General features: G+C 35.8%; 4 protein-coding genes across 5 annotated transcripts in view; 1 reads left to right on the forward strand and 3 right to left on the reverse strand.

The window, feature by feature from the left end:
• LOC136230900 (stearoyl-[acyl-carrier-protein] 9-desaturase 5, chloroplastic-like) overlaps window positions 1-761 on the reverse strand; it is a 7,840-nt gene extending 7,079 nt beyond the window's left edge. Inside the window, exon 1 of the mRNA XM_066020100.1 lies at window positions 73-761. Coding sequence (XP_065876172.1) covers window positions 73-149 — 77 coding nt within the window. The 5' untranslated portion in view covers window positions 150-761. The remainder of the gene's footprint in view (window positions 1-72) is intronic.
• Window positions 762-12,645: 11,884 nt separating this feature from the next.
• Window positions 12,646-19,989, reverse strand: LOC136230394 (chromatin assembly factor 1 subunit FAS1). Its single transcript, XM_066019461.1, has 13 exons — window positions 19,900-19,989; window positions 19,280-19,796; window positions 18,718-18,817; window positions 17,893-18,040; window positions 17,689-17,812; window positions 17,025-17,392; window positions 16,603-16,914; window positions 15,877-15,958; window positions 15,660-15,794; window positions 14,381-14,794; window positions 14,126-14,263; window positions 13,216-13,261; window positions 12,646-12,993 (listed from the first exon to the last, which is right to left on the reverse strand). The coding sequence occupies exons 2-13, from the start codon at window positions 19,766-19,768 to the stop codon at window positions 12,896-12,898; spliced, it is 2,454 nt and encodes an 817-aa protein (XP_065875533.1). The 5' UTR covers window positions 19,769-19,796; window positions 19,900-19,989; the 3' UTR covers window positions 12,646-12,895.
• Window positions 19,990-22,453: 2,464 nt separating this feature from the next.
• LOC136230910 (gamma-tubulin complex component 2) lies at window positions 22,454-31,465 on the forward strand. 2 transcript variants are annotated; one of them, XM_066020114.1, is made up of 21 exons: window positions 22,454-22,669; window positions 22,920-22,978; window positions 23,121-23,169; window positions 24,018-24,152; window positions 24,655-24,786; window positions 24,876-24,959; window positions 25,035-25,133; window positions 25,222-25,313; window positions 26,178-26,250; window positions 26,322-26,474; window positions 26,578-26,697; window positions 26,832-26,885; window positions 27,023-27,106; window positions 27,208-27,282; window positions 27,367-27,495; window positions 28,065-28,190; window positions 28,275-28,382; window positions 29,593-29,655; window positions 29,798-29,872; window positions 31,002-31,135; window positions 31,215-31,465. In XM_066020114.1, exons 1-21 carry the CDS (start codon window positions 22,592-22,594, stop codon window positions 31,339-31,341), a joined length of 2,049 nt encoding a protein of 682 aa, XP_065876186.1. In that variant the 5' UTR covers window positions 22,454-22,591; the 3' UTR covers window positions 31,342-31,465. The 2 variants fall into 2 exon arrangements, with proteins under 2 accessions (XP_065876186.1, XP_065876187.1); XM_066020115.1 differs by having other exon boundaries at window positions 23,124-23,169.
• A 1,007-nt stretch (window positions 31,466-32,472) lies between these two features.
• On the reverse strand, window positions 32,473-41,371 carry LOC136228851 (probable E3 ubiquitin-protein ligase ARI8). Its single transcript, XM_066017338.1, has 15 exons — window positions 40,960-41,371; window positions 40,215-40,339; window positions 39,830-39,935; window positions 39,597-39,687; window positions 39,005-39,177; window positions 37,964-38,068; window positions 37,730-37,818; window positions 36,986-37,093; window positions 36,547-36,637; window positions 36,380-36,469; window positions 35,552-35,599; window positions 34,831-34,902; window positions 34,628-34,727; window positions 34,425-34,551; window positions 32,473-33,126 (listed from the first exon to the last, which is right to left on the reverse strand). The coding sequence occupies exons 1-15, from the start codon at window positions 41,131-41,133 to the stop codon at window positions 32,853-32,855; spliced, it is 1,773 nt and encodes a 590-aa protein (XP_065873410.1). The 5' UTR covers window positions 41,134-41,371; the 3' UTR covers window positions 32,473-32,852.
• Between the last annotated feature and the right edge of the window lie 19,577 nt (window positions 41,372-60,948).

Genomic DNA, 60,948 nt, shown 5'->3' on the forward strand with positions numbered 1-60,948 from the left:
TGCATCAATAATTGAAAAACCGACTGTAAACAGTAAACAGCAACCACTGAAATAAAAAAAGAGATAACAAACCTTGTAGTGGTGGGAATTCGGGCCATATTGTAGATTCTGGGACGAGGATTGAGGGTAAGAAAGGGATTTAGATTCATTATATTGTGAATCAAAATGAAACAATTTTCTTATTCAAAATGAAACAATTTTCTTATTGAATGCAAGGATAAACATTTCTCATTTTATGCACAAGGAGAGAACGTCTTGTATTTAAAGAGTTTTGCTTTGGAAATTAGTATGCCGTTTCAACTTTAATGGGTAAATTACACCCATGGCCATTGAACTTTACCCATTTAACATTGCGGGTAAATTACACCCATGGCTACTGAATTTTATCCATTTTAATATTGTAGTTACTGAACTTTCAATTCTTAATTGTATGGCCACTGAACTTTGCACTTTTTAACACTGGTGACCACTCAACTTTAACTAACTCTTCAAAATGACTGTTAACAACCTCAAAATAAAAATGTTCAAGAATTAAAGTTGTTCAGAACGGCATTTACATGAAACCACATTTTTTTTTATTTTCCAAAATCACATTTTTGGAGCTTTCTCTCTCTAAAAATTCACTTTCTCTCTTCTAACCAAACAACACTTAAATGACCTCAAAACGGAAATTTTCAAGAATTATAGTTTCTTAAAATATGATTAACTCTTTGATTTTTTTTTTAAACCGTCAACGGTTATTTTGAGGCGTTGAATGGCTACCGGTGTTAAAAAGAATAAAGTGCAGAGGTCATACCGTTAAGAATTGAAGTTTACTGGCCACAATGTTAAAATAAGTAAAGTTCAGTGGCCATAGGTGTAATTTACCCCAACTTTAATTACTAACATCCACCAAGTAACCACCCGGTACGTAACGGTGAATGGGCTAAATTTAGTTCTGCAGTAGAGCGGTGAAAAAGGAGCGGATTAAGATACTGGCAGCACGATGAGAGATAGGCGAACTGCACGGTGAACGGATGCTTAATACATAATAAGCCGTTGAATTTGAAAAAAGGCGCAATACATTTGTTGTGATACGTACTTTGTAAGATATTGATATGAAGTGGACCTTTAACTATCATATTAAGATTTTAGTTCAATTGGTTCCATGACATAGTATCAGATGTTTTGGGTCGAACAGTCGAGGGTTCGAGTTATGGCAACAACTAGCATTAAGAGTTCAAACTTCAGAAGAGATGGAGAAAGTCAAAGAGAAGAGGGGGATCCCGACAGAGTTAGTACTCTATTCAGAGTTTTGCCCGAGTATGGGCACCCAAGTTCTTGGTTGTCGGGTTCCCGACAGAGGCAGTACTCTATTCAGAGTTTTGTCCGAGTATGGACCATTTATCCCACTTCCTCCACATTTAAAGGGTGTTTGGTTTCATCTTTTTGGTTTCCTATTTGCCTTTTCACTTTGAAAATGAGAGTTTTAGGTGTTTGGTCAGACACCTCATGTTTGCCTTTTGTAGCTCAAAAGTAGTTGTTTTTATATAATAATGCTAATATTTCATTAAATCATAAAATTGCAAGTACACATAAGACCAGTAAGGAATAACGCCTTATATGCATATCGGCTAAGCCTAATACATAGTCCACGAGGGCAAGAAAATGACTATTAAAAGCAAGAAAAGTAGTTTTTTTTATAAAAGCAAAGAATCTCTATTTTTTGGAAATGCAGCTTTTTTAAACAGCAAACAACAAACAGTAACAGAAAAGAGCAAACAGAAATAGCAAACATCAGGTAAAATAAACAGACCCTTAATCAAGTGGTCATGCTAGAGACATAAACAGTTGTAGATAATTATGAGATAATACCCTTCCGATGGGATAAGAGAATTCCTAGTATGAATTTATTATTCTACTCTCTTTTTTCCTCAATTAATGTTAATGAAAGAAATAATTAGAAAATAAAATAGCAAATACAAAAATCACCTATTATTTTGTGATAATTGACCCATGATGTATACTATCAATCATATGTAGACCGACTTTAACGTTTTCTAAAAAGTGCATATTGGCTTTAATGTATAAAGTTATATAAATTTATTCCTAATATTTATCAATTTCACCTTTATATCACTGAAAATTTGAAGAGATTGGGTTGACTATTATTTAACTGTAATATCAGACATTCTAAACATCAATTATATTTAAGATATTTAGTATGTTACTAACACAGTAAAAAAAACTATTAAAATGCTAATAATTAAGTTTAGGTAGAAGCTATGGTTGCTTTGTTTTTTACAAAGTAACCATTAGTTTGTCAAAAACAAAGTAACCATAGAAGACACCGTAAATTTACAATATATAAGTTTATCATAAATTTTTTTTTGTTAGTGTGTTTAAAATTTTTCTGTTGTTTCAACTTTAGTTACCGATAACATCTACCAAGAGTATGCTATCACGTTATTTGTACATCAACCAATAATTTATTATTACGTCACATATTTTAAGATTAAATTACTATTTGACCCTTGATTTATCAAAATATGTTGATATTTACCTCTAATATTATTTCGTAACATTTACCTTTACCAATCAAATTATTGATCTTTATCCTCTGACTTATTATTGATAACATTTGTCCTTTGATAGGTCGATAGATAAATGTTATCACCAGTTTTATTCAGGTGTTAGCTAATAAATGTTTACTGTTGCAGTTAAGGGTCTGTTTGTCTTATCTACTGTTTGATGTTGTTATTTTTTGTTTGCTGTTGGAAAAAATAGTTTTTCCAAAAAACATGGATTCTCTGCTTTTGTAAAACGCTACTTTTCAGGAGTAAAAGGCAAACATGAGGTCACTAACCAAACACCTAAAACTCTTTTTTTTGAACTGAAAATGCAAACAGAAACATAAAAATAAGTTATCAAACGCCCCCTAATTGTTTGTTGTTGTTGTTAGTTATTTATTATTAGCTAATTAATTATTAGTGTTTGGTAAAGTGGCCCTGCATAGTTGGGGTGGATGCCGCATCCGCCCCTGCCATTGGCCATGCAAAATTGTGAAATTTTTAGTCACGAAAAATACTAAATCGGTCACTTTTTTGTGACGAAAAGTGTAAAATTCTCTAATTTTTTTATGCAAAATCGTCATAAAAAAATATGTATTATTTTCATGAGTTTTTAAAAAAATCTAAATTTTAATATTTCCGACTCGTAATCATCAATTTCCGGGGTTTGGGTTGTCACACATCAATTATTTTCTTAATTTCAATCATTATTGTTCGGATTTATAATTTTGAAAAGACTTTTCAATTTTTTTTATCAAAATTATAAGAATGGCAAAAAAAAAAATTCCAAATAGAGGCGGTGATAAATAATTTGGGGCAGTATTTAGCAGCCGACTAATTTTATAGTATCCTTTTCATTAATTTTGAATTCTTAAAAAGGAGAATGTCACATTGAGTGTTGCTAACATTTATTAATTTCTTACATATATTTCAGATATTTCGTACTACAAAGAGTTTTGAAATTATGAAATTTACTTAAATTAATACTATATACTATATTATCTATTTTTCATGGACACCAATTTAATAATAATATTTTTTTTTATAATGAGACCCATAACAATAAATGTCATTTAAATTCGAATTTCTATGAGTTTTAAAAATTAGGAAAACTAATGAAATTTCATATGGAGAAATTAAATAAACAAAATGAATGAGCTGCAAAACCGGATTCAGTTATGTTGATGAATGAAAGTAATCAACTTATATAATTGCTTGCGTAGAAGATTTAAATTTAAAGGATAATAAGATAACGTTTAAGAGAAGTGCAGATTAGGGGTGTTCGAAAACGAACCGGACCGAAATAACTGACTGAACCGATGAATTTTGATTTTTTCGGTTTGGTTTTCGGTCTATTAGGTTCGGTTTCGGTTTTATTTTTTTATAATATTTCGGTAATTTCGGTCGGTTCGGTTTTTAAATTAAAATTACCGAATTAACCGAACAGACCGAAATAAATTAAATATAATTAGAAATTAGATTTATTATATAATTGGTGCATGTCGTTTATTGTTCTAATTTATATTTGATTTAGAATTATATTATTAGAATCTTTGTTAAGCATGATATTTTTTGGATTGTCTATAACTGATTATTTTATTGGTCTATTTAATGTTTGTCTACCAATTTAGTACAATTATACACTAATTCATAGGGTAAATTACATCCATGGCCACTGAACTTCATTTCTTCCCGGTATGGCCACTGAACTTTACACTTTTTAACACCGGCGGTCACTCAGTTTTAACTAACTTCTCAAAATGACCGTTAACGATTATTAACGATCTCAAAATAAAAATATTCAAGAATTAAAATGGTTCAGAACGACATTTACCATGAAACCACATTTTTATTTTCGAAAATCACATTTTTTGGAGCTTTCTCTCTCTAAAAATTCACTTTCTCTCTCCTAACCAAACAACACCCAAATGACCTCAAAACGAAAATTTTCAAGAATTAAAGTTCCTTAGAATATCATTAATGCTTTGGATTTTTCAATTTTAGCCGTCAACGGTCGTTTTGAGGTGTTAAGTGGCCACCGGTGTTAAAAAGTGTAAAGTTCAGTGGCCATACCGGGAAGAAATGAAGTTCAGTGGCCATAATATGAAAATGGGTAAAGTTTAGTGGCCATGGATGTAATTTACCCCTAATTCATATTTGGAATTAAGATTGATTTCATTTCTACATACAATTTCTATTTTTTTTCTTTCAATCCAAAAATAAAAATAAAAATTATTGTATATATAAGTAAATACCCAACAACATCATTAACGGTGTAATATTAACTTTACATAAAATTAATTGTTAATGAAATTTTTTAAGGTAAGAAAACCGAATAACCGAACTGAACCAACCGAATTAATTCGATCGGGTCGGTTATTTATTATTATTCGGTTAGGTTCGGTTTTTATTTTTAAAACTATTCGGTTTTTTGTTATTTTGGTTCGGTTCGGTTTTCAAACCGAACCGACCGATGAACACCCCTAGTCCAGATGAAATTTGACAGTTTTTTTACAAGTTGTTTATAATTGTTTGTAACTGTGTTAGTAATATAAGAACATTTTAGACATAATTGATGATAAGGTATCTGGACCAAGCCCAAACCTAACGGGCCTGCCTCATTCAGCCAAACCAACTACAGGCCCACCAGGCCTCGATGAAGCCTATATAAACCCCCGATGATCACTTAACATGGTACGAGGTTCCATTCTCTCTCTACACTTACACTTGGCTCCTCGATTATACTCGTACTAATTTAATCGTCGGAGTGTTTTCAAAGACTGTTTCCAATACAGAGACGTCGCCCGTCGAAAGAGCACCTCGGAAATACTCGATCGTTACTGTTTAGTCCAATTCCTTATTAATTGATATTTGGATTGTCTGATGTAACTGTTATATAATTTATCAAATAACAGTAAACCACTCTCTTCAAATTGGTTATTAGTTACACAAAAAAAATTGTCTTACTTGAAAATATTAGGGGTAAAATTGTACAATTTCATAGGTCAAAAGTAAGTCTCCACTTCCCCAAAAATAACAAGGAAAATTTAAAGGCTTAATAGACACCCAACCCCCTAAACTTGTAAATTTTTTTCACCTAACCCCCTCAACTTAAGGGACAACCTCTCAACCCCCTCAACTTTTCAAAAACATCACATACAACCCCTTACACCCCTATTTTCGGTTAAAATATTGACCTGTGTCGAAAACGCGCTTGACTGTTGACCACACCAATGCCACGTGTCATTTTTTTTTATTAAATTTTTCCAAGTGATTATTAAATGCGAGTTGTCGTCGCTGTTGTCGTCGCAGCCTTATCGAGGTGCTGAGGTTGGCGGTAGTGGTCGTCGAGGTGAAATCACTTGGAAAAATTTAATAAAAAAGTGACACGTGGTATTGGTGTGGTCAACAGTCAAACGCGTTTTCTACACGGGTCAATATTTTGACCGAACATAGGGGTGTAAGAGGCTGTATGTGATGTTTTGGAGAGTTGAGGGGGTTGAGAAGTTGTCCCCTAAGTTGAGGGGGTTAGGTGAAAAAAGTTACAAGTTTAGGGGGTTGGGTGCCTATTAAGCCAAATTTAAACTTTATTCCTTTTATGCTCTTACTTTTTTTTCCTTACGGAGAGAGGAAAAAAAAATCATATCACGTACACCTTCCGGTACATAAATATAACTTATAAGTAAAAATACATAATTTTCGCATCCCATAAAATAAACATAACTTCTTTTTAACTACAAATAACTAGACTTGTTTATAGACTCGTTGCCCGTCCAGTCTATCCAAATTCGTCTTTCATGAATTGGGCTTGGACACGTATATTTGAGAATTAATTTGGTTCAGCCTGAACCCGTACATAGAATACGTTGAACTGGGCTTCAGATTTGTCTTAAAAGCCCGAATTCAATCCAATCTGGCCCGTCCTTATACTAAACACATTTTATATTTTATTTCATTACTTTGTTAAAAAAATTGTTATATAAAATTATGTTTTTTGAGTTTTAGTGAATTAGGCTACTAATATTTTAAATTTGTCATATTTATATTTTAATATAATTTTTTATTATTTTTTTAATATAAATATATAGGGTCAAATACATGAATATCATAATTAAATATAAAATTACAACTAGGTCATATCACCAAATTTAATTTTTAATATGTCATTATTCTTTATATGTTATGATTTTACATCATAGTTTAAAAAATTTAGACTCAAATTCATAAATCATAAACCCTAAAAAATATATTCTAGACTTCTAATTTAAAAATTCTAATCCTTAAAATATATTAAAAGTATTGATTTTACTAGTTTGACATTCAAAATTATGACTTGATATTATTGTAAATAATTTTTAAAAGTTGAATTTCTTTGTAATTTTCCCAAATATATATTAGTTGAACTGGGCTGCGAATCGTTTTTTCTTTAGTAGTCCATTATAGATATAATGCGGGCTGAGTTAGATTTGGATAAGATAGTTTAGTTTAAAACTCGATCAGACCCAGTCCAAGCATGAACAAGTATACAAATAGCCACTATATTTCCATGATATATCCCTAATGTTGATAATTTGGATCAATTTCAGACACTATTATAAAAACACATATTTTTATTCCTTATTTTGCACCAATTGCATATCAATTCATTCTAAAAAAAAGAATTTCATATATTTTTGTAATTTAATAATAGAATGGAGATTAATATTTATAAATTCGGTGAATTTTTTTTTGTCTAATTCGTACAAAAAAAAAACAGTATATTTTTTTATTTTTTTCACATCTCAACATATGTTTGTGATTTGTTACTGATAAAATGACGCACGTGTGAAGTGTAGATGATAAGATTCATGACCGAGAACACAGTTTGATGAATTATTTCTCAAATTGATCCAATTTATCAACGTTGGGGGTAAAATTGCTATTAGCTTCTATTGTTAGAGGTAAAATTGCATCATTTTAGATGTTAGGGATAAAACTGCTCCGGACCCAAAACGTTAAGGGTATTGTTGCACCTTAACCCTTTTTCTATATATATAATTTAGGGTTGCAAAAAATACTCCTAACGACTTGGGTCAGGAGCAATTTTATCCTTAAAGTCTAAAACGGTATAATTTTTATCTCTAACGTCTAAAATGGTACAATTTTACCCCTAATGTTTGTAGCTAAGAGCAATTTTACCTCTAACTTTGATAACACATATTTTTATTCCTTATTTTGCACCAATTGCATATCAATTCGTTCTGAAAAAATGATTTCATGTTTTTTGTAATTTAATAATAGAATTGAAGATTAATATTTATAAATTCGGTGAATTTTTTGAATTTTTTGTCTAATTCGTACAAAAGATAGTATATTTTTTTTATTTTTTTCACATCCCAACATATGTTTATGATTTGTTACTGATAAAATGAAGCACGTGTGAAGTGTAGATGACAAGATTCATGACCGAGAAGATAGTTTGATGAATTATTTCTTAAATTGACCCAATTTATCAACGTTAAGGATAAAATTGTTCTTAGCTTCCATCGCTAGGTGTAAAAATGCGTCATTTTAGACATTATGGATAAAATTGCTCATGACTCAAAATGTTAAGGGTATTTTTGCACATTAACCCTTTTTCCATGTATGTAATTTAGGGTTAAGGTACAAAAATACTCCTAATGTTTCAGGAGCAATTTTATCTCTAACGTCTAAAATGGTATAATTTTACCCCTAACATCTAAAATGGTACAATTTTACCCCTAAAGTTTGTAGCCAATAGCAATTTTACCCATAAAGTTGATAATTTGGGTCAATTTCAGATACTATTATAAAACACATATATTTGTGTTCCTTGTTTTGTACCAATTGCATATCAATTCGTTCTGAAAAATGATTTCATGTTTTCTGTAATTTAATAATAGAAGTGAAGATTAATATTTATAAATTCGGTGAATTTTTTGAATTTTTTTCTCTAATTCGTATAAAAGACAGTATATTTTTTTTCATATCCCAACATATGTTTGTGATGTGTTACTGATAAAATGACACACATGTGAAGTATAGATAACAAGATTCATGACCGAGAAGACAGTTTGATGAATTATTTCTCAAATTGACCAAATTTATCAACGTTAGGGATAAAATTGCTCTTGGCTTCCAACGTTAGGGATAAAATTGCACTATTTTAGATATTAAAGATAAAATTGCTCCTAACCCAAAACATTAGGGGTATTTTTGCACCTTAACCCCAAATTTTTTATCCAATTTCAGGGGCAAATAATGTATTAAGCCTTCTTAATAACTAATAACACCACTTAACCAACTAACTATTTAAACTTCCCAACCACTTCAACCACATACACACTTAAATGGGCTTAATATCTTTGCAGCCCCTCCAAGTTATCCCAATACTGCAACTGACCCCCCAAACTTAAACTTGTGATAACTAACTCCCTCAACTTGCTTATTTAGAACAAACAACCCCTCAAATTGTTTAATCAGAACAAATAACTTTTCAAGTTGCTTATTGGGAACAAATAACCCCTAAACCCAAAAAAAAAAACATTCAACATAATATTACATCAGAAATAAAAAAATTCCAAAATATCGGTTGCTACATCTAACTAATCTAGTGATACATTAACTAAAGGGTAAAAAAAAACTCCCAAAATCACCTATTGAAGGATTATTTATTTTAGGGTAATTAATTTATTAGTCCCTATAATTTGACAAAACACACTGTTTAGTCACTGTATTTTAAAACATACACGGTAAAATCCCTAACGTTTTTCTTGGTGAACTGTTTAGTCCCTAACGTTTTTCTCGGTGAACTGTTTAGTCCATGTTGTTCGACTCTCATGAAGATTCTGTTAGTCAATTTGGATTTGCGTTCTTCTTTTCCTTTATTTTTCTTTCCTTTAAACTCTAATGCATCTCAAATCAACTTTGAGTGTTCTTCTTCTTAATCGTTCTAATTCGTAAGCATTGGGTCTGTTCTTTTTCTTGTTCTCCATACAAATAGCTTATTCTTTTAAATTGGATTTTCTCTTCTGAAGTTTGAAGGTAAATAGTAAAGGGTAATTTAGTCATTTCCGAAGTCATAAACGGTAAAAAGTCTAATAAACAGACAGAATGACTAAACAGTTCACTGAGAAAAAGGTTATGGACCTTACCATGTGTTTTTGAAAATAGAAGGACTAAATACAGTATCAGGAAAAAGTTGGGGGGACAAATCTACTTAAATGTTGGATGGGCTTTAATTGCTCAGACCTTCACTTTTAAATTATTTTTAACAGTTAAATGTCTTTTCAATTTGACTTTCATTGTCTTTTTAGTTTGAAATATCATAATCTCACTTAAGTAATTATTGTTTTTGTCAAATTAGCAGTTAATGGAATTTAATTTTTTTTTTTTGGTAGAATAAATTTATTTATTTAAATATCAATTAAAGATTATTTTCCATATTTATAATTCATTTCTATTAGGGTCAATTACAAATCTAACCCAATTAAGAGGGGTCATTTACATATCTAATCCACTTTGCTTCCATCTTACCAAATTAGACAATTTCATCCATTTTGGACGAATTCATCACATCTGCGACAAGAGTTGTTGCATTTGCGACGAAATGCAACAACTGTTGTCGCATTTGTGATGAAATGCGACAAATTTCATCACAAATGCGACAACAATTGAGAAAAATGGTGGAAAATTGTGAAAATTGAAACGATACCATTATATATGAAGAAAGAGGCAAGACCAGTGAGAAAAGCAGACATATAAGCTAAAAACATATCATTTCTACGGGAAATTGAACATAATACTTCAAAAATCTCAAAAATCGCTAACGATTGATGTCAGAAATCGATCCATCGATCAATAGAACTAAAGGTAATTTTGTCCAAAGTGGATGAAATAGTCTAATTTGATAAAATGGAAGCAAAGTGAGTTAGATATGTAAATGACCCCTCTTAGTTAGGCTAGATTTGTAATTAGGCCTTTCTATTACCTCATTCCTATATTCATGTTTCAACTACCCACATCCTTTCTACACCTGTTCACGGGTCTGGGTATCCACTTGGGCCTATACTCTTGATCCGGGTTTAAACATGAAAATTTATTTTTAGGCCCAAACCGACCTAGGCCTGTAAAAGATCGTCTCTTTTTTGGACGGGTTTGAGATTTATAAAAATAGCACGGATCGGTCCAATTCGATCCACCTATTAATAAATTAATAAATTTATATATTAATATTTATTTTTAAATATAAATTTAATTTTTAATTATTAAAAAAGATACATATATATATTTAAGTGGGTTTATATGGGCTGGGTTTGGGATTTGAGTTTTGGTCCCACCCCAGCCCGACTCGAGTCCGCCTAAATTAACAGTTGGCTGGGCTGAGTTTGGACTGAACATTTTTAGACAAACATCTGTTGGGCCTAGCCCGACCCATGAACAGGTCCCATCCCATCCTTTCCAATACTTTGAATTTGCAACTTCTGCTATGTTTTTTTTTTCTTCCATCATTATTTTCATTTTTAAAATATAAAGGCTAAATACATCATTTGCCCCCCTGAACTTTCAGAGTGTTCCGCTAGCCCCATCAACTTGCATAAAATGTACAGTTAGCTCCCTGAACTTGCGTAAAATGTAACCAATTTATAACTCGGTCGCAAAAAAAAAAATAAGTTAAATACGAAAGATGTATTCTACACATCTTGAAATGTTACATGATTCAAAATAAAGTTATTACTAAAGTTATTACTTATTCAATTATGAAACTTGTCTTCTCTAATATTAGAACCACATACCCCGATCTTGATCGGCTTACTTTTTTTAAGACACGTGCAATACATCTTCCGCATTTAACTTACTTTTTTTCAAACGAGTGATCAATTGATTACATTTTACGCAAGTTTAGAAGAATAACTGAACATTTTATACAAATTGGGAGGGGAGGGAGGTCTATTGAGACACTTTGAAAGTTCAGAAAACCAATTCAGGACGCAAATGATGTGTTTAGCCAAATATAAACAAATCACTAATTTTCTAATGCCAGTATACATATTTGACATTTTTACTATTTGACATTTTTACTGTATAGTAGTGTTCACATGCACATACACCTTAATGTGAAGATAAGAAGAATGCACAAACAAAGTTAATGTCAAAACCAGAAAATAAGAAGAATTGTCAAACAAAGATAGTGTTAGATTAACAAAATAGAAAATTTATCCAAAAAAATATAGGATTTATTGATTAAATGACATTTTCACAATAAAGTTATCATCTTTGATTTTTTTGGAATAAAACTTAGTAATTTGATTGTGTTGTATTTATTTAGAGTTTTTGTGACTTCCATGTAAATAGCCCTACATCTACATTATATGACAGAGTTGTGGAAGTCCATCATCCCTTATCTTAGATCCGCCATGTCAACTGGTACGGATTTTAATACTATTCAATTTTAATGAGATTATTCGAACCCTATATAAAAAGATATAGGCCATGTTTGGTAAAAAACGTTTTGGGATAAAAAGAGCGGTTTTGACCAACTTTAGAGGTTTGACCACTGAAACCGCTAATTAGAGTGTTTGGTAGAGAGAGTTTTGGGATGAAAACGCTAATTTAGAAAAAGCTCTTAAAATAAGCTTTTTCAATATTAAAATTAATGAACTTCTTTAACCCTAACAGATAGACTCCCTCTTCTCCTGCGCCAAAATTAATGCCCTTATTCGTCTTTTTGCACAAACCGCTATTATCAATCAGCTAATTTTTACCAAACAGGTCTACACAAACAGCTAATCAAATCAGCTAGTCAAATAAGCTAATGTAATCAGCTAACAGCTAATTCCCAAACAGGACCATAGGATACAAGAAATTACTCATCGTTTTTCATGTTTCTACCATTTTTTACATTTTCCTATTTTTGAACATTTCTCTTTTTTCGCATTTTTACAGTTTTTTTTGTTTTTCACATTTTTCCATCGAGGATACAAACGTATTAGAGTAACGTATCAGAGATTCCAAAGTTAAAACAACTATTCTCTAGGAATAGCTATATTCTATTTCCGCCCTATTTCACGAACCAAACAAGTTGGGAGAGTTCCAATTTTTACAGTCTATTCAATCCGATTCGACCTGCATTTCAAAAATTGAAAATAAAATACAGTCCATTTTGTATGAAACCCAGTTATAGGTCAGATGTTTGATGCAATTTTTACTACATTACATTTCACTGCTATAAGAACAAAATACAAACATCTACCTTGCAAGACGGAAATTTTACACTGGCAAAACGGCAAGCAAACCGAAATAAAAAGTGGGCTACCTACAGATTCGAGTTAACATACGGTGGTTTCTCAGCTACAGTTCTCCGGATTGATGCTTTTAGCAGCTGGAGGCAAACACCTCTTTGAGAAAAATGTGGAAATATTCGGCATCCTTACTCCGCCTTTCACTGATTCATCAGATAACAACTGTATTACGGCAATTTCTGACACGAAAACACAATTTACAGAGACAACCCAACTAACACAACACGATTGACATGAAAATCATTTTTCTAGCATTTATAACATATAAAACCATATGGAATATATATATGAGATAACACGATTTTGACACGAAACACGAAATTGCCACCTCTAATTACTATTACACAGGTTAGAGATATAAGTACCTGGCGATATACGTATGCCAACTTCTTCCAGAATTTCTTTCTTGACCTGCATTACAAGATGAAACCTTTAGATATTCCATTCATCTATCCGTAAATCGAATGATTGTTGCACGTGTTCATGTTCGGTTTAGCGGGAAGGCAACAATTTTTTTAACTAATTTCAAGCATCAGATAGAACAACAACAATCTGGAAGTCTAAACAAGGAGATGAACAGCTAAATGTAAAATAAATGCCTAAATAACCGCGTTGGTTTATCGTAATATATAAATTAAAACCCCGAGCCAAATGCACAAAAAAGATGCATGAAACTCCTGCAAATCAAACATTTTTTCTGTCGAGCATCACAAAGTTGTTCTAAATGAAAAAAATAACAAATAAATAAGGCTTGATACATCCCTAGCCCCCGGTACTTGTCCAAAAAAAGTCAATTACCTCCGTGTAATTTTAAAATGTTCAATTTACCCCTGAACTTGTTTAAAATGACCTATTCACCCCCTATAATTCACGTGGCGGAGTAAGGAGAGATTTTGGAAAAGCTGAAACGTGAACACCTTAAACAAGTTTAGGGAGCTAATAAATCACTTTAAGAAAGTTCAGGAGCTAGTAGGTATCCTTCAGAGAGTCAATTGGTCACTTTAGTCAAGTTCAGGGGGCAAATAGAACTCTTTGACTTTCTTGGACAAGTACGGGGCTATGTTGCACGGAAACGGATACTGGGAAACGTTATTTTTAAGAAAAATTAGCTAGGAAACGGTAATAGAAACGGAAAAGAAACAGAAACGGAAAGAGACACGAAACACGGAAACACTAATGAAGAAGAGTTTGCGTGCAACATAGGTACGGGGTATTAAGCCAATAAATAAAAAGGGGTCATCATGCAGGGAATGACATCTAGAACAGAAAGCTAACCTTCCAATGGTTGTCCACGAAGCTCGATATCTCACGAACTCTACTTCTTAATTGAGTCTTTGGCACAGTAGGGAACTTTTGTTGCAAGGACTCCAACACTTTATTGATACTCTGTGAGCAAGATTGGATTGTAGAAACCTGTCATTAAGATTGCAATCAGTAACAAAATATAGGATGCAATCGTAATAAAAATTAATTCGCACGAGATAAGCATCTCTTGAAGTTTGTCATTTCTCTCATAAAACCAGAACTTACGATTGTAGGCATATCTAATTCTTGTATAGCTGTCGCCGTTGAGCTTTGTGAACTGTTGACCTTGCTGCTCGAAAAGCAAGCATCTTGATCTTCAGCTTGTATATTGATATTTGATATTTCTACATGTGGCGCGCCAGGAAAAGTACGCATAGAAAGAGCTTCCAAACATGTCTTTTCCAATTTAGAAGTACCTGTTAGATCCTCTGCCTCTAATAAGGGGAGTTTCTCATGCATCAAGTTTGATATGATTAAAGGCTGATTTTTCCGAAGGGCACTTTCTGTTAAATTGTTCAAAAACTTTTGCTGTTGAAGCAATTTACGGAATTCATCACTCTCCAAGTCCTGATTGCAATTGGATGACCCTTTAGCTTCTTCAACCGAGGGATCGATTTCCATTCTGTCAACTTCAACTCCCTGAATGCAAAAGGTAAACAATAATGGATATAAATGTCTAAAGTAATAGGCAGCTGTACACAGTCGCTTTCGTAGATTTGAAAACTTATGCACTTCTAAAACCTAAGGTTAAGCAATGTCAAGGCGAAAAGTAAAAACGAAGAATAAAAACTGCACCAAGAGAATCAACATCTAACAAGAAGAGCGTGTGTATAGAAAACCATATGGCAAACACGAGTATCATTAATATATATTGTCATAGAACCAATTGAACTCAAAGCTTAAGCTGATAGTTTAAGGCCCGATTCATTTAATAGCTGACACACCCTGCACGCGAATACCCACAGGCTTGAAGCGTGCACAACAAAGGCCTAGATTACCATGTCGAGAAATTAAATCAACAAACATGGTTGCAAGGAATCTAACCCTTGATCACTTGATCAAAGAGGCTCCGATACCATGTCATGGAACCAATTGAACTAAAAGCTTAAGTTGATAGTTAAAGGCCCAATTCATTTTAATATCCGACATATATCACATTGGAGATGCATGCTAAATAGGGCGGCCCGGTCGCATTACGCGTCCCCGCTGAGCGAGGGTCCGGGGAGGGGTCCCACCACAAGGGTGTATTGGGGGCAAGCCTTCCCTTGCCAATTTAATTGGCAAGGGGCCGCTCCTAAGACTCGAACCCGTGACCTCTGGTCACACGACAACAACGTTTTACCGTTGCGTCAAGGCTCGCCCTCTAGATGCATGCTAAATATGCCAAATAAAAGGTCCTAATGCAGTTATGATAACCAAAAGCAAAAAGTGGGAAAATAAGAGGACGAAAACACCGATAAACAAAATGCAATTCAGAATGGGGCAAAGGCTTTGGTTTCCTCACCTCATTTTCTGAGAGGTATCCATCAGGCACAAAAAATTCATCTTCACTTTCGTCCTCGTCTTTTGAACATCCTTCCTCTAAACCTTCTTCTTCTTCATCCTTATCACAATCTGAGAGGTTTTCACCAGGATCCTCCTGTACAATAAGTCATTACAATGCCATTTAGGATATCTTTCTCTTATTCTTAACTTTTATCTGAACAGTTTGAAGAACACACCTCTTCCCATTCTTCATCACTATCAACATCATATTCCAACTCTGGTTCCTTTCTTAAAGGGTGTCGTGGTCCAATAACATTACTGATAACATCCACCCACCAATTCATAAATATATAGTAGTAAAACAAAGGGCAACATCTCAATGGATGATATTAGCCAATGAAAAGACAGTACTATAATTTGATGACATATCAATGGTGATGCAGACAATGTTATTAAAAATATATGGAGCAGTTGGCACAAAGGCAAATTTTGCACAAGGATCGAATGTCCAAGCATGACAGAACAAGTTCTCATAAATCAATAGAAGAGTAATAATTTAGCTGCAAATCCTGAAAAGGCAAAACAACTCCAAATCCAAATAGGATTTTGGTACACATGGCTTTGAGCTTGAAGCATGTTTGATCACACTCTTTGAAGAATAATACATAGTATTCAACTCAGATTACATAGATGCTGCAAACTCAGCCGTGAATTTGGCAGAAGTTAACAAATTAGCCCAAAAGCAATCAGTTTTAATACCTAAAAGTTTGTCAAATTTAGGCGAATTTGTCAAGTTTTACCGACTTCGGGACTGAGTTGATACCTAAACTTCGATTTGGGCTAAAATGACCATGAATGCCAACTTAGGGGGCCATTTTGACCCTTAATTCTAAGAATTTTAGGCTATACTTTATATATTTGATGTAGATGCACACACAAGATCTCAAGGAAAAGATGTTCACCTTTTCTTAGGCCAAATACCAAAAAATGCAGGTCTGTGACTCTTGTCAAACTGGAGCAACTGCTTCCTCCGTTTGCACTTTTTAACATCAGAACTCTCTGAATTAGCTACACACGATCTATCAGAAGATTGCTCCCCCCATCCTCCTACAAGCTTCTCTACATTCAACTCATCATCCTGGGGCCCTTCCCTATTGGCAGATAGCTTGAGCTCCTTGAATAATTCAGTCTTAGGTTTCTTACGAATGCTCCAATGCTGTTTTCCATTTGTACGAATAGTAAGACCTAGATGATTCCATGAAGATAAATGTGACCTGCAAAGCATATTAGTCTTGCTCATTAAAAGACATTGGATGCCAGTAAAATTAAGTGGAAAAGGGCGAAAAAAAAGTGGTGCTAGGATCCTAGGGAGTATGGGACCTACTTGCGAATATCATCAACACTAATATCATCATTTGATGAAAGAATGGAGTCCATTGCTATAGTAACTGCATCAGGCAACTCATGACTTGGATTGCTAACTGATATAGATGGGCTTGCTTTGGTTGAAGTCTCACCATTTTGGCATGGTGAAGTTGATTTACTTCTTTTCAGAAAGCGTTCCATGATTGAGGCCTGCTTCTGTATGGCAATTCGCTTTTTCAGTTCAGCTTCCTCTTTCTCTTTACGACGTTGTTCTTTCTCAACTTCCTCTTGCTGCTTTCTTAGTTGCTTTCTCATTTCAGTTTCTTCTTTTTCACGACGCTTCTCATCTTTTTCTGCCTCCTCCTGCAATCGCTTTTGCTCTTTCTCCTAAATAAATAGACCAATATGATTACTCGGTGACAGACTAGTTATCATGCAAATACAAGCAAACACTCAAATGCTTGTTCTTGTCTCTGACACTGCATCTAGACATCTATCCAATTCAATGCAATTACAATTAAGAATTCCACATCCAGTTAGCTTCCTAGAATCCTAGAGCGAAATTAAAGACTACTTCTCTTTAACTTTTCTGGCATTCCAAACCATTATTATGCAAACTAAACAGCATATTCATGTCATTGCAGAAAGAAGTGGAGACACAATCAAAAGAGAAATGCACATACCGTTTGCTTCTTTTCTTTTTCATGTTCAAGGTCCATCATCTTTTTCTCCTTAACGGCCTGTCGTTTATTTTTCTCCAATTGCTTGATGAGCAATTTTTGTTCTTTTTTTGCTTCTTTATCTGCCCTGTAATAATAACAACTAATTTATAATAAAGAGAAGATATAGATTTAAGAAAAAAGAACAGGACAAAGTTAGATAGGTACATCTCGGCACCATTTTTCTGTATCATGATATCCACAAATGAACGAATTTCCACCTCATCTAATGCTTTACATAGCTTTTCTGATGCTTTCATCAAATCATCTTTGTAACTCTGATCATCCTCCAACTTTTTTAATGCAGTTATCACCTCTGAAGTATGTCATACACCACAAAACGCTTGACAACGTTATCTAATGAAAAATGAACAACATAATAAGGCTGGTCTTTAAGACCAGCATGCCAAAGCTTTTCTAAGGGTCTGCTTGTATGAAGGTTTGACAAGGTTCGTTAAAGAGAGGAAAGGGGAGGTTATCTAGTTAACCTCCAAATCCCACCAATTTGGTGGGACTGAAATTGGGAGGTTATTTCAAGGTTTTCTAATCTTCATTTAACACCCATTTAACCCCACCTCCATTTAAACTCCTGTCCAAGCAAGGTTAGCTAAATAACCTCTGATTACTTAAACTCCTCTAACCCCAAAACAAGCAGACCCTAAGGAAAAAAAGGAACATTTTCAGCACATATATTGCCAAACCAAATGCTGATATTAACAAAGATTAAGAAAGGGAAACAAGAAGAAGACAAAGCAAAATTTAAGCTGATCCTATTGCTGACTTTGCAGCGAAAATTGTCTGACTGACTCTATACCTGGTCTACCAGTAAGAGACATCTGACATTGGTCAGCTTGTTAAGAGGTGGGCAGTTATGAAAAGATTATGAAAAAGAAGACCTTCATTGATGGGCTTTACCACTATAAAAAAAATCATAGTTCTATAATCTGGCAGCAAAATGAAGAACTAATAACTTTTGATGACACGTTTGCTTACCAGAAACAGCACTAACTCTTTCGTGAATCTTCTTCCGACACATACGCCTAGCTTTTAATGCACCACGCAAACATTTTGGCATCAACTTCAGGTCTCTCGTCTACAACAATAGCAACACAAATTAGATTACTAGTTAACCTGATGATAAAAGACATCACGAATGTGATCAAGAGAGACATTGATTAGACAAAGTTAACATAACAAGAATGTCCTCCTCCGCATTAACAAATCAACAACGGGATGAATGATAAAAGACTGGGAATTACTAACAATTAAAACTTGAATAAACCCATCAATATCGAGAAGGTTATTCACGCCCAAAAGCACAGAATCCATTTCTAATCACAGAAGTAAGCTGAAAATAGCAATTCAATGCCAAGAACTTCTTTCCTTAAATACATACAAACAAACCCAATATCTTGAATTTTTTTTTATCTTTTCTTTCAAATTTCGAAAATCTTTTTGCTTTATTTCGTATTTCAATATTCTATTTAATTTTTTCATTTTCTATTAAATTTCCACAAATCAAGAAAACCTAAAAAATTGAACAAAAATCAATTACCTCCCAACACCATAGACAAGCCTGAGTCTCATCCTCCAAAACATCAGCATGCACATTAGGCACTCCGTACAACACTCTTTGTCCAACAAACAACACAGCAGTCTTCACCATAGCCAAAGTAACATCTTCATTTCCCTTACCCCTCTCCTCCGACAACCTAAAATGTATCTCCGCCACTAATTTCGAAAGCGCCAACTGACTCTCCTCCATCAACAACCCAACCCTTCCATTCAAACTATTACCCTCACTCCCCCCTAAATCCGCCCCAAACCCAAACCCCACTTTCTGATCCATAACTTCTCTATAATACCCAAAAAGACCCTCAAGTTCTTTCTTCAAAACCTCAATATGCGCTTCCTTCTGCTCATTCGTCAACTTATGAAGCAGCAAAGACGATACTGACGACTTCCGCTTCCGCTTTAGGGTTTTCTTCGGCTGAGATTGGGTGTTCGTTCCGGTATATGAATCGACATCGATTACCTCCGCCATTTGCTTCGTTACAACAAATTTCAAAACCCTAATCCAAAAAGTGAAGTAGAAATCAAAAGAAACCACTAAATTTATGAGAAAATTAGGAATTAATTGAAGAATCTGAACTCTGAAGCAAGAAAAACACTCACCTACTACTTCAGAATTTAACCGCTCCGGATATGGAAGGTTTTGTAAATTTGGGGGAATACTGAGATACAGATGACGTAAAATGAATAAATAATATTTTAATTAATAAAAAATATATTATTTCTTTATTATTTATAGATTTTCGCGCCAAATTAATTTTGGCTCCAAATAATTTTTTTTGTTGAAATTGCGCCTTTTTTTTAATTGGCGCCTTTTTCCTGTTATGTTTTTGTGAATAATAAGATGGGCTGGGCCTTTGTTTCTCAGAGTTAATTTTATGGGCTTTTCAGTAAAATAAGATTTTTTTTATTTTAGAGTAAATTTCAAATAAAACTCATGTGGTTTCACTAATTTTCAGATAAAGGATTGTGGTTTACTTTTTGTCAAAACGAGGATTGAGGTTTCGCACTTGGATTAATGCTATTAAAATCATATTTAACGACCTGAAAATGAAAAAAATACTCGTATTTGTTATAAAATGAGGATTGGGGTTTTCAACTTTAGCAAAATAAGGACTTTTTCGATTGATACTATTAAAATCACCCTTGACGACTTCAAAAATGACATATTTTAAGAAATACTAATATTCTAAGCAACTTTAATTCTTCAACTTTTTTATTTTGAGATTATTTAGATGATGTTTGGTAAAGAGAGAGAAAGTTCATTTTTAGAGAGAGAAAGTTCCAAAAAAGATGATTTTCAATAATCGAAAATGTAGTTCCATAGAAAATATGACATTGAACAACTTTAGTTCTTGAAAATTTTCATTTTCAGGTCGTTAAATATGATTTTAATAGCATTAATCCAAGTGTGAAACCTCAATCCTCGTTTTGACAAAAAGTAAACCACAGTCCTTTATCTGAAAATTAGTGAAACCATAGGGATTTTATTTGAAATTTACCCTTTATTTTATTAAATACGAGTTTTTTTTATAACAAATACGAGTATTTTTATTTACATGTATAAAAATATATAAATTTTTTCTATAAAAAAAATATATATATATATATATTTTAGAAAATGTTTTTTTATAAGGTGTAAAAAATGTTGTAAACGTTTACAGTCAGGAACAATTTTACTCTAAATGTCTATAATGGTACAATTTTACTCCTGATGTCAAAAGCAATTTTAACGTTTAATTTGACAAGTTGAGTCAATTTAAAACATTATTATAAAACACAAATATCTTATCGTGTTAATGTGTAAAAATACTCCTAACGTTTTGAATCAGGAGCAATTTTACCTCTAACGTCTAAAATTGTGCAATTTTACCATAATATTGGAAGCCAATGGCAATTTTACCTCTAACGTTGATAAATTAGGTCAATTTCAGACACTATTATAAAAGATAGATATTTGTGTTCCTTATTCTGCACCAATTGCATAACAATTTATTCTAAAAAGAGATTTCATGTTTTTTATAATTTAATAATAGAATTAGAGATTAATATTTATAAATTCGGTGAATTTTTTGAATTTTTTATCCAATTCATACAAAAAAGACAGTAGATTTATTTTTTTATTTTTTCACATGCTAACATATGTTTGTGATTTGTTACTGATAAAATGGCATACGTGTGTGAAGTGTAGATAACAAGATTCATGATCGAAAAAACAGTTTGATGAATTGTTTCTCAAATTGATCCAATTTATGAACTTCAACCTAAACTAAAACTTCAAAATCAATTAGAACCTTAAACTATCAAAATCATCAATTAAGTTTCTGAACTAAGCAAAAATTATGAATTGAGTGTTGGCTCAAAATGAATTTGGGAAACATAGTCTGAAACTGTTCAACCGGATGATTTTCGATAAAGACTCAATAAATGATTTTTATTTAGGATGATGACTTAATGGGTAAATTACACCCATGACCATTGAACTTTATCCATTTAACATTGTGGCCATTGAAGTTCAATTCTTAACCGTATGGCCACTGAATTTTACATTTTTTAACACCGGTGGTCACTCAACGCCTCAAAACGACCCCTGGCGGTCTGAAAATAAAAAAATTTGAAGATTTAATGACATTGTAAGGAACTTTAATTCTTGAAAATTTTCGTTTTGAGATCATTTAGGTGATGTTTGTTTATGAGAGAGAAAGATCCAAAACATGTGATTTTGGAAAATAAAAAATGTAGTTTCATGATAAATATCATTCTGAACAATTTTAATTCTTGAATATTTTTATTTTGAGGTCATTAACGGTCATTTGAGGACTTGGTTAAAGTTGAGTGGTCACTGGTGCTAAAAAGTGTAAAGTTTAGTGGTCATACCGTTAAGATTTGAAATTCAATGGCCACAATGTTAAAATGCGTAAAGTTCAGTTGTCATGGGTGTAATTTATCCATGACTCAACTGATAATTTTTACTTAGTTCAGAAACGTGATTAATGAACCTAATTGACTTTGGAGTTTTAGTTTGAGGACCCAATAGGTATTATTCCTTTAAATAACTTTTCTTCCAACTAAAATTTTAAATTTTTGAAAATACATAGCGCGATTCAAACAAAAATAAATAAAATCATAATAATTGTTTGTGGGCCGAACTCTGGAGTAGAAAAAGCCCATACACCTTCCTTCACCTCTGTCTAGCAAAATCTCTGCTCTCTACTCCCGCTCCGACCACCATCGCCGGCCAAAATCAGCTTCTACTAAGCAGCCTACAGAGTTTCACAACTGGACTTTACTACAAATGGAGACACCTTTATCTTGTCCTTCTACGCCTAGTTGGAACATCGAGAGGCCCTTCCTCACCGGCCGTTTTCACCAGGTTTATTTTACTTTCAATCTCCGTCAAATTAGATCTATCTCTGATAAAAGTCCAGTGTCTATATAGAAATTTTACTTAATTTCCTTTTTGTTCAACAATGTAAGAAATCTATGCTTCACTTTTGTTTTTGGTGAAATCTGTACTTCAGTTTTATTTCTCTAGTTTGAAGGAAAGAAAATTGGAGGTGGAAGCTTAATGATGTGGAAGTAAATGTAACTTAATCATGATATGATTTCTTTTATCCATTTAGGAAACAAGAGGAACCTCCAGACTTGCTGATACCTCTGGTTTATCTGTAGAATCTTTCAGGTGCTCGTTATTTTGTCTAATTCATTCTTTTTTGTGAGAAATAAGAAAAAGGAGACAGATAAGGAACTTTTACTAAGTAAATTCTTTCTTAATGTGGAGTTCTTTCCTAATTTCCTTTAACATAAGTTTTTATGTCTTTAAGCAGCCCTGGACTGGAGAAAGACATTGGCTCTTATACTGCTGCAGTTCAGGTATGTTTTCCAGGTTTGTAAAGATTTGTGGTTGTCAGATGATCTTGCTGTAGATTTTTTTTTTTTTTTTAATTCTGCTGATTATGAAGCTAAGAAGATATTTTATATTATTTTCCATTTATTTTGAACTCTAAAAGTTACTCCCGAGTGCCTCCCCTCTCAAATGGATGTCATTTTAGGATTTTCAATTTGGTCATTTTGTATTACCAATGCACTTTTGATAATATTTTCTCAAATTTACACTTATTTATGATAAGAGAGGTTTAGTAATTAATGCAAATAATTCAAATTAAGCCATAATAAGTAAGAAGAAAGAGAAATTTCACATAGAGAGTAGAGTTTTAGGATAGAAGTATTAAGGGTAAATTAATCGTAAATTAATCGATTTGATAGTCTAATTAATATTTTATTGGTCTTTATGAAAAGCCTTAAAGGAAATATATTAAAGAAAGGAGAGAGTATTTGATTATTTCTTACTACATATAAACATATGGGCATGTAGGAATTATAGAAAACAATATGACTTAGAAACTTATTTTCATTTTTTAAATTGGGAAGTCTAGTGTCTTAGAATGGACGAGAGTTATACATTTACTACAAAAACAACTTCATGGTACCCTCTGCTGTATAGTATAGACTTGCTTAGAAATTTTAGGACCACAGGCAGTTCATGTTTAGAGAATTACTTACTGTTTCCTATAAAAGGACATATTTAACCAGCAATATGCATCACTTGAATCCTTCATTTGGTTTGGAATCTTATAAGGATAGACATACATTGAATTTAAATTTGGTTACCTTGGAAATTTCTACAGGTAGATAGGTTATGATTTGTTCTTCCTCTACAGGAACTTGTTGTCATCGATGATCTCATGTCTGCTTTGGTTGGAGTTGAAGGACGATATATTTCTATCAGAAGAGTCCGTGGGAAGGAGGGTGATGTTACTTTCCTGGTTGATCCTTCAATGGATTTAGCACTACAGGTGTGTTTTACCTTACTCATTGTATCTGGTAACTCAGTAGAGCATTCTCAGCTTCAATTTTAGGCATGCCATTGTGGTTGAGTGTGTCACTAAGGTGAGTTATGTCATAGTTTTCTGTATCTTTTTTTGGTTGTGGCAATGATGTTTTAATTGAACAGGTGCGCAAATATAATGAAGTTAGAACTTTATTTTATTTATAGGCGGTTTTAGTTTTTGTCAGTATTAAAGAGGTTTCAGTTTTAGGAATAATATCCTCAAGTATAAATGTAGCAATAGTGAAAAGTGAAGTTTCAAATTACTTTTGGGATGAACGTAAATTTCTTGAGCATTTCTAGTATTTAATATGCTTAAATCATTTTGAATTCTAGAAGAGGACTCTTGAATCCAACTTTAATAGTTTGTCCTTCAAGAATTTGAAGTCTTTAATCATGCTACTTAACTGATGCATGATTACAGCAGCAGCATCTTGCAAATTTTCTGAAATACTGAACTAATATTTCAGGAAATGGCAAAACGGATTTTGCCTTTATGTGAGAGCTATCTGTTGATCGACCAATTTGTTGAGTCAAGATCACAATTCAAGAATGGGATTGTTAATCACGCCTTTGCGGCTGCACTCAGGGCACTTCTACTAGTAAGTTATATACTTCCCTACTGACATCCTTTGTCCGTGAAGTAATAACTGCTCTCATATATTGAATATCAGTGGTACATCTTCATCAGGATTATCAGGCCATGGTGGCACAGCTTGAACACCAATTTCGACTTGGAAAACTTTCCATACAAGGATTGTTGTTTTATTGTCAGGTTTGAGTTTATGCCAGTGCACAATGTTCAATCATATCTTGGATGTTCTAAGAAATTTTACTTGTTACATTGCAGCCCATGATGGGTTCTATGCAAGCATTATCCACTGTGGTCAGGAAGGCTTCCGCAAATGAGTTTACAGGTTCTGCTGTCCTTAACCTCCTGCAAAGCCATGTAAAACATCTTACATGAATTACAATATTTGTTGGTCTAATAATTTTCTTTGTTCTATTGTTACTGATATGGTTTTTGCTATTTCCAGGCTAAAGCCATGGCAGGTGATAATGCTGTGAGGTCATTGCTAGAGAAAATGACAGAAAGTGCAAGCAATGCCTACCTTGGCATATTAGAGAGGTACAATTTGCTCGTGTAGCTTCCAACGTGTTATCAACTTTCTTAAGGTTTTCTTACATCATGCTTTAATGATCTTCTATTTTAGCATATGGTACATTTGGTTGGCTTCAGCTATCCAAATGTACTTTGGACTGTTCCATTGTAATGCTTATGAGGGAAGCAATGTTTGTTAGCAGTGGTCAACTTTTGAGGGTTCCCCACCTAATGACATGATGGCTTAAAAAATCCCCTTCTGATGATATAAATAAGACCTGCGAACTAGTTTCAAATCTGACTGCTTTGCTGGGTGTCTATAGGCCCTTAAAAATCTATTGACAATCTAAATGAGGTATAGATTCTCATGTATCTTATTTTTGGATTAACAAAGAGGCATATGAAGCTAGAGATATTCCTTGTGAGTTGACTTTGTTTTGTCTTAGTCCTTTTATTAATACATGGAAATCAAAAAATATGATACATCGTCAATGATCTGTTTGTAGTAGCCTTCCCATTTCGCCATAATATAACCTATGATAAAGGTACATTCAACCAATACCATCTTCTTAAAAGAGAATCTTTAACATTTTTTTCTTCTAAATACTAGATTTAGTTTTTTAGGGGAAATTACTTGCTATGACTCGTATTCAGATCACTATAAAACCTGATTGTGCTTTTCTGTTTTTCTGCCTCTGCACGTGCATGGATTTTTTGGAGACGCTGAAACCTAGCAGATAGACGACATAATAAGATCACAATCCTGTTAAATACACCATCCAGTAGATATATGTCAGACATTGTGTTGAACCTTAAAATCCCCTTGTTCCTCCTTAGACTGTATGTTTCTGCTATTACTTTCCCTCTCAAGGAAATGAAACATGATTATAGGTGGGTCTACGAAGGAGTCATTGATGATCCATATGGTGAATTTTTTATTGCTGAGAACAAATCACTTTTAAAGGTAAATGGAATTTGTTCAGGATAATAAGTATTCAAAATCATTCAAGATGCTTATAATTTTTTATTTTATAGGAAAGCCTTACTCATGATTACGATACCAAGTATTGGAGGCAACGTTACAGCCTTAAAGAAGGGATTCCAAGCTTCCTTGCAAACATAGCTGGAACTATTTTGACTACTGGAAAGTACTTAAATGTTATGAGAGAATGTGGACACAATGTTCAGGTTTGATTATTGTTATGCCCTTTTATGTGTTGTTTCATATAGAGAAGAAAAAACTCTTACTACAACACCCTTGTGCTGATCTTGATTGGATTATTATTTATAGGTCCCTTCCTCTGAAAATTCAAAATTAATGAGCTTTGGCTCAAACCATCGTTATCTTGAATGTGTAAAAGCTGCATATGATTTTTCCAGCAGTGAGCTCTTAAATCTCATTAGAGATAAGGTGAGCATCCGTTTAGATCCATAAAAATGTTCTGAGTTTCTTTTGGGGGAAATTTTGTTTTGACATTATTATCCACAGCAATTGCTCACGGCAATGCGCAAGGTTCTAAAACAAAATTTATTTTTATGCCATAGTATGATCTAATGGGAAAGCTGCGGTCTATTAAGCACTATCTTCTTCTTGATCAGGTACTTCTCTTTATGAATAGGTGATGTACGAATCGAAACCTTTCGGAAGATGTATTCTGCTTTACGTGTCCATTTTAAGTTGTATTGTGCTATTGAAAGGAAAATACCTTTGTTTATTGTGTATCATATTATTTCAGGGTGATTTTTTGGTTCATTTCATGGATATAGCTCGAGATGAGCTTACTAAAAAGCACGATGAGATTTCAGTGGAGAAGCTACAGGTTTCAACTTCATTTTTTCACTAAAATTATTAGAAAGCTGATAGAAAGTTATTTATGCTCAGAATGGTAATATCTAATTGTGTTTTCTTTTACTACACCAGTCTCTGTTAGACCTAGCTTTACGAACCACAGCAGCTGCAGCAGATCCATGTCACGAGGACTTGACATGTTGTTTGGTAAGTAACTTTCATTCATATGCTATTATCTGGTGAAAGTTGTAATTTAATTTTGCATTATATTATATCTTCTTCTGGTTTCAGGAAAGATCTTCTTTGCTAAAAACTCTGAGCATCTTGAAGGATGTCGAAAGGAGGACTGTTTCTGATGATAATGATGTAGAGGAGCCAGTGAGCATTACTGGTCTTGAGACATTTTCTTTGAGTTACAAGGTACCCCTTCCGTTCTCTTTTATGTCTTTTAAGGTTTTTCATCAAGGCCAATGAAGTATTAATTAGACAATTAAAATAACTAATTACCCTTAATACTTCTTTCAAAACTCTAGTTCTCATGCAAAAATTATCTCTTCTTAATTATAATAGCTTAATTAGAATAGTTTGTATTAATACCAAACCTCTCTCTTACCATAAATAAGGGAAAATTTGAGAAAAAATTGCAAAAAGCGCCTTGGTAAAGAAAACGTCAGAAAGGAGGGAGTAGTTTCCTTACAAATATGTGCAGGTTGTTTATGACTCTCTTACATACCAATACAAGTGCAAATCTTTACTAGAACTATTACAGAAAATGCTAATCTTTTTATTGCTCTCCCAATAGCATTTTCTTTTTTTGGGATAATCATTGCAAGAACGGTAGTTTCTTCATGACTTTGTTCATTGATTATTTGGTTTGTCATTCATGTTAGTCTCTTTCACATGATTCTGTGGAACAATCTTCAGTTTCTGATTTAAAATCAATGGTTTAGTAAATGCTCACAAATCAAATTTTACTTCGTGTTTTTCAGGTGCATTGGCCACTGTCTATAGTCATCTCAAGAAAAGCCTTAGCAAAATATCAGTCGATTTTTCGCTTTCTGTTCCACTGTAAACACGTTGACCGCCAACTTTGTGGGGCTTGGCAAGTGCACCAAGTACATGCTACAAGAATATTTGTGAAGTGTTTAACATTATGTTTCTTTTTCTTCTTCTAATGCAACTGAAATATACTTTTACAGGGAGTTCGTGCTCTCAACATGCGGGGTACCGCAATCCCTAGATCATCTCTGCTTTGTCGTAGCATGCTAAAATTCATTAATAGCCTTCTACATTATCTAACTTTTGAGGTAAGTTTTCTCATTTAATTTATGCTTTTCTATTTGTCATTTGTTAAGGATTTCCTGTACTAGTGCTGGTTCTTGTTCTTCACTTCTATTTAAAATCAGTTACCTTAAAAGTATCATATAAGAGGGTCTAGGGTCTCGCAGTGCGGATCTTCTCCGGGAGCCCCTTTTCTCCGCTGTTCATGCCATCATGGCTGAACAGGGGTTTTCTCATCTTGTTACTGCTGATCTTTTCCCTGAAATTGAAGTGGCTAGGGCACCAAATAATAACGTTTCTGCAAACCTGAATAGTAATATTTCTCATTGTTCTTCACTTGACTCTTCCCATATTTGTCATGCTTGATTTTTTATTGGTAAAATCTACTCTCAACTTTTGAAAAATTGTCTAATATGTATATGTCTTCAAATTAAAGGACTTCTATGTTTCTTGTTCTTAATTGGAGAATAACATTGAAATGTGCATACCCATTTATTACTTTAATGTTTGATGACTTAGTGCACCATTTAGGTGCAAGTGATTAAGCTCTGTCAACCAGGCAAAAAACGAGGAAACAGAAGTGTTTCTAGATAATAATAAAAGTTATTCTGAGCTCTACCTATCAACTTAAGTTTTTAGGTCAATTGATTCATTGACACGGTATCTGAGCCTCTTAGACCAAGTGATCGAGAGTTCAAATTGTAACAACACCATTTGTTAATGGAATTTTAACACATAGTAAGATGAACCTTGTTTTACACGCTTCAAATCCAATGGTCATTTGCGTGGAGGATGTAATCAGAGATAATAATAAAAGCTATTTTTACCTATCACTTTAAGTTTTTAGGTCAATCGGTTCTTTGACAAAATCAAATAACAATGAGCTGATCTCATCTTGGAATCAACCTTCACCTTGTCAAGGATTCTGACACACTCCCGCACGCGAATGCCTCCTGAGTTTGAAGCATGTACAACACAAACTCATCTTACCATGCGTTGAAATTTAATGAACAAATGAAGTTGCTAGGAATCGAACCCTCGGCCGCTTGATCTAAGAGGCTCTGATACCACGTGAAGGAACCATTTGAACTAAAAGCTGATAGTTAAGGCTCAAGAATAGTTTTTATTATTATCTCTGATACCTTTACGTTACTTTTATTTATTTAATCTAAAGTCTATTCGTAGTAGAACTTTGTAAATTCTAGCTTGTGGTTTTTGACAAGGACTTTCCTTCAGGTTCTTGAACCAAATTGGCATATGATGCATAATAGATTGCAGAGTGCTAAAAGTGTAGATGAGGTATGTGAACTTTCCGGATGAAAGAATTTTTTATTTATATCAGAGATAATATATAAGTTTAAGCTTTTAGGTCAATTGGTTTCGTCGATGATCTGCAGTACTTAAGCCCAGTATTTATGTTTACATTCTCTTTCTGAAACAGGTTATCCAATACCATGATTTGTTCCTTGATAAATGCCTGAGAGAATGTTTGCTTCTTCTACCTGAACTACTAAAGGTTTGTTCTGCTTTTTTAGGGATAAGGTACCAAAATGACCTCAAGGTTATTGCGGAAGTGTCAATTTGACCCCCACATAGAAAATAGCACCAATTTAACCCCAAAGTATATGAAATGGTGTCAATTAAACCCTAACACTCTATTTCTTCTCTGAGGTAATTAGACGAGGCTATAATTACACCATTTCATAAACGTTGGGGTTGAATTGGTGCTATTTTGTATGTGAGCGTCAAATTGGCACTTCCCAATAACCTTGAGGCCATTTTGGTACCTTATCCCGCTTTTTTATTGCCCCATTACATGGAAACTATTGTTATTCAATTGGTTATAGACGTTGATTGTACATGCAATAGGAAAATGAGGCCAGAGATATGAAAGATCATTCATGTGTTACATGGAAATGGAAACTGATACTAAAATGGATGTTGAGAAACAATATTTGTTAAAAAAATATAGGAAACAGAAATGTAGGGGAAATGTGTAAACGATGAAAAATACAAGGGTATGTCTATAAATTTTTAAAATAGAATAGAGGGAAGAAAGATTTTTTTTTTTCATTTTGAAAGCTTGTAGAAGATGATCTAGAACATTTTAAGGATTTACTAAATATGTGATTAGTATTGGTCCACTTCTGAAAACACATTACTTACTGGGAAAAGAGTTTCCAAATTCTAAGAAACGAACTTCCAATTTTCTTAAATTACAGAAACCTGACCTGATATGTTTCGTACAAGTTTCCGAGAGTTCCCCTTTCCAAACATTCCGGAAATGTGAAAAGCTTTAAAATCAAAGTTTCAACATAGCTGATAGTTTACACATCTTCGAGTGAGTAGTGGGAATTTCTGACACGACAACACGATTTACAGAGACAACCCAACTAATACCTCACAATTGACATGATTACCCTTTTTTCTTGCGTTTATATAATATATAATCATATGGAACATGTATATAACCTACCACGATTTTGACACCAGAACCCGAATTGCAATCTCCATCTTGGAGCAACATCTACCAGCTTTACTCAGATAACTTATAGGGAAAAAAGCGGTGCCTGTGTCATGTATTTCTTCATGATTGCTGTGAACTCGCTGGAACAATCTCACCGGTTTTGTCTTACTGATTGCAGAAGGTAGAGAAGCTGAAATCGCTGTGCCTGCAATATGCAGCCGCAACTCAGTGGCTGATATCATCATCTTTTGATATCTCATCTCAGTCACTGAAAATGACAACAAAAGATGCGACTGTCACGGAATCTATACTGTAAGTTTGAAGAAAACGTATGTGAAATACAGACCTTACACGCATAAGCATGCATCTAATGCACTTTCATTATTTGCAGCAAATTTGAGAAGGAATTCAATGCTGAGCTTCAAAGTCTGGGACCAAGCTTGAGCAGTAATTCCCAAACTGAACCATATTTGACTCATCTTGCACAGTGCATTCTCGGCATTCGAAACGACAAGTAAATTTCTGTGTAGTAAATTTTTGTAGGTCTCAGTTGTGCAACATATCATAAATTCTTACCTCATTTGAATGTGTTTCCAATTAAGGTTGATTTGAGAATCTTGAGAGTTTAAGTTTACTCTCGAATTTAATTCTTAGTGTACATAATGAACTAATCTATGGAATTTTTTACCACTTGATTGAAAGAATGCATTTCCAACTAGTTTGATCTATGGATCAATGTCAATGTTAGAGCATCTCTAAAGGTCTCGAGAATCTCTAAAAGTTGATCTTTAACTCAAATGTCTCAAAGCCTAAAAAACGAGTCTCTGGAAGATGTTCTTATAGATCAATGTCAATGTTCTTATTAATCATTCCGTTACATGTGGAAAATATATTACACACCCCTTGTTGTTATATAATCCATAGAATAGATCAACACATTAAAAGGAAAGTTTTTGTTAAACTACAAAGTATATTCTCTTTGATATTAGAACCAAAGAAGTTCCTGTTAAACTATAAACGTGTAGTTTACTTCTTTTGCAACTGAGTTATTAATTGGTTACACCAAAGTTTCTTTGCAACTTAATAATTATTTGGTTACATCAAGTTGGAAGCTATCGGACAAGTTACCCAATCAAATATTTCGGAGGGCAAATGATCTATTAAGCCAATCTTAATAGAGTGAGGTTATGGTGTAAAAAAAAAGATTCATCTTCCGCCAGCGAGATCGTATTAAACGTCTTAGCCCAATCTTAATAGAGTGAGGTTATGGTGTAAAAAAAAACGATTCATCTTCAGCCAGTAAGATTGTATTGAACGAAAAAAATATACATTCCTGAGCAAAAAAAATTTGCATTCGATAAAGCATAACTAAAGCTATCAAAATTGATTATAAATTCAATAAAAATAAGTATATCAAAGGGATAGTGTCAAACTGATTATCAGCAATTATTTCTATAAATTGTATTATCGCGTCGGAAATAGAAATCGAAAGCCTTACGCAAAATTAACCGGTGGCAAACTTGCATTGCACAACACACAAGCAAGACTGCTGGATACAACATTTATTTCAATCTAACTGGATACCAAGTGATAATAAATACTACAAATTACTAGCTCAAAAGCTTCAAGCAGGCTGTAATAAAATAAAATCAGTAAAAATACATATATATATAATATATATATTTATATGATCATAAATATTACAGTTGAATACATTCTGTTGGGATGGAATAGCAATCAATACATGTCAAGATTGCTATAAAAGGGTGGAACTATTTACACCTGATTACAGAAACAACGCCAAACGTCCATCCATCCGTCCGTCCATTCCCACCCTTCTTCCTATTTCCACTGTCCTCTATGCGGCGGTTTCAGATCTTAGAGCCGAGACATCAATGGAGCTTTTTATTCTTTGCTCTAAACATCTTTCCCCAATGCAACTGGACAGCCAAAGAGACTTGACTTGACTAATCTGGTCTGGGCACTCCAATCCGGGAGGAGGCCAACCAAGCTGTGTGAAAAATGAGATTCATCGGCGTTGCTGACACATTGCGCAAATGGTGGCCGACTTTACATTGGCGTAGGTGCAGTGTTCACATGACCAATGGCCTGAATCATCAATGTTTCTGCTTGGGCCGCTTGATCGGGATGTTGAGCCCTTTCCTCTTCCACCTCTTCCCCTACTGCTTCCACCTCCTAAGCTCTTTGAGCTTCCTGTCCTGCTGCATGCACCATGAGAGTCCACATCTGCTAGTCCGTTCTCTAAAGCCCGTACTAAATTCTCAAAGTAGTTCCTTGTCACACTGTTGTGGTTCACACAAGGGAAAAGAGTGAGAGAGGGAAAAGAAGAGCTCAAAAGCATAGTTGTTAAAGGGGCAAAGGTGTCCTAGAGCCGTGGCGCAAAGGCGCGCCTGAGCGACACAAGGCACACTAAGAGAATAAAAATATTTAAAATACAAGTGATAAATTCTAGGCTTAATATATTAGGAGCCCCCTAATCTTGGCCCAATAAGCTGATTGGCCCTCCGAACTTACAAAATCTCCGGTTAGCACTCTGAACTTGCTTAAAGTGACATGATTAACACCCTAAATCCATGGGGCAGAACAAGATTAGATTTGGACAAATTAAAATGTAGATCACCGTCAAAAAGTTCAAGAGGCCAATAGGTCAATTTACTTATCATAAATATGGGCAAAATTGAGAAAATATTTCTAAAAGTGCATTGGTAATATAAAACGGCATATAAAAAAGAAGAAACTAAAAAATTAAAACGTCATATAATAAAAAACGGAGGGAGTAACATGCAATGAACCCCATATTCTAACGTTCAAGTTGTCAACTAAATGGTAAATCCTAAGTTGACTAATAGCAAGTTCTCATCAAAATTCTCCAAATTCATCAATCATCACTCTCGCATCTCCAACATCATCAAATTCTTCTTCAAGGATCTCAATCCTCCTCATTCTTATCTACAAAGTCATTTCCGTGTTGAGTGTTCGCGTCATTTTGAAGTCTTTTTTTTACTTTTTTTGTTGTTTATTTTGGACACTATATGCGTCTAATCCAATGGTAGAGATTAAAACTTAAAGAACCCCGTGACATATAGGCACGCCTCTTATAACCACAGCCAGGCTAGCTTGGCAACAACGCATGCCTTTAGGGGTGCTTTGCGCCTGGAACCTTAGATGTGCCCGAGGCGAGCCTTTAACAACTATGTTTGTAATCACGGAAAGGTGCCCATGGCGGTCGCCTGAGTGACAGCGCCACCTTTAGGGTACTACGGGCTTGGCCTAGTCCTTGTCCGCTGGACGTTTAACAACTATCCTCAAAAGTACAACTGGTATTTTACAGCATAGTAAATAGCAAGGCTCCTGGTGTATTGATTTTTTCCTGTCGCAAATTTCAAATGACGGCAAAGAAACTGTATCGTACAAGGAAGACTATGCAATGCTCAAGTGAGATGAATATGCTCTTTGCCAATGCAAGGATATGTAAACTTGTTTTAGGGACACATGAATTAAATGGTACTACTGCATACAAATGGAAAAGATGCCATAAAAAATTTAAGAAGGGAAACCCTAGCAATAAACTCAAGATCACCTGGTCAGTCCGGCAAGTTTGGTGCGGAACTCATTGAAGTCCTTTGATGGGCCATCAGCACTTAGATAAACTTGAAGCTCCTTCTCTGCACACTGATGAAGTCGTTCCAAACCAGACTCAGCCTCACCTGTGAAATTGTATCCGTGATCAGAATACTATCAGAAGGACAAACCTTCTGGTAAAAAATGGAACACAGAACCTACCTTGCAAATACTCAAAGAACTGTCTCTTTCCATGTTCATATTCGGGTAAATAATATCCATAAGAATATGTCCATTTTAAGACCCGCCTGCATTCAACTATCTGCAAATATTGCAAATGTAACGGATCAGTTAGTAGCAGTAGAGTCTGAATATTGATCAATCAAAGGAGTAGAAAAACTGGTCGTGAGATAGAATTTGTGTACCTGTAGCCAGGCCTCAGTAATAAATTTCAGCTGCGATTCAGGTTGGCACTGTATGTCACTCAGCTTCTCAAGCTGCAAAAACACAGGATCATCTCCATAAAACAGAAACCAATTTTGAAAGAAAAAAGGTCCCCTCCAAGCCTCTTGGATACAATTTGTAGTTGGGGAATTCTTACCATTTTGTCAGGTAAACAGCGTGAGAATTAATTTTGAAGAATTTCATTCACATGGGATAGGCCACTACTATTAGTTAGAATTTCAATTTACTAAATATAACCCTTAAGAGTAATGATTATATAGCTACAGATTAAGATCACATACACAAAGCTTCAAAATTGATCTGAGTCTCAGTCTCTATCACAACTACCACCCAGCGTTCTCTCACAAAATAACATAATTGAAGAACCTAATTTTCTAGTTAACACAATAGGCGTCCCAGTGTAGAATCAAAACATGACATAGTTTATAAAGGTGCCCAAGCCAGCAGGGAAAAAAATAACAAATGTAGGGTTAACTTCCAGAAGAGCCAAGACCCATGCTTTTCAGCGTGTGCTTTATATGCACTCTCAACCAAACGAGAGATAATCCTTATCCTTGTCCATTGTCGCTTGTCATATAAAATAAATTGATCATGATAAGCATAGCAAAAATGGTTGAAAAGTCTACTGTTTGAAAGAGTAAAACGACCCGAACAAAAAAGTTGGTCTAAAATTCAACTTACATGTACAGTTTGCATTTGTTGCAAGTCTGCCAGTGCCTTTTGCCTGGACTGCAATAAGAAAAGAGAAGCTCAAAATCAAAAATATGGAACTACTATATATATATATATATATATATACGGAGACTCCCGTCTTGATGGCTAAGAATAATGGATTCCAATACCAATATGGCCAACTGAATATGTGGCAAATTCCATAGATCTATAAGCTTTTTTCTGTGTGCTTTCTGGACGGTAACATGGTGGCTAAAGTTTCTACTCTAAATCATCTATGAGCTCTTTTTCTCGTGCTCTTCACAGATCACCACACTTTGCATATACTTAGTTAGCATGCTGCCCATGAACTACCATTTACTTCTTTCTTAAGTTATGTTTTGAAGCACTACTTCAAAATCATAATGTCTATTCAAAATCAATAGAGTTGTCCTGATCCTATGCTCAGATACTACTTCCACTTCTTTAGGATATAGCATATACTACCCCCCCCCCGGGTGTCCTCACGGAAGCACCTGCTTTCCTTCTCTAAAGTCTCGAACCCACAAAATAATATATGTTTAAATGACCAAAAAACTCAACCTAATACCATGGCCCAGATTGCCAAACGCGCATCGAAATTTTAAATCACAACCATTAGTATATAACAATGTCAAAAACTAAATATCATAATTCAGCTTTCATAACAATTACCATAAGGCATAAATACAATTCTACCAGTAAAAAAGATGGAAAAGGGAAATGAAAAAGAGTAAGAAAAAATAGTTTGGGTTGTGAGATGCTATTGTCTTTAACCAATCAGTGCAAGTACGAAATGAGTATAAGATGGTGAATTACCGATTGGTTGGTTGCCCATCGTTCATAATAATGAGTATACCTCTCCAGAGAGTTTTTGGCCATTTCTCTGCGCTTCTCTGCCTCATCATACTGCAAGAGAAAAAGAGGCATAATGAGACATATGCAGATTTATTAATCAAAAAGATAATTACAACAATATATGTTACCACTCCTTCTTGCTTTGCTGTCTCATATCGGTTACATGCATAAAAGCCACCAGTCCTCTCTCCATGATCTGACCATGCACCAAGGCAAAGCCTACAACATAGAAAATCAGACGAGTATGAACTGAAATACAACATGAATACAACTTTTTTTTAATGCATAATGTATGAAAGTTCTAGAAATAAAGTCATTCGTATCACCATTCATAAGTGTAGAAATCACAAACACATTCTAAATGAAGCAATATAAGGCAGAATCAACTTTAATTCCTAAGATAAGTTACAAAACTTGATCAAATCGCCCAAACAAAACTATCAACAATTCAAAAGGAGAAGTATATATCCAACCAATAAACATTTTAAAGTTCATGAGGAGATTAATTAAGAAGACTAAAATTCCATGATGAAGAGAATGATAGTCGGAGAATGTTCATGAGCTTACCAACAAAACTCAAATTTACAAGGTGGAGTGCAGGTAATATGCATACAGCCTTGATTTTTCTCAATCGGGCGCTTGCACTTTGGACAAGGTTTGGAATTCGCCAATATCCTGAAACAAGAACACATCATTTAGACAAGGTCATGCTTCGGACATAATTCAGAACTCATTTCTGTGACCTTATTGGCATGTATCAAAGGTCATGCATAACTCAATGTCAAGTATCCACAAACGGACAAACGAACCCACTCATCCAGAGATCCACAAGTATTTGTGCAATCAATCAAAAACCAACTAGCTAATACACATAAGCCTTCTCATACATAAAACCAAAGAAGTCCTACCTCAGAAAAGACATTGGATAAAGGGAAGACATGAATGCACAGCTTCAAAAAAAAACGCACTACAAACACAAGAAATTTACTTATAATGGAGCTTGGGGATGGCCCAAAATAAGCTAAGAATACACTCCAACCAGATCTCTGCAATTTAAAACACAGAAATGAACTTATTGCCCGTAGTAAATCACAATTACAGTTTGCTGCATTAAAAGCAGCTGTATTACCAGATCAAATTTCCTACTCTTATATGACTCCATGGCCTGAACACAGGTCTAGAATTGGTGCTGTCTTGTTAGACACCCAAAGGCCCCATCAGTGATGATTGACGTTTCAGCTCAAGATTCCCATTCACTGAACTGACACGATTAAAGAAGGACAAAACTAGATCCAAGCTCAGATCACTTACCAGTTCATATTTTCAGACTCAGCACTATTCTTCAATATCCACTTCGCCACAGTGCCACAATCAACAGGACGGTGCGCTTCCTCAGTACACTGCAAGATTAAATTTTAGATGTAGCGTGTTCACACGCACACATAAAAGAAGCTAAGCATGCGCTAAAGAAAAATTATTTATGCAATGCCAAATCTGATGAAATCATAAGAAAGTACAGATCCATGATCAATTCACGATACTTACATTCCAGCAAAAACTATAAGAGCAGCGGCAGTTGACATCATAGCTCCCACTGCCAACAACAAAATCCACAGCATAATCGCATCCTGGAGCTGGGCACCATTTTGTCTACAAATAACCCAAGCCATCACAACAGATCAATAACAGGTGAATATAACAAGAAATTTATGAAGACTGTTCAATTTGAACATTTCATAATCAAGACCATGTGTACGACTATCTACCTGACATTATCTTGTAAGAAAATAGGAAGTGAAAATGATTGAGACTATAAATAAAGCACACAAAAAATACTAGAAAATTGAGATGCCGTTGTTATAAACTTGATTGACTCAAAACTAAAATAGAGAATCTTCCAGCCATTCACCGACAGCTGCCCTACTTCCAGTGCAATATATGTGCACATACACACAACAGGCATCCTTGTCATGCATGACAATGCAGATATTATACATGGCATACATTTCAATGCATCTGGCAATTTTTAAATCAAAATAGGATGGAAAACAATAACATCTGCAAAAATTGGTAGGACATTCATAAGAGAATAAATTGAGAAATCTTAACGAGAATCCAACTTTAACCAGATAGAATTAATGAGCAAATACTGACTACAGACAAGGTTTACTATTTGAAAGCAGATAAATAGATCCACCATCAACATCCAGAAAAATTTGGAAAAACAAAAACTACAAGAAACTAAATATGAATTTTGTAATTAATGAAGAAATATGCATCAATAGACAAGAGAAAACAGGCATAGAAAAAGACAGCAGCATATAAAGAAAAAGACTGCAAAACAACATGATCTTTTAACTTATCTAGACGCAAGACTGCTAACAGTACTAGCCTTCTATGCTTAACAAGAGGTAAAACTTTATAGCAAAAATGCCAAAAAGAAAAAAAAAATTGCTGCATAGTGGAATGTTCTTTGCATACTATTTTTATATTGAGTTCATGTGACATACAATTAATCAAAGACGTAATGGTGCCCCTTATATATTAAAGGTCAATCCATTCAAATTGTTAAATTAGAAAAATTACCTTTCTGTTGTCCTCAACATAAGATCTGATGAAGTAACGGAAATACTTATCCTTGTCTTCATCAGAAGCCAATTTATTAATCATATCATGCCCAATAGCAGCATTACAAGATGGATCAGGACATCGCAACATCAAACAACCAGGACCATCATTAATCGATGTGCTAATGTAACCTACAGATAGAAAGGCACAACAGAAGTTCCTCGAAGAGTAAGTATACACAAACACAAGCTTAATAGTATTTTGATACAAGTTCTTACATGCATTGGATGACAAACAAACAACTATGCAACTTTAATATGAGCTAAAATAAAGGCAATATCCTGGCCAGTGTTAGTTGTCAGTCATATCCTACAGCACTATATTTGTCCGGTATGACAGTTGAAACTTTCAATCTACTTGCAAATTTTACATTTACAGTCACAAAAAGTAAAGAACTATAACCTAGATATATACACATGATAAATCAATCATAATTCTCAAACAAGATTTGTCATAATTAGTGAATGAAATCATCTTGCATATCTAAGATGACCTTAAAAATAATGAAACAAACAAGGGGAATGAATCACATTCTTAAGATGAAACAGACCTTGCCAGCATAAATAGCAGAATGGATGACCGCAAGCAGCAGCATGCAACCTATCATGAGGGTAGGTTTCAAAACAAATTCCGCAAGTCATCTGTCAAAATTGATGCGTACACCACAATAAGTTTGCATTATAAAAATGCTTATATATTGTCCAAACAATAACCTGAAAAAATCCCAGGTTTCGTGCGAAAATTCAAGAGAAATTAAAGTTGACACTTATGTGCAACACTTACTTCTCTACCATCTGGAAATTGTACGACTTGTTTCTCCAATAACCCAACAGCTTTGCGGACCTTCTCTTCATTTGCAAACCATTCATCATGCACTTTACTGACACTCCTACAAGTTCATTGCAAATATTAATGATGCATCATAGCCAATACGCTACCAAGTACAAGTTAAAAATCTCACAACTCAAAGGCCCATTTGCATATAAATTCACAGAAAACGAAGCAAATTTTCACATTAAAATGAAAGCCCAGTAAAAAGCAAACATTTGCAATGCCCAAATTTTCACATTAAAACAGAAACCCAGTAAAACCAAACATTTGCAATGCCCAAAGAACACGTAAAGAGCTCTTCAAGGACATGATGTTGTGGCTATAAGCAATGTCTTACCAGTTGTAATAGCGGAGCAAGATGCTAGCTGATACCTTTGGAATGGAAAGCACAGTGGATATCCTCATGATATCATCTTCTTGACGTTGATGAATGTCTGTTTCACTCAGAACGGTGTAGTTTTGCTAACAGAGAAAGAAAAACACAAGAAAAGAAACTCAGGACAGATCTTAGTTGTCACAAAATAAATACCATACCCAAACAAGTAGTATATCTAGATCAAATAGTAGCTTTATCCGCAGATATAATTCAATGAACTTAAACTTATAAATCATGAACAAGAACAAACTTGAATTGGCAATTGAAGTTGTGACTTGTGAGCCCATGTGTTATTTACCAGTATTTTAAAACTTCAATTTACTTTCCCCCCCAACATCCCAATGAAACATTCATAGCCTGACCAAAAAAAAATAGACAATAGGCACGCACTGTAAATACTAACTTCATCCAGCTAATCAAGCAAAAAAGAAACAAATGGTTAACAGATAGGCTTCGGAAGTTAATCTCGCAAATTATCATAAATCTAGAGAGAAAAAACTTGCATGAACTCGTAACATAGCACCGAATTTCTGACGACTAAAAATAGCTGGATAACGGATAAACATACAACGAACGGAATGTGATGATTAACTAAAAAGGCGAAAAAAATTACAGTAATACAGAAGCATAAATAGCTAGGGCTACCTGATCAGCCTAAATGTATAATTTCGCATAATATTGAAGCGAAAATGAAAAAATTGCAGACCTGGTGACGGTTAGAGATGAGTTCATCGGAATCATCGGAATCGTTATCGATGAACTCGTAATCAGCAACATCGGCATCGTCGCTGTCGAATGCATCATCTCCTCCACTATAGAAATCATCGTCGGCAGATTCAGCGGCGGCGTCCTGCATATCGAACTCATCCTCGGATTCCATATCGACAATCCGATAACACGGAAACGAAACCCTAACCAGAATCAAAGGGATTCGATAAAGTGGAGCAATTTATACAAACAGTAGAGGATTGAAAGCGAGAGAGAGAGAATAAATGGATTGAAAATTAACGAACAGTGAAATGGAAAATCAGAGAAATTTTGTTTGTAAGAGAGAGAGAGATGGAAGCTAAGGTAAAGGTTTGCTCTTTCTTTTTATTTTTCCTACGGAGAGAGAGATTATATTTTCATGATAAAAATGATTATAAATATTATATTATGACTTCTTCTTTTTTTGAAACATATATTATAACTTTATTTTATAAATGGATAGGGTACCGAAATAGGCCTATGATTTTCGGGAAAGCATCAATTTAGCCTTCATCTATAAATTAACACAATATAGATTTATATTAAAAAAATGTATCAATTTAGGTCTCAATAAATGATTAGACACGTCATAAAATAACATCAATACATGCTTATATTTAAAAAATGTATCAACTTAAGTCTAAATAAAGGATTGGACACGTCATTCCTATTACTCCGTTAAGAACTTAACGGAGTAATATCAATGACGTTCCGTTATCAAGGCCTAAATTATTACCATTTTTTAAACGGTAAGCCTGTATTGGTGTTATTTCATACGTGGCTTTCATTTATACCTTACTCGGATTTAGTAAGAATGGAAATGGTTAATCTTATTTGTATATTAAGGCTTTGTTTGGATTGAGTGTAATTTAAGTAAAGTAATGTAAGATGAAGTAAGTGAATTGTATGAAATAATTTATTGTGTTTGGATAGAAGATAATGTAAGTGATGATTTAATAATGTAATTGTATATAAAATTAACTTTATCTCCTTTTATTTTTATACATAAAATAAAAGATAATTGGTAATTTTGGAAAAGGAAAAAAAATATGTATCATGGTTTCTTTCCAATTTGGGATGTAAGAAAAATCACCTAAAATTTATACCATCACTTAGGCTCTGTTCTTTATTGCTGAAAAAAACTGAACTGAACTGAACTGAATTGAATTGAACTGAACTGAACTGAATACTGCTGAATACTGAACTGAACTGAATTTAACTAAATACTACTGAACTGAACCGAACAAAACAATAATGATGATATTAGACTTTAAAATAATTTAATTGATAATATTGGACATTAATAAACTTATAATAATAATAATAATGGTTATAATAAATTTAATAATATCAATAATAAATAAATATATATATTATTAAAGATAAAACTAAATTGAATATCAAATAAAAGCTCGGCTTGATAAAATTTTGGCTCGATAAAAGCCTATAAAATTAAATAAAAATGAGTCTAATTTAATTAAAAATATAAATTACATACAAACACAAATTTACATATAATTTAAAGCCTGTGAAATCAAATACAAATTTTTATATGAATACAAACTCTTAACTTTTTATTCTAATTAAGGGTTAAAGTGTAAAAATATCCCCAACGTTTTGGGTCATGGGTAATTTTACCCCTAACATCTAAAATGGTGCAATTTTATCCCTAACATTGATAAATTCGATAAATTTGAGTGCAATTCCTAATTTTTAAATATGGAAGCATACTTTAGTTTTAATTTTTTTTATTAAACGATATATACTTTAATAAACTATCATTTCTTGACTATCATTTCTTAACTTTTATCTAATTTATAGATAATGATAAACTATAAATAATAATAATTATTATAATAAATTATATATAAATAATTATAATATAATAAATAAGGATAAATTACTGAAACTGAATACTGAAACTGGATGTTGAAACTGAATGCTGAAACTGAATGCTGAACTGAACTGAACTGAATTGAATTGAACTGAACTGAACTGATTGTTACTGAAATTAAGTGATAAAGAACATGGCCTTACTATACCATTCAATTGCACCTCAAAACATACCCTCACTTAAACTTTAAAAATAAGAGTTTTAAATGTTTGGTTAGGAGCATACGGTTTGTCTTCTAAAGGTGAAAAATAGCTTTTTATAAAAAGCAAAGAACCTTTGGTTTTAGAAAATGTTTTTTTCTAACAGCAAACAACAACACGTAACAGCAAACAACAATAAACCAAACGGATCCTAATAGATTTATATGGTTGCAATAAAAGAAATAACTCATATTTTTATATTCGAGAGGGTCTAAATGATGAATATCGAATTACAATTGTTTTCTACTAATTTAGATTTATGAAACATATATGCTTTATCATCCCTTTGTATTTTTTTATACCTTTTTTGGCTTTTTTTGTTCTTTATAGTCACGTTTTCACTCTATTGATCTTGTATTGGCTTTAACCTATGCTTATATAAGATTATAGTCCTTATTAATTTTTTTTGTTCTACTTATATTTTTTATCGAATAAAATTCAAGTATTTTCATTAAAAAAACAATCAAACATTGTTTGTCACATCCCACCATAAAAGAATTTGAGAAGAATAAACAATTTTGCTACTTCTCAAATTTGTTATTGTAGGAATAAAGGGAGTAAACGGACCCTGATCCATTTACTAATCTATTTACGGCCCGCCCGTAACCTAATCAATTAGGGTGAGACCTTTAGGTTTAACCTAGCTATGGAGGTAAACCCTAACACCCTAATAACACACTAATCAGAGACTGCACAAAGGCAATCCCTCTGTTCCTACACCCTAACCGTCGCCCCTTTTCTGATCTCTTAGTTCGTGGAACAATGGAGATCCTTCGATGTAGTAACCTCTTAGATCGGTGATACGGAGCCAATGTTGATTACTTCCGCTGCTGTTCAACGGATTTGCACTACAAAAGATGAGCCTAAAATTGTTGGTTTATATATTTATAGATCTGGGCTCATTATCTGTTCCTTGGAGGTTAGAGAAATCCATTACGACTATTTAGAGAGCTTTCATTGGTGTCAGAGCTCTGTTAGCTCCGTGTTCCATTTGTTAGGAACCATTTATGCATGATTTATGATTCTATTAATTTGTTTGATTGGATGAATACATGCTTGGTTGAGTCATGTCTCAAAAATGTGTTTTTAATGTATCTCGGGGATGTTTTTAGTCTGCCAAAATCGCATCATGGCTGCTGGACTTTTCTAGCATGTTTAAGCGATTTAACGCGCACCAATTAGGGCATGTTTGTGATATTACGCATATTTCTAGTCACCAAAACTCAAAACCAACTACACCATCGAACTCAAAGACCCCGAACCCCCTCCCCCCCCCCCCCCCCCGACCAAAGTTTCGACGTCAGGAAGGCGACACATGGCCTACACGCACTGTCGGTCACTGCTTGTTGAAACACCTTTCCACATGATTTTGATTTGACAAAATTATTTAAAGTTAATCCATGATTAAGGGGCAATTAAATTTAAGTGCTTTGATTTAATTGTACTAATGTGTTTGTTCAATGTTAAGTATAATTTTAAGTGAACAGAAATAAAAAGTACGACAGAATGAAGTCAGCATGAGCCACAAAAGCTAAGTATAACTCGACTCAGCATAATAAAAGAAAAGTCCTCTTCAGAACAAATGATTAAAGATGAAGCTAGCTAAGGAAGCTGAGTAGAACATAACTCAGTATCAAAGAAGAGAAGTCTTCCTCTAAACTAAAGCTTGCAAACGAAGCTGACCACGGAAGCTGAGTAGAATGCAAGTCAGTGTCGTCAGAAACTAAGTTCAAAGACAACGACTATTAAAGTCAAGCTGAGTGTTCTTCAGGACAACGCGAATGATCCGTTTACTAAAAAACAAGATCTGACAATTGTTTGCACCAATAACAGAAGCTTTGGAATTACGCACAGAGTCAATTTCGAGACGCATGGGTCAATTGGCATTTGGCTAAAAGACGAAACTGGCACTAGAAGACGAACCTATAGGAAGAAGACAAGCCTGGCGCCTGCTAATTTCAGACGATAGGATTGGCCTGCGCATTCTAAATGCTGACCAAGCGTGTGACGCAAGAGAGCCGTTTGAATCCAACAGATACTTCCAGATTCAAATGATTAGAGCTTTAGAATCAACTATAAAAGGACAAGACCATCTCTTGGATCCTTTGCCGAAATACAAAGAGAAAAAGAGCATACATACAAAGCACATTCAAACAAGAAAGAAGATCTTACACCAAATTTCTATCTCTGTGTAAAAGCTAGATTGAATTTGTATTCATCTAAAGTGTTCTTCATCTAGAAAGAACAGATTTGTATCAATTGTAAAAGATTGAGAGAGTGGTGCTGAGTACTCGATTTTAGTACTCAGCGGTAGAGAAAAATCTGAGTGTTCGGTTATAGCGCTCAGTAGGAGTTGAGTAGACGAATAGAGGAAGGTACTCTTGCATATTGAACTGCATTGTAAATGGTTTGTGCTCTACCTTTAAAGAGCTCAGTATTGGATTGAAAAAGCCCGGAAGGACTCTGGGGACTGTGTTGAAACACCTTTCCACATGATTTTGATTTGACAAAATTGTTTAAGTAAAATTAAATATATTCTAAACACACTAAGTTTAAATGCTTTGATTTATTCTACTAATGTGTTTGTTCAATGTTGAGTTAAATTGTTTATAAGACACAAAGATTAAAAGGCCCAATACGGAAGTGAAAAGCCCAAGTCAAACAGTTCAAAGATCACTCGGCCCGCGTATGTCAAAACGCTGTCGTTCTGTACAAAACACAGCTCAGCGGAAGAAGGATCTAGAAGACCTTCATGGAACAACTTTGGGACGAAGCTGCTGAGTTGATTCGACAAAGAGTACAAGACAGCAGCTGAGCAAGAACAACTTCCAGACAAAGTGTTTCCACTTTGGGTAAAGTTCAGAAGACACAGAATGCTGTCTAGTTGACCTTACCATAAATGGAGAGACATTCTGCCGAGCTGACCAAAAGTTGACCGAGGACAGAAGATACTCAAATCTGATTGGCCGAGAGCTCTGAGCAAGACAGGATGACAACGACAGGAAGCCGTTTCCCTCCAACGGTTATTTTGAAATTCGAAATGACCGATGCCTCAGACGTCTCTATAAATAGAGCCCTTCAGTTACTTCATTCAATAACAGAACTTGATCAAGCCATTACGGTGACCAAAATTCTACGCAAAGTTCTGCAAGAAAAACAAAGCAAATTCTTACACTAAATTTCATATCTTTTGTGTAAAAGTCTAGAGTGATTATTCAATCGTCTAAAGTGTCTTAGCAATTGTTGTTTAGGACAAACACTTATCATTTCTAGAGATTAGAAAGGAGAGGCTGAGTACTTGGTTATAGTACTCAGCGTGAGATTAGGATTGAGTAGAGGTATAGAGGAAGGTACTCTTGTCATACTCAGTTTCTAAGTTGTAAAAGGTTTGAGGCTCTACCTTTAAAGAGCTCAGTAGAGGATTCGAAAGCTCGGAACGTGTTCCGGGGACAGGACGTAGGCTTAGAGGCCAAACCTGGATAAATCTGTTGAGTAACATCTTTCTAACCTTAAACTCCTTAATATATAAATTGCTTGCTTAAAACAAAACTGATCTAGTAAAGAGGTCACGCTGAGTTGTGCATACTGAGTATCTGAGTTCAGGAATAGACTCTAAGTGCTATCTCTTGACTCAACGAAAGAAGCTGACTTAGTCACCAGTTGACTAAGCTAGTGTCTTAATTCACTCAGCGCGCTGTCCAAATCCTTTCATACAAAAAGAAGTCGGACTTAACGGCAAAAAGTTTAAATAGTTCCTAACCCCCCCCCCTTGGAACTATACTTGTAACGTTATAAGGGACCAACAAGTGGTATCAGAGCTTAAAAGCTCACTGTTAAAGGTTTAACTACCTTGAGCTGATCCCCACTATGTCTGAAAACAGCACTCGGTTTCTCCTAGGAAACCAGACAACTCAGATCTTACCTGAGGGGCTGTCTATTACTCGGCCTCCCCTATTCTTTAGGTCTAACTATACCTTTTGGAAGAATAGGATGAAAAATTTCATTCAGGCTACAAACATGAGTGCATGGCTATCCATAGTCCAAGGCCCGTTTGTACCTGTCGAAGTTGTGGCTGGCCAAACAGTTGTTAAAGTTGAGGCCAAATGGACAGAGGGTGATCTCAAGAAGCTACAAAATCACGCTTCGGCTATTAACATGCTTCACTGTGCGCTCGATGCTGCAGAATATAATAAAATATCAGGTTGTGAGTCGGCACAAGAGATCTGGAAGAAGTTGGAGGTCACCTACGAAGGAACCAACAAAGTAAAGGAGTCCAAGGTGAACCAGCAGATGAGACTATACGAGCTGTTCGAAATGAACGATGGTGAAGAAATCTCTGACATGAATGCAAGATTTACAAACATCATCAATGAGCTCAAGAGACTTGGGAAAATCTTCACTGAGGAAGAACAAGTCAAGAAGATACTAAGAAGTCTTCCTAAAAACTGGCAAGCAAAGAAGACTACTGTCGAGGAAGCTCAAGACTTAACCACCTACAAATATGATGAACTCATCGGCTCACTGCTGACCCATGAGATATCTATGACGAACTTCGAGGTGAAGGAAAAGTCTGAGGACAAGAAGCAAAAGTCTCTTGTCATGAAAGCTGACTCCACTGATGGGAGCTCAGCAGACGATGAGGAGATGGCCATGTTCACCAGGAGGATGAAAAGGTTGTTCAGAAAGAATGACAAATATTCTAAGAAGCCTTACAAGAAGTATAATGCTGAGTCCAGCGACAGCAAATACAAGAAAGACAGCTCAAAGCCCATAACATGCTTTGAATGTCATCAAACTGGCCATATCAAGTCCAGCTGCCCGAAGCTGAGGAAAGATAGAAAGAACGGAAAAAAGGCAATGGTGGCAACATGGAGCGACAGTGATGAGTCTTCATCATCAGAAGTTGATGCCACTGAGTCAGCAAAGATCTGCTTCATGGCTGACGAACTTGCTGAGCCATGCGTCTCTGAACATGCTGACCCCTCCATTGCATCTGACGATGAGGAGCAATCAAATGAGGTAATATCACTTGCCCAACTCAGAAACGAAATGGTTAATGCCCTGAGTGACCTCTACACACTTGTCAAAAAGTGTAATAAGAAAGTTAGAGCACTCAGCAGGCGTTGTGACGAAGTTGAAGAGGTCAAGCTGAGTGACCTCAGATTCCTTCTTCAGGACAACTCAACTTTGCATGATAATATGGAGATCATGCATAAGTTTGTCTCTGAAGTCCAATCAGATTCTAAGAAACTGAGAAAGGACGTCACAACTATTCAGAACCAACTTAAGGTTCCAAACAAAAGAAATATTCCTCTGAGTGCTCAGTACCAAAGTACTGGTCAGCAGAGATGGAATCCCCAGCGGAATGTCCAGTGTGACTTCTGTGGGAAGAAAGGACACACCACAAAGGTGTGCTGGCATGCTCAGCACTGGGGTGCTGACCAGTCAGTGAGACATCCTAAACAGAAGGTCAGCTGTGACTTCTGTGGAAAGAGAGGACACACCACTAAGGTGTGCTGGCACGCTCAGCACTGGGGTGCTGACCAGTCAGTGAAATATCCTAAACAGAAGGTCAACTGTGACTTATGTGGAAAGAATGGCCATACTGTCCATGTATGCCGCCATAAGATAAAATATGATGTTTTACCTGTTGAACCTAACAAGCAAGGACCCAAAAAGAATTGGGTACCTAAAAGTAACTAGTTACAATGCAGGTAAGCCTGAGGTGTGCTGAGAGGTCAAAGATGTGGTATATTAACAGCGCATGCTCGAGGCACATGACTGGTGATGAAACTCAGTTCATCACGTTTGAGCGTAAACGAGGAGGAAGCGTAAGTTTTGGAGACAACAAAAAGGGTAAGATAGTAGGGTCAGGAACCATCGGAGGTAATCCTACTATTGAGTGAGTCTCCCTAGTCAGCGGACTCAAATATAACTTACTCAGCATAGCGCAGCTATGTGACAATGGGAGAAGAGTTATATTTGATGCTACTGGATGTAAAATATACGAGGGAAAAACAAATGAGTTAATTTTAACTGCCCCTCGGATTGATAATGTCTTTATGCTAAACTTAGAGAAAAAGTTTTCAAAAACTGTATGCTTAGTTTCAAATGAAGAAAATTCCTGGCTATGGCACAGGAGACTTGGGCATGTCAGCATGGACCTCCTGGCCAAATTAGCAAGAAAGCAATTAGTTGAGGGACTGCCAGAACATAGATTTGAAAAAGATCAACTATGCCACGCTTGCCAAGCTGGAAAACAAACCAAACAATCTTTTCATAGCAAAAACATTGTCTCAACTAAGCGTCCGTTAGAATTACTACACTTGGATCTCTTCGGTCCAGTCCAGCCGCTGAGTCTGGGTGGAAGAAGATTTTCCTTGGTCATTGTAAATGACTTCTCTCGGTACACTTGGGTCATCTTACTGAGTAGCAAGGATGAGACCTTTGAGACATTTTCAAATTTGGTTAGAAAACTTGAAAATGATAAAGACCTAAAATTGGCTCACATCCGTAGTGATAATGGTGGAGAATTCAAAAACCAACAGTTTGTTGAATTCTGTGAAGCCAGCGGCATTGACCATAACTTTTCTGCTCCTAGAACGCCTCAACAAAATGGGGTTGTTGAAAGGAAAAACAGAGCTAAGTTATTAGATCCCTGGGGCCTGCCCCTCCAGCCCCTGGTAGTTTGCTTCCGGCGAGCCAATGATGAATATTTTCTCTTCAGGAGAGCGAAGATATACATTGAAGTCTATTGGGCTCTAGATACTCCCTACTGAATAGCTTAATAGAGTTGATATGACTGCTATAGATGGTCCACACTGGTTGAAATAGCCAGGACAATGCTGAGTGAGCACAGGCTTCCAAAGTATTTTTGGGGAGAGGCTGTTAACACAGCGTGCTATATTCTTAATAGGGCTCTTGTTAGACCTATACTAAAGAAAACCCCCTATGAACTTTGGAAAGGACGAAAGCCCGGATACTTTCGTGCCTTTGGTTGTAAATGTTTTATTTTAAACACCAAAGATAGCCTAGCTAAGTTTGACTCAAAAGCTGATGAAGCTATCTTTTTAGGCTACTCAACAAACAGCAAAGCATACAGAGTTTTTAATAAACGAACTCAAGTTTTAGAAGAGTCAGTACATGTTGAGTTCGACGAAACTAACCCTACAGGAAGATATCTGGTGCTGACCGAGGATGATCCACACTCAGTACCCGCTGATCAAGATTCAGCCGCTGAGTCATTCCCTCAAGGGCTGGCCAAAGGTAAAAGTGAACCTCAAATTGCTTTCACTGACCAATCTACACCTGCAGAGATTGTTGAAACACAGACAGCACAAGACATAAATCTACCAAAGGAGATAAGAATTCCAAGAGGGCACTCAGAGAGTGCAATCCTTGATGCCGCTGAGAATACCCTGATGACAAGGAATCAACTCAGGAGGTACCTCAGCAACGTAGCCTTCGTCTCAGTTCAGGAACCTAAGAACTTCGCTGATGCTGAGGAAGATGAATTCTGGATGAGTGCAATGTAAGAGGAACTTGACCAATTCAGAAGAAATAATGTACGGGAGCTAGTGCCACATCCAAGGATTCAGAAGACCATTGGAACAAGATGGGTCTTCCGCAACAAGCTGGATGAGCAAGGAAACGTAGTCAGGGACAAAGCAAGGCTTGTAGCTCAGGGCTATAGTCAGCAAGAAGGTATTGACTACGGTGAGACCTTTGCCCCAGTGGCAAGGCTAGAGGCTATTAGAATTTTATGTGCATATGCATCTTACATGAGCTTTAAACTGTTTCAAATGGATGTTAAGAGTGCATTCCTTAATGGAGTTATAAACAAGGAAGTTTATGTTAATCAACCTCCAGGGTTTGAAGATCCTAAATTCCCAAACCACGTTTATAAACTCAAAAAGGCTCTGTACGGCCTCAAGCAAGCACCACGTGCTTGGTATGAGAGGCTGACCAGTTTCCTGCTGACTAGAAACTATGATTTTACACTCGTTGGATACACTGACGCTGACTATGGACGGGACAAGCTTGAACGAAAAAGCACCTCTAGAGGATGTCACTTCTTAGGGAGCTGTCTTGTATCCTGGTTCAGCAAGAAGTAAGCGTCAGTAGCCTTGTCTACCACTGAAGCTGAGTACATTGCTGCTGGCCACTATGCTGCTCAAGTCCTATGGATTAAGCAAACAGCTGGAAGACTATGGTGTTCAAACAAAGACAATTGAAGTCAGATGTGATAACAAAAGTGAAATTGATCTATCAAAGAATCCAATCCAGCACAGCAGGATGAAGCATGTCAGCATTCGACATCACTTCATTAGAGACCATGTACTCAAAGGTGAGATCAAGCTGACCTTTGTCCCAACGGATGAGCAGCTTGCCGATATCTTCACAAAGCCACTGGCTCGTGAGCAGTTCAGCATACTGAGAGAAGCCATTGGTATGTTTAATCCTCTTCAGTAAAATTCCAATTCTTAACATACATTCATGCTGAGTGAATTAACATGCTGAGTGATTTATGCTATTACCTGCTGAGTGAAATATGTATGCTGAGTGTTAATTGCTAAATGACTAAATATCAAATACTGAGCAACATAAAACTGACTACTCAGAATATCTAACATTTAGAATTCTCACACTGAGTAAATGAAGTCGCTGCACTTAATGACTAGAGCACACGAATAGCCACCTAGGATGACGTATGCGCCGAATGTGTCATAAATGCCAGGATCATTATCGGTTAACAATCCCGAGGCAAAACTGACACATGGATTCGATAAGATCCACTCTTCACCGCTATAAATAATGGGTAAATCCCCATTTTTTATTTTCTTTACACTTACCGAATTCTCTGGCAAAGCACTCTCTCTCCCTCAAAACTCTCAAAGCTTCCCAATCTTTTTCTAAAACTATGACTAAGGTTTCCGTTAACATCTCCGGTGCCGGTCACCCTAAGACCAGTTCTGATGAACCCTCAAGGCAAGATACTTCGCCTGAAACTACAAAGGTCACTACGCCGAGCAAAGGCAAAGCTGGCCAAGCCACCTCATCTAAGGGAAAGCCGACTAAGGTCAGGACCTATTCTAAGGTCTTCGAGAATGTTCGTGAATGGAAAGTTGAGCCCTCAAGATGGGTCTCTGAAGCGTTTGTACAAACCGAGCAACCTTTTTACGAATGGATTAAGCAAAATGGATGGACAGATCTGTTCTCCATAAGGAATGCTACCTACCCTGACCTAGTAAGGGAGTTCTACCACAACCTCCGTGTTGCTGACGATAACCAAGACTATCTGGTAACGGTGGTAAAGGAGAAAACCATCTTTGTAAACCCTACCTACCTTGCCAACCTATTAAAACTAAAGAATGAGGGAACGATGCTGAGGAGATCTGGGGATCATGAAGGAACGGGGTATGATGCCACCTTCTGTAAACCTGCTGGCCACTCTGGAGAAATCTCCAGTACTTCGATGGGTCAGCACCAAAAGATGGCTCATTATTTGCTGACTTACTACATCTACCCTAAGATCAACTGTACAACCTCAGCAACAAACTTTGAGCAGTGTTTCATATGGCACATGCTGACTTACAAGCCCATCAACATGCCAGTCTTTCTTATTGCTGGCTTCCAAAGGAGCACTGGCACGCTCAGGCTAGGTTCACTCATCACAAGGATCCTCATTGACCATCAAGTGGATCTTACTAACGAAGAGAGGACTCATGGATCTGAGATCACAGCTGCTTCTCTCTTTGCCCTCAAGTTCAATCAACCCATTAAGAAAGGGAAAATTGCTGCTGTCCAGCCTACCGAGACAACTGCTGTTCAGCCTGCTGAGGGGACTACTATCCAAAAAGGGAAAAGGACTAAGGCTCCAGCTTCTCGCAAAAGAAAAGCTGTTGAGACCCCCTCCAAAGATGATGAGTCTCTGATGCGGCCTTCCGTGAAGAAGACCGATCTAAGGGATAAGTGTACCCCGTCGTTATCAAGTAATAAATCTGGAAAGTCCAGGTATCGAATCCACAGGACTTATTTACCACAAGTATCGAATTACTAGGTCTCAGGTGTTATCTAGGCTTTGTGGGTTTTGAGTTTGTTTTCTTAAGTTAATCTACTCCTAGGTTGAATTACGCTACTCCTAGCTAAGTTATACTAGTTCTATCTAAGTTATTCTACGCCTAATTAAGTTAAACTACTCCTAACTAAGTTAAACTACTCCTAATTGATCTTTCACTAATGCAATTACCCGAAGGAACATGGTATGAACGATAATAATGAAGTTAGGTTATTAGGTCTATTGATTAAAAACCTAATCTAAGTCACTTTTATTCAAGGCGATTAACACTACTTACCCTCCTGAAGTTCCTAGTGCGTGATTCCCTTGTAAGGCCAGAACTAGGTCTAAGGCTCAGCAATTTGGGCTTAATCAACTAAGAGGTCGTCAATCTCCTAGGCTCTGACTAGGTCAGATTCAGCTCACAATATGTGCCTACTCGATTTTGGGGCTTTTGAATGAGTTAAACCAATTGAATAAAGCGTAAGACAAAGATTAAACAAACAATCATAGAACAAAACAAGGGCTAAAATATTATTAAAGATGAAGAACAATGTCACAGGATACAATTAGCCTAGGATTCATAGACTGTATCAAAGAGTAAAAACAAGGAAAAGTAAAAGGAGATACGAAAATCCCTTTCAAGGAACCTGTCTACTCTGCAATCGGCTTCCTAGGTCGTAAGGACGGACCTTGAATATTCCTCGAGAACGGCTTTGAAGGAGCTTCAATGGAGGTCGAAGAAGATGGAGGAGATGGAGAGGAAATTCAAGGGGAAAGCTAAAGTAATTTACAAATAATGAAAGATGCCTAATTACATTGGAAAAATCCTATTTATACACGTGGTTCGGGCCCTTTTCTTGACCTATTTTCGTGTCCTTATGCAGGTAGGAAGTCGTGGGGTCCATCGTGAAGTCGTGGGAGCGGAATTGGTCTTTTTGACCAATTCCCGCAGGTCTGCTCGCCGAGCAGGCATTGCTCGGCGAGCAGGCGCTGCTCGTCGCGAGCAGGCATTGCCTGCTCGGCGAGCAGCCCTCTGCAAGCCTGCTCGGCGAGCAGGCAATTGCCTGCTCGGCGAGCTATCTTGCTCGATATGCATCCGCGTGGTTGCCGAATGCCAATCAACGTGTTCTTCGCCCGAATTTATCCATGCGCATGCACAAAACTCCAGATAACATTAGTCCAAAGGCTAAATTGACCCGCCAATCGCTTATTTGAGCAAACGCTCGTTTGGTGCGACTTTTGACGGATCAATTAGCTTCAAAAGATAACAGAATTATTAGATGCATGCCAATTTGGCCGTATTTGCCTAAATTGATCACAAAATGAGCCTAAATAGCGAAAAGTAAATAAAACATTTCCAATTTCTAACTAACTCACACAAAAGCATTTAAATGCGAGAATTGCTCGCTTATTAACTAAATAACGCTAAAAACCGTTCTAAAACCGTACCCAAAGATAGGGGTTTTTGACCCCTATCAAACCTCCTCGCACTTAAAACTTTACTTGTCCCCAAGTAAACTAAAAAACTAAACCCGCAATCACAAGCAAGCTAGAAAACCTCCCGGTTTGACTAGGTGCTTGACACAATTTCGAGCATCTGTAATTACATGCATTCGGAAATACAAAGTAGAGACACGATATCCAAAAGCCGCATTTCAATTATCATAGGTCATATGTTTTAAGAAAAAGGACACATGTTCAATTAAACGAGCTTGAGGGGATCGCTAAGTAAAACATCTCACCATAGGTAGTTCACTCATTTCACACAATTTTGGTGGCTAAATTGTTTACTCTCGGCTTATGTTCTTGCTTAGGATTACGTTGCTTTTGCATGTTCATCCGAGTTCCTCTACTATGCTATATGACTCCGATGATATCAAAAACAGCCTCGAATTGGGGTTGTAATGTGGTTAGAGGGTTAAAGGTATAACAAGGGTTAATAGTTATAGCGCTAGAAAAACAAAGTTCAAATGGCTTTAGCAAATATGAAGTGACTGAGCTTTTTATTCATTCATTATTCTCTTTTTAGGACGTTTTCTTGAGACGTTTTGATTTTAAGAACTGGGGAATGAAGTTCTCCCCTTTTTGTTCGTCTCTTTTCTTTTCTTTTCTTTTTCTGTTTTTCTCTTTTTCTTTTTCTTCTTTCCCCCCCTTTTTTTTCTTTTTGGGAAAGTGATGCTCATTCACTTTTTAGCCTTTTGGCTTGCTACTATAATGCCATAAACAAAGAAAAAGCGCTAGAAGAAAACAAATGCTCAATTTGAGCTTTGCAAAAAACTTGGGTTAGGTAACAAACTAAGTGATAGTTTGCAAAAATAAGGGTTAGAATGAAAGAAAAATTCTACAAACTACAAAAATACAGGCTCAAAGGGGCTTCCTAAAGTGGTTGAAAAAGAGAAAATAAGGTAAAAAAAAGGGTTAATTCTAATGAGGCTGATTCATCGTTTATCATCTCAAATCATTGCATGTAGGTTCAACACAGTATTAGGTGCAAAATCTGTAATCTTTCCACAAGTCAAAGCATTCACACAAAAATGTCAAGAAAAATAGCTTTTTGATGTTCGCTCTTGGGCTCAAATTCAACTCACAATTCTTTGGGTTTCAATTTTGTGTTTACTAGTTCTCCCCAAACTCAAGTTTAACATCACATGCCTTCAATTCTTAATTTATCTACCTAAGTAATGATTTTAGCATTTCTTCAAAAGTAGGGTCTAAATGCAAACTTTAGCTCATGCTTTTACAGATACAAGGATTGTGTCCTACAGCTAAACTAGTTGTCATGCAATCTTAGAATCGGTTCTCAACTCTCAAAGACAAATAACGAAGTTTAGATTCGAAGGAGGTTCACGGTTTTAGGTCCTAAACATGCAAAAACATAAATAAAACCCGAAAACGCTAAACTAAACTAGACACGACACCACAAAAAATTTAAAAATTTATACAATTTTTTTTTGTAAGTTTGTCTACCCCTCATCCTCGCACTTAAATCATGCAATAAGTTCCAACATTGCATATAAAACAATAAAACACATGTGAAAGAAGTTATGGTGGAGAAGACAACTTACTAACCAAAGTTAAAAACATAAATCTATAATTGAAAAAAGAAAAACAAACCTAGAAAAAGTTTAATCCAAACTTGGGTTGCCTCCCAAGAAGCGCTACTTTATAGTCGGTTAGCTCGACATGGAGTTCCTTCCTAGGTGTAAGCTTCTACTCGCGTTAGGAACTCGAACTCCTTGATAAATAACCCGTACCTACAAAACGGATTAAGAGCCTCTAATAAGTTTAATGAAAGCAGGAGGTCGAATTTAAACATATTATGAAAAAGTTTGGTTTGCTCCCTTTTGGATTCTCTTGGTAGGTCGAAAAGAATGAAAACTTCTGAGCATGAAGCAAACCTAAACTTTTCTAATTTTTGAGGAAAAGGTAGTTGAGATACACAAGTTTTGATTTGATCTTTTATCTCTATCACATGATTTAGAATTTCAGATTTTGAACCGGGGTTGCTTACCGCTTCCGGTTCCTCACTTACCTCGAGTGATGCATGTGATAGTGGACTTGGTTCTACCTTTTTGTCATTCCTCAAGGAGATGGCTTGAGTTGATTCCCTTTGTGGGATTTCTATGTTTTCCTTTATGCATGGGAGAGCATCTCGGGATCGCTCTTACATCTCATGGTTTATTTGAGCCAATTGGTTGCTCAAGTCCCTGCAAACCTCCTCGTTGATTGTAAGCCGGGCTGATATTCCTTTCAAAAGGGACAGCACCTCATCTCGTGAGCTAGAGGGTTGTGGAGGAACTTGGCTTGCTTGTTCGTAAGGGAACATTCCCAATTCGTTTTCCCTGTGCTCATTAACAAACCTATTTGGAGGCCTCAACATGTTAGGGTTCCCGTAGGATAGATTTGAGTGTTGAGGTCTCCTCCAATCACTACCATAAAAGCTGTAAGAATTGGGGTTAGAATTATACCTTTGGTGATTACCCACAAAACTTACACTTTCATTGGTGTTGAGGCTCAGTTTCGCCATCAAGATATCCATTTTCTCATTTAAGTCGGCCATGGAGGGATTGGGAGCCTCATTCTCCAGGGCATGAATGTATTGTCTTAATGGGATAGTAAACTTTTGAGCTTGCCATTCGACTTTTTCTTGCCAATTCATTGATCAGAGAATGTTGAGAAAAAGTGAAGTTCTAGCACAAAAGTTGATAAGTAACAGTATACAGATATGAACAAGTATAGAAAAGTATAAAGAAATTATATATCAACAAGTATAGACGATATAAACAAAGATATTCATAAAGGAATGCCTAAACTAACAAATCAACCTTTGGTTCGATATTGCAGAAGAAATAAATCCCCGGCAACGGCGCCAAAAACTTGATGCGGCCTTCCGTGAAGAAGACCGATCTAAGGGATAAGTGTACCCCATCGTTATCAAGTAATAAATCTGGAAAGTCCAGGTATCGAATCCACAGGACTTATTTACCACAAGTATCGAATTACTAGGTCTCAGGTGTTATCTAGGCTTTATGGGTTTTGAGTTTGTTTTCTTAAGTTAATCTACTCCTAGGTTGAATTACGCTACTCCTAGCTAAGTTATACTAGTTCTATCTAAGTTATTCTACGCCTAATTAAGTTAAACTACTCCTAACTAAGTTAAACTACTCCTAATTGATCTTTCACTAATGCAATTACCCGAAGGAACATGGTATGAACGATAATAATAAAGTTAGGTTATTAGGTCTATTGATTAAAAACCTAATCTAAGTCACTTGTATTCAAGGCGATTAACACTACTTACCCTCCTGAAGTTCCTAGTGCGTGATTCCCTTGTAAGGCCGGAACTAGGTCTAAGGCTCAGCAATTTGGGCTTAATCAACTAAATCTCCTAGGCTCTGACTAGGTCAGATTCAGCTCACAATATGTGCCTACTCGATTTTGGGGCTTTTGAATGAGTTAAACCAATTGAATAAAGCGTAAGACAAAGATTAAACAAACAATCATAGAACAAAACAAGGGCTAAAATATTATTAAAGATGAAGAACAATGTCACAGGATACAATTAGCCTAGGATTCATAGACTGTATCAAAGAGTAAAAACAAGGAAAAGTAAAAGGAGATACGAAAATCCCTTTCAAGGAACCTGTCTACTCTGCAATCGGCTTCCTAGGTCTTAAGGACGGACCTTGAATATTCCTCGAGAACAGCTTTGAAGGAGCTTCAATGAAGGTCGAAGAAGATAGAGGAGATGGAGAGGAAATTCAAGGGGAAAGCTAAAGTAATTTACAAATAATGAAAGATGCCTAATTACATTGGAAAAATCCTATTTATACGCGTGGTTCGGGCCCTTTTCTTGACCTATTTTCGTGTCCTTATGCAGGTAGGAAGTCGTGGGGTCCATCGTGAAGTCGTGGGAGCGGAATTGATCTTTTTGACCAATTCCCGCAGGTCTGCTCGCCGAGCAGGCGCTGCTCGTTGCGAGCAGGCATTGCCTGCTCGGCGAGCAGCCCTCTGCAAGCCTGCTCGGCGAGCAGGCACAGTCTGCTCGGCGAGCTGTCTTGCTCGATATGCCTCCGCGTGGTTGCCGAACGCCAATCAACGTGTTCTTCGCCCGAATTTATCCCTGCGCATGCACAAAACTCCAGATAACATTAGTCCAAAGGCTAAATTGACCCGCCAATCGCTTATTTGAGCAAACGCTTCGTTTGGTGCGACTTTTGATGGATCAATTAGCTTCAAAAGATAACGGAATTATTAGATGCATGCCAATTTGGCCGTATTTGCCTAAATTGATCACAAAATGAGCCTAAACAGCGAAAAGTAAATAAAACATTTCCAATTTCTAACTAACTCACACAAAAGCATTTAAATGCGAGAATTGCTCGCTTATTAACTAAATAACGCTAAAAACCGTTCTAAAACCATACCCAAAGATAGGGGTTTTTGACCCCTATCAGTCTCTAGCAAAGAAGCTGAAGTCAGCTGAGAAACATCCTAGGCAAGTTGAGCCTGATACTGAGGACAAGATTGATGCTGATGAGCAACCACTAAAGAAGAAGAAGTCTTCTTGACTGATCCCGATAGATGCTGTCCCCACTGACATCATCGTTCCTGGTGATTCTCACTACACTCAGTGTCAAGGAACTGATGCTGAGCATCAAGAGGAAGATGTACAACTGGATGACTAGTTCATCGCTCAAGTCGAAGAAGAGTTATATGAGGATGAAGAAGATGAGGAAGAAGAGAGTGGTCAGGATGACACTGCAGAGACAGTAAGTGCTGAGCCAACTCATACTGAGTGTGCTGCTGAACAAGCTCACCAACCCAATGTTGATCAAGAAGAAACTTCTCCCTCTCACTCAGGAGAGTCTATCCAAGCTGACACTCCTCCTCACAGAAGAAGATTAGTTAAAGCAAGTGACCTTCCTATTCAAAAACCAACTGTCCCTGACTTTGTTATCCAGAAGCCGACCAAGGATCCTTCTACACTCAAGCTGAAATTTTTTAGAAAACAAACATCTTCTACTCCACCGGTTTCTCTTGAAAAGCAAGCCTCTGTTTCTTCACAGGAACAAGCCGACTTGAATGCTTCTAACCCTCAAATCCAAACCGAGCAAGTTCTCGAAGAAGATGCTGCTCCAATTACTGTGCTGCCTCAGGAAACTCCAGCTCCTGTCAGCACTGAAACTCAGTTTCCAATCAACACTTCTGCCGATCAATCAGCTCTACCCGAAAATCCTGTGCAGAATGAAACCATAATTCCAGTCACTGACCACACTATCAATCTAACTCCTCTATCGACCGGTCATACTGAGACAACTAGGCATCTTGAAGAAGAATCTCTCAGCTATTTGAATGCCACCGAGTCCGGTAGAAAAATCATCCACTCGGTGCAGGCTTTACTCAACGATCTTCCTTCACGTGATGAACCTACTGCTAGGTCAACCAACACTGACTCAACACAGCTATCCCAAGTTACTCAACTTCTAAATGAAGTTAAGGGACTCAAGGATTTGCTGAGTGTTATGGTCTCCATCCAAGCACAACAGCCCAAGCAGGATTCAATAACAAAGCTTGCTGAGCTTCAGCTGACAATGGTTCAACACATCAACGCTCTTCAAGGGAAGATCCAGACATTGTCAGCTGCGAACAATCAGTACGCAACTTCTTCCGAAGTAAAGATGCTTTTTGCACAACTTTATGCTGAGCAAAACAAGACCAACAACCAGCTTGCATCATACTCTCAATGCTCAGTGGAGCAAATCGACGAAGCTATCCGTCTGCTAAACCTGAATAAGCAAGAGATGGATACTGATCAAATGAAGCAAAATGAGATTCTGCTGACTACTCAACGGACTTTCACTCATATACGTCACAACAATATCCAGCGCCAATATTACGACTCAGCTTTGCTGAAGACATTTCATCAGGCCTTTGCTGCCTTGACGGATACAATTACCTGGATAGGTAAATCTCAAGCTTATGTACTGAGTATGCTCAGCTCAGCTAACATCGGTATACCTCAAGATATCATCGATGATGGAGTTGTTGTTTTCGACGGCGTAAATGAAAGCGTTGATAAGCTCAAGGAATTGTCCGCCACACTGACCAAAGCAGTCTTAACCGACGCTTTCAGAATTCCACCTCCTCCCGATGCTGACAAAACGGGGGAGAAAGAACCAGCTAGAACACAGCATGAGCCTAGTCAGCCTAGTCAGTCTAAGCAAAAGAAAAAGAAATAGAAATAGGCTAGCTCAGTTTTAATACTAAGTTTGTAGTCTTTATGTTTATGCT

The sequence above is a fragment of the Euphorbia lathyris genome, chromosome 5, assembly GCF_963576675.1.
Source record: "Euphorbia lathyris chromosome 5, ddEupLath1.1, whole genome shotgun sequence".
Lineage (NCBI taxonomy): Eukaryota > Viridiplantae > Streptophyta > Magnoliopsida > Malpighiales > Euphorbiaceae > Euphorbia > Euphorbia lathyris.

Coding starts and splice junctions, on each gene's coding strand:
- LOC136228851 (XM_066017338.1), bottom strand. CDS start 41,133: ATGGAATCCGAGGATGAGTTCGATATGCAGGACGCCGCCGCTGAATCT. Junction 39,936..40,214: donor TTGCTCCGCTATTACAACTG/GTAAGACATTGC, acceptor ATGAACTTGTAG/GAGTGTCAGTAAAGTGCATG. Junction 36,638..36,985: donor TGTAAATTTGAGTTTTGTTG/GTAAGCTCATGA, acceptor TCTATGTTGTAG/GCTTTGCCTTGGTGCATGGT.
- LOC136230910 (XM_066020114.1), top strand. CDS start 22,592: ATGGAGACACCTTTATCTTGTCCTTCTACGCCTAGTTGGAACATCGAG. Junction 23,170..24,017: donor CTTATACTGCTGCAGTTCAG/GTATGTTTTCCA, acceptor CTTCCTCTACAG/GAACTTGTTGTCATCGATGA. Junction 31,136..31,214: donor ACTGTCACGGAATCTATACT/GTAAGTTTGAAG, acceptor CATTATTTGCAG/CAAATTTGAGAAGGAATTCA.
- LOC136230394 (XM_066019461.1), bottom strand. CDS start 19,768: ATGGCGGAGGTAATCGATGTCGATTCATATACCGGAACGAACACCCAA. Junction 16,915..17,024: donor AGTGTTGATGATATTCGCAA/GTAGGTCCCATA, acceptor TATGCTTTGCAG/GTCACATTTATCTTCATGGA. Junction 14,264..14,380: donor AATTAGATATGCCTACAATC/GTAAGTTCTGGT, acceptor TCTTAATGACAG/GTTTCTACAATCCAATCTTG.